The sequence below is a fragment of the Lolium perenne genome, chromosome 4 (assembly GCF_019359855.2).
Source record: "Lolium perenne isolate Kyuss_39 chromosome 4, Kyuss_2.0, whole genome shotgun sequence".
NCBI classification, from domain to species: domain Eukaryota; kingdom Viridiplantae; phylum Streptophyta; class Magnoliopsida; order Poales; family Poaceae; genus Lolium; species Lolium perenne.
Genome location: NC_067247.2, coordinates 55,275,629 through 55,347,717, shown reverse-complemented (window position 1 = coordinate 55,347,717; position 72,089 = coordinate 55,275,629). Strand labels below are relative to the sequence as shown.

Here is a 72,089-nt window from a genome sequence, read left to right as displayed (position 1 = left end):
CAAAAATCCTATTTTTCAAGATGACGAAGGAAGCCAGAAGGAGGAGCCAGGTGGACCCAGGGTGGGCCCACACCATAGGGCGGCGCGGCCCATGGCCTGGCCGCGCCACCATGTGGTGTGGGGGCCCCACAGCCCCTTTCGCCTCCTTTTCTTCGCGAAACCCTTCGTCCCGAAAACCTAAGCCACAGAGGGTACCTCGCGAAGAGTTACAGCCGCCTCTGCGGGGCGGAGAACACCAGAGAGAAAAGAGCTCTCCGGCGGGCAGGAATCCGCCGGGGAAATTCCCTCCGGGAGGGGGAAATCGACGCCATCGTCACCGACATCGAGCTGGACATCATCTCCATCACCATCATCATCATCTCCACCATCATCACCGCCGTCTCCTCCGCAGCACCTCGTCACCGCTGTAGCAATTTGGGTTTGATCTTGATTGTTTGATAGGGGAAACTCTCCCGGTATCGATCTCTACTTGTTGTTGATGCTATTGAGTGAAACCATTGAACCAAGTTTATGTTCAGATTGTTATTCATCATTATATCACCTCTGATCATGTTCCATATGATATCTTGTGAGTAGTTCGTTTAGTTCTTGAGGACATGGGTGAAGTCTAAATGTTAGTAGTGAACTATGGTTGAGTAATATTCAATGGTATGATATTTAAGTTGTGGTGTTATTCTTCTAGTGGTGTCATGTGAACGTCGACTACATGACACTTCACCATTTATGGGCCTAGGGGAATGCATCTTGTATTCGTTTGCCAATTGCGGGGTTGCCGGAGTGACAGAAACCTAAACCCCCATTGGTATATCGATGCAGGAGGGATCGCAGGATCTCAGAGTTTAAGGCTGTGGTTAGATTTATCTTAATTACTTTCTTGTAGTTGCGGATGCTTGCAAGGGGTATAATCACAAGTATGTATTAGTCCTAGGAAGGGCGGTACATTAGCATAGGTTCACCCACACAACACTTATCATAACAATGAAGATTATTTAGCCGTATGTAGCGAAAGCACTAGACTAAAATCCCATGTGTCCTCGAGAACGTTTGGTCATTATAAGTAAACAAACCGGCTTGTCCTTTGTGCTAAAAAGGATTGGGCCACTCGCTGCAATTGTTACTCTCGCACTTTACTTACTCGTACTTTATTTAACTGTTACATCAAAACCCCCTGAATACTTGTCTGTGAGCATTTACAGTGAATCCTTCATCGAAACTGCTTGTCAACACCTTCTGCTCCTCGTTGGGTTCGACACTCTTACTTACCGAAGATACTATGATACACTGATGGCGTGTATTTCACACGTTCGTTGGGCAACCCCAAGAGGAAGGTATGATGCGCACAGCAGCAAGTTTTCCCTCAGAAAGAAACCAAGGTTTATCGAACCAGGAGGAGCCAAGAAGCACGTTGAAGGTTGATGGCGGCGGGATGTAGTGCGGCGCAACACCAGTGATTCCGGCGCCAACGTGGAACCTGCACAACACAACCAAAGTACTTTGCCCCAACGAAACAGTGAGGTTGTCAATCTCACCGGCTTGCTGTAACAAAGAGTTAACCGTATTGTGTGGAAGATGATTGTTTGCAGAAAACAGTAGAACAAGTATTGCGATGGGATTGTATTTCAGTAAGAGAATTGGACCGGGGTCCACAGTTCACTAGAGGTGTCTCTCCCATAAGACGAACAGCATGTTGGGTGAACAAATTACAGTTGGGCAATTGACAAATAAAGAGAGCATGACCATGCACATACATATCATGATGAGTATAGTGAGATTTAATTGGGCATTACGACAAAGTACATAGACCGCCATCCAACTGCATCTATGCCTAAAAAGTCCACCTTCAGGTTATCATCCGAACCCCTCCGATATTAAGTTGCAAACAACAGACAATTGCATTAAGTATGGTGCGTAATGTAACTAGTGACTACATCCTTGAACATAGCACTAATGTTTTATCCCTAGTGGCAACAGCACAACACAACCTTAGAACTTTCATCACCGTCCCCGGTGTCAATGCAGCATGAACCCACTATCGAGCATAAGTACTCCCTCTTGGAGTTACAAGCATCTACTTGGCCAGAGCATCTACTAGTAACGGAAAGCATGCAAGATCATAAACAACACATAGACATAGCTTTGATAATCAACATAACAAGTATTCTCTATTCATCGGATCCCAACAAACGCAACATATAGAATTACAGATAGATGATCTTGATCATGTTAGGCAGCTCACAAGATCCGACAATGATAGCACAATGGGGAGAAGACAACCATCTAGCTACTGCTATGGACCCATAGTCCAGGGGTAGACTACTCACACATCACACCGGAGGCGACCATGGCGGCGTAGAGTCCTCCGGGAGATGATTCCCCTCTCCGGCAGGGTGCCGGAGGCGATCTCCTGGATCCCCCGAGATGGGATCGGCGGCGGCGTCTCTGGAAGGTTTTCCGTATCGTGGCTCTCGGTACTGGGGGTTTCGTCACGGAGACTTTTTATAGGCGGAAGAGCAGGTCAAGAGGCGGCACGGGGGCCCCACACTACAGGCCGGCGCGGCCAAGGGGGGGCGCCGCCCTATAGTGTGGCCCCTCCGTGGCCCCACTTCGTCTCTCCTTCGGACTTCTGGAAGCTTCGTGAGAAAATAGGCCCCTGGGCTTTGATTTCGTCCAATTCCGAGAATATTTCCTTACTAGGATTTCTGAAACCAAAAACAGTGAAAACGAATCGGCACTTCGGCATCTTGTTAATAGGTTAGTTCCAGAAAATGCACGAATATGACATAAAGTGTGCATAAAACATGTAGATAACATCAATAATGTGGCATGGAACATAAGAAATTATCGATACGTCGGAGACGTATCAGCATCCCCAAGCTTAGTTCTGCTCGTCCCGAGCAGGTAAAACGATAACACAGATAATTTCTGGAGTGACATGCCATCATAATCTTGATCATAGTATTTGTAAAGCATATGTAGTGAATGCAGCGATCAAAACAATGTATATGACATGAGTAAACAAGTGAATCATATAGCAAAGACTTTTCATGAATAGCACTTCAAGACAAGCATCAATAAGTCTTGCATAAGAGTTAACTCATAAAGCAATAATTCAAAGTAGAGATATTGAAGCAACACAAAAGAAGATTAAGTTTCAGCGGTTGCTTTCAACTTGTAACATGTATATCTCATGGATATTGTCAACATAGAGTAATATAATAGGTGCAATAAGCAAGTATGTAGGAATCAATGCACAGTTCACACAAGTGTTTGCTTCTTGAGGTGGAGAGAAATAGGTGAACTGACTCAACATTGAAAGTAAAAGAATGGTCCTCCATAGAGGAAAAGCATCGATTGCTATATTTGTGCTAGAGCTTTGATTTTGAAAACATGAAACAATTTTGTCAACGGTAGTAATAAAGCATATGCATCATGTAAATTATATCTTATAAGTTGCAAGCCTCATGCATAGTGTACTAATAGTGCCCGCACCTTGTCCTAATTAGCTTGGACTACCGGATCATCACAATGCATTGTTTTTACCAAGTGTCACAAAGGGGTACCTCTATGCCGCCTGTACAAAGGTCTAAGGAGAAAGCTCGCATTGGATTTCTCGCTATTGATTATTCTTCAACTTAGACATCCATACCGGGACAACATAGACAACAGATAATGGACTCCTCTTTTATGCATAAGCATATACCAACAATTAATAATTTTCTCATTTGAGATTTGAGGATTGTTGTCCAAAACTGAAACTTCCACCATGGAGCATGGCTTTAGTTAGCGGCCCGATGTTCTTCTCTAACATATGCATGCTTAACCATATGGTGGTAGATCTCTCTTGCTTCGGACAAGACGAACATGCATAGCAACTCACATGAAATTCAACAATGAAAAGTTGATGGCGTCCCAGTGAACATGGTTATCGCACAACAAGCAACTTAATAAGAGATAAAGTGCATAATTACATATTTAATACCACAATAGTTTTTAAGCTATTTGTCCCATGAGCTATATATTGCAAAGGTGAATGATGGAATTTTAAAGGTAGCACTCAAGCAATTTACTTTGGAATGGCGGAAAAATACCATGTAGTATAGGTAGGTATGGTGGACACAAATGGCATAGTGGTTGGCTCAAGTATTTTGGATGCATGAGAAGTATTCCCTCTCGATACAAGGTTTAGGCTAGCAAGGCTTATTTGAAACAAACACAAGGATGAACCGGTGCAGCAAAACTCACATAAAAGACATATTGAAAACATTATAAGACTCTACACCGTCTTCCTTGTTGTTCAAACTCAAAACTAGAAATTATCTAGACCTTAGAGAAACCAAATATGCAAACCAAATTTTAGCATGCTCTATGTATTTCTTCATTAATGGGTGCAAAGCATATGATGCAAGAGCTTAATCATGAGCACAACAATTGCCAAGTATCACATTACCCAAGACATTTATAGCAATTACTACATGTATCATTTTCCAATTCCAACCATATAACAATTTAACGAAGGAGAAACTTCGCCATGAATACTATGAGTAGAAACCAAGGACATACTTGTCCATATGCTACAGCGGAGCGTGTCTCTCTCCCATAAAGTGAATGCTAGGATCCATTTTATTCAAACAAAACAAAAAACAAAAACAAACCGACGCTCCAAGAAAAAGCACATAAGATGTGATGGAATAAAAATATAGTTTCAGGGGAGGAACCTGATAATGTTGTCGATGAAGAAGGGGATGCCTTGGGCATCCCCAAGCTTAGACGCTTGAGTCTTCTTGATATATGCAGGGGTGAACCACCGGGTGCATCCCCAAGCTTAGAGCTTTCACTCTCCTTGATCATGTTGCATCATACTCCTCTCTTGATCCTTGAAAACTTCCTCCACACCAAACTCGAAACAACTCATTAGAGGGTTAGTGCATAATATAAATTGACATATTCAGAGGTGACACAATCATTCTTAACACTTCTGGACATTGCATAATGCTACTGGACATTAATGGATCAAAGAAATTAATCCAACATAGCGAAAGAGGCAATGCGAAATAAAAGGCAGAATCTGTCAAAACAGAACAGTTCGTATTGACGAATTTTAAAATGGCACCAGACTTGCTCAAATGAAAATGCTCAAATTGAATGAAAGTTGCGTACATATCTGAGGATCATGCACGTAAATTGGCTTAATTTTCTGAGCTACCTACAGGGAGGTGGACCCAGATTCGTGACAGCAAAGAAATCTGGAACTGTGCAGTAATCCAAATCTAGTACTTACTTTTCTATCAACGGCTTAACTTGGCACAACAAAACACAAAACTAACATAAGGAGAGGTTGCTACAGTAGTAAACAACTTCTAAGACACAAAATAAAAACAAAGTACTGTAGGTAAAAACATGGGTTGTCTCCCATAAGCGCTTTTCTTTAACGCCTTTCAGCTAGGCGCAGAAAGTGTGTATCAAGTATTATCGAAGGGTGATGCATTCTCAGCGGGGTGTGGAGTTTTCTCAACTAGGCATAGTATATTGGATACATAAGTTTCAGCATCTCCCTTTTCATTAGTCTTAGGCGTGCTACTCTCATCAAACAAATTTTCAGGAACTAGCCAAGCATAGTTATTTTCTAATGCATCATTCATAGCTAAGAGCTTACATGGTATTGGTGCTTTGATCTCCCCTCCATCATCAATATTATTAGTGTATCTTATTCTATCCATATCCATCCTTTCAAGGAGACTAACAAAATTAGTAGGAGAACCAAGCATATTAAATTTAGCAAACACCTTTCTAGCTTCTCTTGCTAGACCACCAAATTCTCTAAGAAGGGTTTCTAATACAAAATCTTTCTTTTCCCCTTCTTCCATATCACCAAGTGTGAGAAACATGTGTTGGATTATAGGATTAAGATTAACAAATTTAGTTTCCAACAGGCGAACTAAATGCGCAGCAGCAATTTCATAAGTAGGCGCAAGGTCTACCAAGTGTCTATCTTCAAAATTTTCAATAGTACTAACATGATTGAAAAATTCTTCTATATTATTTCTCCCAACTATAGACCCACGTCCTACTGGTATGTTTTTTGTGGTAAAATTAAAAGGAAACATGATGAATAAAGTAAAGTAAATGCAAGTAAACTAATTTTTTTGTGTTTTTGATATAGCAAACAAGATAACAAGTAAAGTAAAACTAGCAACTAATTTTTTTGTATTTTGATTTAGTGCAGCAAACAAAGTAGTAAATAAAACTAAGCAAGACAAAAACAAAGTAAAGAGATTGAGAAGTGGAGACTCCCCTTGCAGCGTGTCTTGATCTCCCCGGCAACGGCGCCAGAAAATGTGCTTGATGGCGTGTATTTCACACGTTCGTTGGGCAACCCCAAGAGGAAGGTATGATGCGCACAGCAGCAAGTTTTCCCTCAGAAAGAAACCAAGGTTTATCGAACCAGGAGGAGCCAAGAAGCACGTTGAAGGTTGATGGCGGCGGGATGTAGTGCGGCGCAACACCAGTGATTCCGGCGCCAACGTGGAACCTGCACAACACAACCAAAGTACTTTGCCCCAACGAAACAGTGAGGTTGTCAATCTCACCGGCTTGCTGTAACAAAGAGTTAACCGTATTGTGTGGAAGATGATTGTTTGCAGAAAACAGTAGAACAAGTATTGCAGTAGATTGTATTTCAGTAAGAGAATTGGACCGGGGTCCACAGTTCACTAGAGGTGTCTCTCCCATAAGACGAACAGCATGTTGGGTGAACAAATTACAGTTGGGCAATTGACAAATAAAGAGAGCATGACCATGCACATACATATCATGATGAGTATAGTGAGATTTAATTGGGCATTACGACAAAGTACATAGACCGCCATCCAACTGCATCTATGCCTAAAAAGTCCACCTTCAGGTTATCATCCGAACCCCCTCCAGTATTAAGTTGCAAACAACAGACAATTGCATTAAGTATGGTGCGTAATGTAACTAGTGACTACATCCTTGAACATAGCACTAATGTTTTATCCCTAGTGGCAACAGCACAACACAACCTTAGAACTTTCTGTCACATCGTCCTGTGTCAATGCAGGCATGAACCCACTATCGAGCATAAGTACTCCCTCTTGGAGTTACAAGCATCTACTTGGCCAGAGCATCTACTAGTAACGGAAAGCATGCAAGATCATAAACAACACATAGACATAGCTTTGATAATCAACATAACAAGTATTCTCTATTCATCGGATCCCAACAAACGCAACATATAGAATTACAGATAGATGATCTTGATCATGTTAGGCAGCTCACAAGATCCGACAATGATAGCACAATGGGGAGAAGACAACCATCTAGCTACTGCTATGGACCCATAGTCCAGGGGTAGACTACTCACACATCACACCGGAGGCGACCATGGCGGCGTAGAGTCCTCCGGGAGATGATTCCCCTCTCCGGCAGGGTGCCGGAGGCGATCTCCTGGATCCCCCGAGATGGGATCGGCGGCGGCGGCGTCTCTGGAAGGTTTTCCGTATCGTGGCTCTCGGTACTGGGGGTTTCGTCACGGAGACTTTTTATAGGCGGAAGGGCAGGTCAAGAGGCGGCACGGGGGCCCCACACTACAGGCCGGCGCGGCCAAGGGGGGGCCGCGCCGCCCTATAGTGTGGCCCCTCCGTGGCCCCACTTTGTCTCTCCTTCGGACTTCTGGAAGCTTCGTGAGAAAATAGGCCCCTGGGCTTTGATTTCGTCCAATTCCGAGAATATTTCCTTACTAGGATTTCTGAAACCAAAAACAGCAGAAAACAGCAACGGGCACTTCGGCATCTTGTTAATAGGTTAGTTCCAGAAAATGCACGAATATGACATAAAGTGTGCATAAAACATGTAGATAACATCAATAATGTGGCATGGAACATAAGAAATTATCGATACGTCGGAGACGTATCATACACCCCCTATACTTGTGGGTCATCAAGACTATTTTCTGGCGCCGTTGCCGGGGAGTGAAGCGCTATTGGTAAGTGGAATTGGTAAGGAAAACCTTTACTGTTTGTGCTGATTTTATTTCTGCCTGCTGCTATAAGTCATTATGGAGAGATCTTCTCTTCAATTTCTATTTGGGAAATCTACTACTACTGCAACGGTAGTGGATGAGGCGCCAGGTGAGGAAGTGATACCATATAAGATACCTATGAAAATTATTGAACGTGTTATGGATAACCGCTATGAAGGGGATGGAACTGTCCACCCCGGAGATCATTTATTGTTCTTGCATGAATTATGCGGTTTATTCAAGTGTGCAGGTATTGCTATGGATGAAGTGAGGAAGAAACTATTCTCTTTATCGATGTCTGGTAAAGCGGCGCATTGGTATAAATTACTGGATAATGGGGATTCTCTTGAATGGAATGATATTGTGCCCCGGTTTTATTCTAAGTTCTATCCTCCAAGTGAAATTCACAAGGATTGGAATCGCATATATAATTTTTGGCCTCATGATGGAGAGAGTATTGCCCAAGCTTGGGGGAGATTGAAGTCTTTAATGCTCAAATGCCACATTCATGAGCTTCCTGGTAATGTTATTATTGATAATTTCTATGCAAGACTTTCTTTTCAAGACAAGACCTTGCTGGATACTTCTTGTTCTGGATCATTTACACGCAACAAAGAAGAGTTTAAAAGGGACCTTCTTGATCGGATCCAAGAAAATACTGAAGGTTGGGAGAACGACAAGGACAGAGAATCAGGTATAATTTATGATTATAAATGCATTGAAGCTTTTATGGATACTGATAAATTTCGTAATATGAGTGCTATATATGGTCTTGATTCTCAAGTTGCTGCAAATCTTTTTAAAGCTTTTGCCTCTCATTATGAATTGCCAAAGAAGAATTTTGATAAGTATCATGAACCGTATAAAGATAAAATTGATTCATCCATTAATAAATGCGTTGTAGTTGAAACTGCTGATCATGTTATTCCTGAAGCTTATATTGAAAAAACTCCTTTCCCTGCTAAAATGAGGGAGTACTCTGTTATAAATAGTGCGGTTCATAAAAGTGAAAAGAAACCTGTAGAACCTGAAGAACAAATAAAAGTTGAACTCTTTGTTGCAATAGTTAAAGATCTTGTGACTGAAAATGTGGAGGATGGTCATATTATTTTCTGTGAAGATGCTTCTAATATTGTTTCACATCCTAATAAACCTAAACAAGCTAGTGTTCCTATGCTATCTGTTAGAATTGGTGATCATTGCTATTATGGATTATGTGATATTGGTGCAAGTGTTAGTGCCATTCCTTATGAGCTTTACACGGAGATTATGCACGAAATTGATTCTTGTGAACTTGAAGATATTGATGTGGTTATTCAGCTGGCTAATAGAGAAACTATTTCTCCAATTGGTATTGTTCGAGATGTGGAAGTTTTATGCGGTAAGATTAAATATCCTGCTGGCTTTTTGGTACTTGGTTCTCATTGCTAGTGATTATTGTCCTATTATTTTCGGTAGACCTTTTCTAAATACTTGTGGAGCTATTATAGATTGCAAGAAAGAGAAAATTTTGACTAAATTTGCTGGTGAATCTTATGAGTTTAACTTCTCTAAATTTACCAAAACTCCTTATAAAGCTGATTTGCCTAGTGCTGATTTTAAAATGGAGCAATGTGCATCTATTGTTCTTGTTCCTAACAATCCTTTGCAGCAACATTTGGAGGATAGCGAGAGTGAAGTTTTTAGGAAAGAAAGAGATGAGCTTGAGGAAATTTTTCTTCGCCAACCTATTCTCAAGCATGATTTACCGGTGGAAGATTTGGGTACAACACCGCCACCAAAGGAAGATCCTGTTTTTGATTTAAAGCCTTTGCCTGATAACCTTAAATATGCTCATATTGATGATAAGAAAATATATCCTGTTATTATTAGTTCTAAGCTTTCAGAGTTTGAAGAAGAAAGGCTATTGGAAATATTGAAGAAACACCGAGGTGCTATTGGCTACACTCTTGATGATTTGAAAGGGATTTCTCCTTCTATTTGCCAACATGCTATTAATATGGAAGATGATGCAAAGCCTGTTGTTGAACACCAGCGTCGTCTAATTCCGAAGATGAAGGAAGTGGTAAGGAATGAGGTATTAAGACTTCTTGAAGCTGGTATTATATATCCTATTGCTGATAGTAGATGGGTTAGTCCTGTGCATTGCGTTCCCAAGAAAGGAGGAATGACTGTTGTGCCTAATGATAATGATGAGCTCATCCCTCAAAGAGTAGTTGTAGGGTATAGAATGTGCATTGATTTTCGAAAAGTTAATAAAGTTACTAAGAAAGATCATTACCCTTTACCATTTATTGATCAAATGCTAGAAAGATTGTCTAAAAATACTCATTTTTGTTTTCTTGATGGTTATTCTGGGTTTTCACAAATTGCTGTTAAAGCTAAAGATCAAGAGAAAACCACTTTTACTTGTCCCTATGGAACTTATGCTTATAGACGTATGCCTTTTGGTTTATGTAATGCTCCTGCTACTTTTCAAAGATGCATGTCTGCTATTTTTCATGGTTTTTGTGAGAGTATTGTAGAGGTATTCATGGATGATTTTTCCGTCTATGGGAATTCATTTGATAGTTGCTTGCGAAACCTTGATAAAGTTTTGCAGAGATGTGAAGAAACTAACGTTGTTCTTAATTGGGAGAAATGCCACTTTATGGTCAATGAAGGAATTGTATTGGGACATAAAATTTCTGAGAGAGGTATTGAAGTTGATAGAGCTAAAGTTGAAGCAATTGAGAAGATGCCCTATCCAAGGGATGTTAAAGGTATTCGTAGTGTTCTTGGTCATGCTGGGTGATGACCCACAAGTATAGGGGATCGCGGCAGTCTTCGAGGGTAGTATAACCCAAATTTATTGATTCGACACAAGGGGAGGTAAAGAATACTTATAAGCCTTAACAACTGAGTTGTCAATTCAGCTGCACCTGGAAAAGCACTAGCAACAGGGGTGATGTGAAAGTAGCAGTAATATGAGAGCAGTAGTAACAGTAACACAGTGATAATAGCAATATGAGAGCAATGGCACGAGAAGATAGTTGATACTACTTCCAATGACATGTAGAACAAGTATATTATGATGAGAGATGGACCGGGGTTCCCAGCGATCTACACTAGTGGTAACTCTCCAATAAGTGACAAGTGTTGGGTGAACAAATTACAGTTGGGCAATTGATAGGAATCAAAGCATTAAGATAGAACATCAGGCTTATTAATTATGTAGGCATGTTTTCCGTATATAGTCGTACGTGCTCGCAATGAGAAACTTGCACAACATCTTTTGTCCTACCAGCCGGTGGCAGCCGGGCCTCAAGGGAAACTACTGGATATTAAGGTACTCCTTTTAATAGAGTACCGGAGCAAAGCATTAACACACCGTGAAAACATGTGATCCTCACATCACTACCATCCCCTCCGGTTGTCCCGATTCTTGTCACTTCGGGGCCTTTGGTTCCGGACAGTGACATGTGCATACAACTTGTAGATACAATCTAAGCAATAAGTATAGAGCTCAAATCTAAGATCATGCCACTCGGGCCCTAGTGACAAGCATTAAGCATAACAAGATTGCAGCAACAATAACTTCACAAACTTTATAGATAGACTAATCATAATGTATCATCCATCGGATCCCAACAAACACAACACCGATTACATCAGATGAATCTCAATCATGTAAGGCAGCTCATGAGACCATTGTATTGAAGTACATGGGGGAGAGTATACCGACATAGCTACTGCTAGAACCCGTAGTCCATGGGGGAACTACTCACGGAGCATGGCGGAGGCGGTGGCGTTGATGGAGATGGCTTCCGGGGGCACTTCCCCGTTCCGGCAGGGTGCCGGAACAGAGTTCTGTCCCCCGAATTGGAGTTTCGCGATGGCGGCGGCGCCCCTGGAGTCTTTCTGGAGTTTCGTCAATTGGTACGGTGTTTTTAGGTCGAAAGGGATTTTATAGGCGAAGAGGCGGCGCAGGGGGGCACCTGGGGGCTCCACACCATAGGGTGGCGCGGGCCCAGGCCAGGCCGCGCCGCCCTATGGTCTGGTGGCCCCCTGGCCCCTCTCCGACTCTTCTTCGGTGTTCTGGAGCCTTCCGGGAAAAATAGGAGGTTTGGCGTTGATTTCGTCCAATTCCGAGAATATTGCCCGAACAGCCTTTCTGGAACCAAAAACAGCAGAAAACAGGAACTGGCACTGTGGCATCTCGTTAATAGGTTAGTTCCGGAAAACGCATAAAAACATCATAAAGTGCAAGCAAAACATGTAAGTATTGTCATAAAACAAGCATGGAACGACAGAAATTATGGATACGTCGGGGACGTATCAGCATCCCCAAGCTTAGTTCCTGCTCGTCCCGAGCAGGTAAACGATAAAAAATAATTTCTGTAGAGACATGCTTCTTACATAACCTTGATCATACTATTACAAAGCATATGAAATGAATGAAGTGACTCAAGGCAATGATCTATAGTTGCTAACAAGTAGATAACATATAGCAAAACTTTTCATGAATAGTACTTTCAAGACAAGCATCAAAAGATTGCACAAGAGTTAACTCATAAAGCAATAGATTCAAAGTAAAGGCATCGAAGCAACACAAAGGAAGATATAAGTTTCAGCGGTTGCTTTCAACTTTCAACATGCATATCTCATGGATATTGTCAACACAAAGTAATATGATGAATGCAAATATGCAAGTATGTAAGAATCAATGCACAGTTAACACAAGTGTTTGCTTCTTGAGGTGGAGAGAAATAGGTAAACTGACTCAACCTAAAAGTAAAAGAATGGTCCTTCAAAGAGGAAAGCATCGATTGCTATATTTGTGCTAGAGCTTTAGTTTTGAAAACATATAGAGAGCATAAAAGTAAAATTTTGAGAGGTGTTTGTTGTTGTCAACGAATGGTAATGGGTACACTAACTACCTCGCCAACCGGACTTTCAAGAGCGGCTCCCATGAATTATTGCATATTTATTTTTGGGTGGCACTCCTTCCAACCTTTCTTTCACAAACCATGGCTAACCGAATCCTCGGGTGCCGGCCAACAATCTCATACCATGAAGGAGTGCCTTTTTATTTTAGTTTTATTATGATGATGACACTCCCCCCAACCTTTGCTTACACAAGCCATGGCTAACCGAATCCTTCGGGTGCCTTCCAACAATCACATACCATGGAGGAGTGTCTATTTAGTTTAATTAATTTGGGACTGGGAATCCCATTGCCAGCTCTTTTTGCAAAATTATTGGATAAGCGGATGTGCCACTAGTCCATATGAGAGTCCGTCAAAAGTAAATGACAAGGTTGAAAGCTAAACACCACATACTTCCTCATGAGCTATAAAACATTGACACAAATCAGAGGTGATAAATTTTGAATTGTTTAAAGGTAGCACTCAAGCAATTTACTTTGGAATGGCAGGAAATACCACATAGTAGGTAGGTATGGTGGACACAATTGGCATAGTGGTTGGCTCAAGGATTTTGGATGCATGAGAAGTATTCCCTCTCGATACAAGGCTTAGGCTAGCAAGGTTGTTTGAAGCAAACACAAGTATGAACCGGTACAAGCAAAACTTACATAAGAACATATCGCAAGCATTATAATACTCTACCTTTGTCTTCCTTGTTGCTCAAACACTTTTACCAGAAAATATCTAGACCTTAAGAGAGATCAATTATGCAAACCAATTTTAACAAGCTTTACGGTAGTTCTCCACTAATAGGTTTAAACTACATGCAAAAACTTATGATCCACTTGAGAGCTCAAAACAATTGCCAAGTGTCAAATTATCCAAGACATATGAGGCATTTTCCTTTTCCAACCAAATAAAGATAAGTATTGTAGCTTCCAACTTTTATCATTGAACATTAAAAGTAAAACGAAGAACAAGTGTTCATATGAAAAAGCGGAGCGTGTATCTCTCCCAATCAAGGATTGCTAGGATCCGATCTTATTCAAACACAAACAAAACGAAAATAAACACACAGACGCTCCAAGTAAAACACATATGATGTGACTGAATAAAAATATAGTTTCAGGGGAGGAACCTGATAAGTTGATGAAGAAGGGGATGCCTTGGGCATCCCCAAGCTTAGACGCTTGAGTCTTCTTGAAATATGCAGGGATGAACCACGGGGGCATCCCCAAGCTTAGACTTTTCACTCTTCTTGATCATATATCATCCTCCTCTCTTGACCCTTGAAAACTTCCTTCACAACAAACTTCTCATAAACTTCATTAGAGGGGTTAGTACTCAAAAAAATTGAATCCACCTTGGTCCTGTAGTGGCACATTGCAAGAACTCAATAAAACATTAGCTACAGCTCTCTATGTCTAGAAAAGCTCGCTTAAAGTCCACAAGAGACAATGCAAAAAACAGAGACAGAATCTGCCAAAACAGAACAGCCAGTAAAGACGAATTTTAATAAAATACTTCCGTTGCTCAAATCAGAAAACTCAAAACTAATGAAAGTTGCGTACATATCTGAGGAACACGCACGTAAATTGGCATATTTTTATGATTTTTATACAGAGAAAACAGCCCAGATTCGTGACAGATAGAAATCTGTTTCTGCGCAGAAATCCAAATCTAGTATCAACCTTCGATTAGAGGCTTCACTTGGCACAACAAAACACAAAACTAAGATAAGGAGAGGTTGCTACAGTAGTAAACAACTTCCAAGACACAAATATAAAACAAAGTACTGTAGCAAAATAACACATGGGTTATCTCCCAAGAAGTTGCTTTCTTTATAGCCATTAAGATGGGCTCAGCAGTTTTAATGATGCACTCGCAAGAAATAGTATTTGAAGCAAAAGAGAGCATCAAGAGGCAAATTCAAAACACATTTAAGCCTAACATGCTTCCTATGCATAGGAATCTTGTAAATAAACAAGTTCATGAAAAGCAAAGTAACAAGCATAGGAAGATAGAACAAGTGTAACTTCAACAATTTCAGCATATAGAGAGGTGTACTAGTACCATGAAAATTTCTACTACCATATTTTCCTCTCTCATAATAATTTTCAGTAGCTTCATGAACAAACTCAACAATATAACTATCACATGCATCATACTTTCCATGATTTCCAAACACATAATTTTTATCAAGTTCAAGAATAGTGGAATTAAAACTTTCAAACTTACTTTTATTAATAATATAACAAGGTAGTTGATCAATCTCAAGAGATATGGGACTCCTAGATAAAGTCATGAACTCTCCAATCCCATTTTCATTAGTAGTACAATTAATATTATCAAGTAACATAGGACCATCATCTAGAGCTTTATCATAAACATTTGCCAAGCAAAATTCTTTAGTACCATGCATTTCGACATCAGGCACAAACAAAGCATTATCATAAGATTTATCAAAGTAGCATGGATTATCATATATAACAGTAGCATAATCATTCTCACAAGTATTACTCATAGGGAATATTTCAAGAGAATCCACAGGAACATAACATTCAACCTCTTTCGGTAAGCATGGAGGACAATCAAATAATGTAAGAGATAAAGAGTTACTCTCATTAGAAGGTTGGCATGGGTAGCTAATCCATTCTTCCTCCTTTTGTTCGTCGCTCTCCTCTTCTTTTTCATCCAATGAGCTTTCTGGTTCATCAATTTCCTCCTCTTTTTCATCCAATGCGATTTCAGGTTCATCAGTTTCTTCTTCCACCGGTTCCTGCAAATTGTGAGTGCATTCTTGTGCATTAATGTGTCTCTCTTTATAATCAATGATATAAGGATTATTACCGAAGCATTCTATGCAACAATTAAGGATAGAAGAGACATAATCTTTAAGGTCCTTACAAACAACACAAGTTTCATAATTCTCAACCATAAAGGATTCGATCTCAGAGGCTCCCATAAACACGACAAATTGTTCTACCTCTTCGAACCCATAATGAATATAGCAATTCCGATTATAGTTCTTAATTAAAAATTCCTCACTAAAGCCACATTGAAATTTAAGATGTTTAGTATCCTGTTGAGAGCAACAGTTTATATCATGGCGTTTAAGCAAGATTTTAGCAATTGTATTCACTTTTTCTATCATAGCACTCATTACTTCACCAGCTCTTGATTTCCTATAATTATTATAACATTCTATAAGCTCCAAGTAGGTTGTTGGTTCTCCCATAACAGCAGTTTTTAATTTTTTGGTTTTTCAAATTTTTATGGATTTTTGGGTATATGAGACAAATAAAACAAGACAAAAATAAACTAAGCAAAAGTAAACTACGCAAACTAATACTAGACAGAAATAAACTAAGCACAAGTAAACTAGACAAAAGTAAACTAAGCAAAACAAAATAAAATAAAACTGAGAGAGAGGTAGAGTGTACTCCCCAGGTGAACTTATGAGTAGAGCTATGCCTCCCCGGCAACGGCGCCAGAAAACAGTCTTGATGACCCACAAGTATAGGGGATCGCGGCAGTCTTCGAGGGTAGTATAACCCAAATTTATTGATTCGACACAAGGGGAGGTAAAGAATACTTATAAGCCTTAACAACTGAGTTGTCAATTCAGCTGCACCTGGAAAAGCACTAGCAACAGGGGTGATGTGAAAGTAGCGATAATATGAGAGCAGTAGTAACAGTAACACAAAGCGATATAATAGCAATATGAGAGCAATGGCACGAGAAGATAGTTGATACTACTTCCAATGACATGTAGAACAAGTATATTATGATGAGAGATGGACCGGGGTTCCTAGCGATCTACACTAGTGGTAACTCTCCAATAAGTGACAAGTGTTGGGTGAACAAATTACAGTTGGGCAATTGATAGGAATCAAAGCATTAAGATAGAACATCAGGCTTATTAATTATGTAGGCATGTTTTCCGTATATAGTCGTACGTGCTCGCAATGAGAAACTTGCACAACATCTTTTGTCCTACCAGCCGGTGGCAGCCGGGCCTCAAGGGAAACTACTGGATATTAAGGTACTCCTTTTAATAGAGTACCGGAGCAAAGCATTAACACACCGTGAAAACATGTGATCCTCACATCACTACCATCCCCTCCGGTTGTCCCGATTCTTGTCACTTCGGGGCCTTTGGTTCCGGACAGTGACATGTGCATACAACTTGTAGATACAATCTAAGCAACAAGTGTAGAGCTCAAATCTAAGATCATGCCACTCGGGCCCTAGTGACAAGCATTAAGCATAACAAGATTGCAGCAACAATAACTTCACAAACTTTATAGATAGACTAATCATAATGTATCATCCATCGGATCCCAACAAACACAACACCGATTACATCAGATGAATCTCAATCATGTAAGGCAGCTCATGAGACCATTGTATTGAAGTACATGGGGGAGAGTATACCGACATAGCTACTGCTAGAACCCGTAGTCCATGGGGGAACTACTCACGGAGCATGGCGGAGGCGGTGGCGTTGATGGAGATGGCTTCCGGGGGCACTTCCCCGTTCCGGCAGGGTGCCGGAACAGAGTTCTGTCCCCCGAATTGGAGTTTCGCGATGGCGGCGGCGCCCCTGGAGTCTTTCTGGAGTTTCGTCAATTGGTACGGTGTTTTTAGGTCGAAAGGGATTTTATAGGCGAAGAGGCGGCGCAGGGGGGCACCTGGGGGCTCCACACCATAGGGTGGCGCGGGCCCAGGCCAGGCCGCGCCGCCCTATGGTCTGGTGGCCCTCTGGCCCCTCTCCGACTCTTCTTCGGTGTTCTGGAGCCTTCCGGGAAAAATAGGAGGTTTGGCGTTGATTTCGTCCAATTCCGAGAATATTGCCCGAACAGCCTTTCTGGAACCAAAAACAGCAGAAAACAGGAACTGGCACTGTGGCATCTCGTTAATAGGTTAGTTCCGGAAAACGCATAAAAACATCATAAAGTGCAAGCAAAACATGTAAGTATTGTCATAAAACAAGCATGGAACGACAGAAATTATGGATACGTCGGGGACGTATCACTGGGTTTTATAGGAGATTTATTAAAGATTTCTCCAAGATTTCAAAACCTCTTACTAATCTTCTTCAAAAAGATGCACCATTTGTTTTTGATGATGATTGTAAGGAAGCTTTTGAAACTCTAAAGAAAGCTTTAACAACTGCTCCTATAGTTGAACCTCCTGATTGGAATTTACCATTTGAAATTATGTTTGATGCTAGTGATTTTGCTGTAGGCGCTGTTCTTGGACAGCGAGTAGATAAAAAACTGAATGTTATTCATTATGCTAGTAAAACTCTTGATGCTGCTCAAAAAAATTATGCTACAACTGAAAAAGAATTATTAGCTGTAGTCTTTGCTTGCGATAAATTTAGATCTTATATTGTTGATTCAAAAGTTACGATTCATACTGATCATGCTGCAATTAGATACCTTATGACAAAGAAAGATGCTAAGCCGAGGCTTATTAGATGGGTACTTCTTTTGCAAGAATTTGATTTACATATTGTAGATAGGAAAGGTGCTGATAATCCTGTTGCTGATAATTTGTCTAGATTGGAAAATATTGCTCATGATCCTGTTCCTGTTAATGATAGTTTTCCAAATGAACAATTGGCTGTAATAAAGGTGAGCTCGCGAGACAGTCCTTGGTATGCTGATTATGCTAACTTTATTGTTTCCAAGTACTTGCCTCCAACCTTTTCAGCTCAGCAAAGGAGGAAATTCTTTTATGACTTGAGGCATTATTTCTGGGATGACCCACACTTATATAAAGAAGGAGTGGATGGTATTATGCGAAGATGTGTTCCCGAATATGAACAACAAGAGATATTGAGTAAATGTCATGGTAGTGCTTATGGAGGACATCACGCCGGAGAAAGAACCGCGCAAAAGGTTCTACAATCAGGTTTTTATTGGCCAACTCTCTTCAAGGATGCGAGAAAGTTTATTTTATCTTGTGTTGAATGTCAAAGGGTTGGTAATATCTCCAGACGTAATGAAATGCCTATGAATTATACTCTTGTTATTGAACCGTTTGATTGTTGGGGATTTGACTTCATGGGACCTTTTCCCTCTTCAGAAGGTAACACTCACATACTTGTTGCTGTTGATTATGTTACTAAATGGGTGGAATCCATACCTACAAAAAGTGCTGATGGTGAGACGTCGTTAAGAATGCTTGTAGATATTATTTTTCCTAGATTTGGAGTGCCTAGATATATTATGACTGATGGAGGTTCTCATTTTATTCATGGAGGTTTTAGAAAAACTCTTGCTAAGTATGGTATTAATCATAGAATTGCTTCCGCTTATCATCCTCAAACTAGTGGTCAAGTAGAATTATCAAATAGAGAGATTAAATCTATTTTGGGAAAGACTGTTAATAAAACTAGAAAGAATTGGGCTAGTAAATTGAAGGATGCACTATGGGCTTATAGAACTGCTTATAAAAATCCCATGGGAATGTCGCCTTATAAAATGGTTTATGGGAAAGCTTGTCATTTACCTTTAGAACTAGAGCATAAAGCTTATTGGGCTGTTAGAGAATTAAATAAAGATCCTAAACTTGCCGGTGATAAGAGGTTGTTGCAATTAAGTTCTCTAGATGAATGGAGAAGTGAAGCTTATGAAAATGCTAAACTCTTTAAAGAAAAAGTTAAAAAATGGCATGATAGAAGGATTATTAAAAGGGAATTTAATATTGGGGATAAAGTCCTATTGTATCGGTCTCGTCTCAGATTCTTTGCAGGGAAATTACTCTCGAAATGGGAAGGACCATATGTTGTCGAGGAGGTGTATCGTTCAGGAGCAATTAAAATTAGCTCTCTCCAAGGCAATGCCACGCAAGTGGTGAATGGACAAAGACTCAAGCATTATATCTCGGGTGATTCTTATAATGTTGATGTTGATATTATTCAAGTGGAAACACCGGAGGCTTTCATCAAAGGGCAAATTGACAGTCCGCCAGAACTCGACTTTGAATAGGTAACAGTACTGGTAATGAAAAGTACGCAATTTACTTTCCGAACAATATTTTCGCTGTTTTTGGAAAATATGAAAAATTACGAGTTCGAAACGGAGTGGAAAGGACGCATGAGGGGGTGCCACCATAGGGCGGCGCGGTCTGACCTGGGCCCGCGCCGACCTATGGTCTGGCCGCCTCGTCGCCCCTTTCCGACTCTGGTTCGATCTGGTACTTTCCGTTTGTTGTGAAAATTTTTGCTATATAATCCCCCGGACCCCTGGAGGTCCGTATATCATTTTCTCGACGTGTTTTGCTTCGAGCTGTTTCTGCCAGGATCTATTTTCAGTTTAGAAGCACCATGGTCTCCAAGAACAAGGGTAAGGGGCTTTCGGAGGAAGAAGTGAAGAGGGTGCCATCAGGACAAGAGCAGCAAGCCGTTGGGAGCAAGCAAATCTTGGTGGGATCTGTTGACACTCGACGTTCTTTTTCTCATAACTTGCAGGGACCTTTACCACCCGCTCTTAGCCTCGACTCCTTCCCTGTGTTGGAAGAAGCTCTACGAACTACCGATGAGTTTTGTGATCAATATCGGGCTTGATACGTCTCCGACGTATCGATAATTTCTTATGTTCCATGCCACATTATTGATGTTATCTACATGTTTTATGCACACTTTATGTCATATTCGTGCATTTTCTGGAACTAACCTATTAACAAGATGCCGAAGTGCCGATTCTTGTTTTCTGCTGTTTTTGGTTTCAGAAATCCTAGTAAGGAAATATTCTCGGAATTGGACGAAATCAAAGCCCAGGGGCCTATTTTTCCACGGAGCTTCCAGAAGACCGAAGAACACACGAAGTGGGGCCACGAGGTGGCGACACCACGTGGCGGCGCGGCCCAGGGGGGGCCCGCGCCGCCCTATGGTGTGGCCCCCTCGTCGGCTCCCCGACTCGCCCTTCCGCCTACAAATAGCCTCCGTGACGAAAACCCCGCATCGAGAACCACGATACGGAAAACCTTCCAGAGACGCCGCCGCCGCCGATCCCATCTCGGGGGATCCAGGAGATCGCCTCCGGCACCCTGCCGGAGAGGGGAATCATCTCCCGGAGGACTCTACGCCGCCATGGTCGCCTCCGGTGTGATGTGTGAGTAGTCTACCCCTGGACTATGGGTCCATAGCAGTAGCTAGATGGTTGTCTTCTCCCCATTGTGCTATCATTGTCGGATCTTGTGAGCTGCCTAACATGATCAAGATCATCTATCTGTAATTCTATATGTTGCGTTTGTTGGGATCCGATGAATAGAGAATACTTGTTATGTTGATTATCAAAGTTATGCTTATGTGTTGTTTATGATCTTGCATGCTCTCCGTTACTAGTAGATGCTCTGGCCAAGTAGATGCTTGTAACTCCAAGAGGGAGTACTTATGCTCGATAGTGGGTTCATGCCTGCATTGACACCGGGACAAAGGATGTGAAAGTTCTAAGGTTGTGTTGTGCTGTTGCCACTAGGGATAAAACATTGATGCTATGTCTAAGAATGTAGTTGTTGATTACATTACGCACCATACTTAATGCAATTGTCTGTTGCTTGCAACTTAATACCGGAGGGGTTCGGATGATAACCTGAAGGTGGACTTTTTAGGCATAGATGCAGTTGGATGGCGGTCTATGTACTTTGTCGTAATGCCCAATTAAATCTCACTATACTCATCATGATATGTATGTGCATTGTCATGCTCTCTTTATTTGTCAATTGCCCAACTGTAATTTGTTCACCCAACATGCTGTTCGTCTTATGGGAGAGACACCTCTAGTGAACTGTGGACCCCGGTCCAATTCTCTTTACTGAAATACAATCTACTGCAATACTTGTTCTACTGTTTTCTGCAAACAATCATCTTCCACACAATACGGTTAACTCTTTGTTACAGCAAGCCGGTGAGATTGATAACCTCACTGTTTCGTTGGGGCAAAGTACTTTGGTTGTGTTGTGCAGGTTCCACGTTGGCGCCGGAATCCCTGGTGTTGCGCCGCACTACATCTCGCCGCCATCAACCTTCAACGTGCTTCTTGGCTCCTCCTGGTTCGATAAACCTTGGTTTCTTTCTGAGGGAAAACTTGCTGCTGTGCGCATCATACCTTCCTCTTGGGGTTGCCCAACGAACGTGTGAAATACACGCCATCAAGCTCTTTTTCTGGCGCCGTTGCCGGGGAGATCAAGACATGCTGCAAGGGGAGTCTCCACTTCTCAATCTCTTTACTTTGTTTTTGTCTTGCTTAGTTTTATTTACTACTTTGTTTGCTGCACTAAATCAAAATACAAAAAAATTAGTTGCTAGTTTTACTTTATTTGTTATCTTGTTTGCTATATCAAAAACACAAAAAAATTAGTTACTTGTTTTACTTTACTTAATATCATGCATGTTTTTATTTCACTAGTTAAGCATAATGGAAAACAACAAAAATATGAGAGATCTTTATGAACTTTATCTTGAATTAGGACATGATGTGTTTGAAGAGAGAATTAAAAAACCCATGGAACTTTATATGCATGCTAATGGGAATGTTATTACTATGGATGCTTTGAACACCATTGTTGCTAATGCTATGGAAAATTCTAAGCTTGGGGAAGCTGGCTCTGATGAGCATGATCTTTTTAGTCCCCCAAGCATTGAGGAGAAAATTTTCTTTTATGATTACAATATGCCTCCTATATATGATGATAGCCACTTTGTTGAATTTGCTCCCACTATTACTAATAAAATTGATTATGCTTATGTGGAGAGTAATAATTTTATGCATGAGACTCATGATAAGAATGCTTTATGTGATGGTTATATTGTTGAGTTTTCTCATGATGCTACTGAAAGTTATTATGAGAGAGGAAAATATGGTTGTAGAAATTTTCATGTTACTAAAACACCTCTCTATGTGCTGAAATTTTTGAAGCTATACTTGTTTTATCTTCCTATGCTTGTTACTTTGCTCTTTATGAACTTGTTTATTTACAAGATTCCTATGCATAGGAAGCATGTTAGACTTAAATGTGTTTTGAATTTACCTCTGGATGCTCTCTTTTGCTTCGAATACTATTTCTTGCGAGTGCATCATCAAAACTGCTGAGCCCATCTTAATGGCTATAAAGAAAAGAACTTCTTGGGAGACAACCCATGTTTTTACCTACAGTACTTTGTTTTTATTTTGTGTCTTGGAAGTTGTTTACTACTGTAGCAACCTCTCCTTATCTTAGTTTTGTGTTTTGTTGTGCCAAGTTAAGCCGTTGATAGAAAAGTAAGTACTAGATTTGGATTACTGCACAGTTCCAGATTTCTTTGCTGTCACGAATCTGGGTCCACCTCCCTGTAGGTAACTCAGAAAATTAAGCCAATTTACGTGCATGATCCTCAGATATGTACGCAACTTTCATTCAATTTGAGCATTTTCATTTGAGCAAGTCTGGTGCCATTTTAAAATTCGTCAATACGAACTGTTCTGTTTTGACAGATTCTGCCTTTTATTTCGCATTGCCTCTTTCGCTATGTTGGATGAATTTCTTTGATCCACTAATGTCCAGTAGCATTATGCAATGTCCAGAAGTGTTAAGAATGATTGTGTCACCTCTGAATATGTCAATTTATAATGTGCACTAACCCTCTAATGAGTTGTTTCGAGTTTGGTGTGGAGGAAGTTTTCAAGGATCAAGAGAGGAGTATGATGCAACATGATCAAGGAGAGTGAAAGCTCTAAGCTTGGGGATGCACCCGGTGGTTCACCCCTGCATATATCAAGAAGACTCAAGCGTCTAAGCTTGGGGATGCCCAAGGCATCCCCTTCTTCATCGACAACATTATCAGGTTCCTCCCCTGAAACTATATTTTTATTCCATCACATCTTATGTGCTTTTTCTTGGAGCGTCGGTTTGTTTTTGTTTTTGTTTTGTTTGAATAAAATGGATCCTAGCATTCACTTTATGGGAGAGATACACGCTCCGCTGTAGCATATGGACAAGTATGTCCTTGGTTTCTACTCATAGTATTCATGGCGAAGTTTCTCCTTCGTTAAATTGTTATATGGTTGGAATTGGAAAATGATACATGTAGTAATTGCTATAAATGTCTTGGGTAACGTGATACTTGGCAATTGTTGTGCTCATGATTAAGCTCTTGCATCATATGCTTTGCACCCATTAATGAAGAAATACATAGAGCATGCTAAAATTTGGTTTGCATATTTGGTTTCTCTAAGGTCTAGATAATTTCTAGTATTGAGTTTGAACAACAAGGAAGACGGTGTAGAGTCTTATAATGTTTTCAATATGTCTTTTATGTGAGTTTTGCTGCACCGGTTCATCCTTGTGTTTGTTTCAAATAAGCCTTGCTAGCCTAAACCTTGTATCGAGAGGGAATACTTCTCATGCATCCAAAATACTTGAGCCAACCACTATGCCATTTGTGTCCACCATACCTACCTATGCTACATGGTATTTTCCGCCATTCCAAAGTAAATTGCTTGAGTGCTACCTTTAAAATTCCATCATTCACCTTTGCAATATATAGCTCATGGGACAAATAGCTTAAAAACTATTGTGGTATTGAATATGTAATTATGCACTTTATCTCTTATTAAGTTGCTTGTTGTGCGATAACCATGTTTTGCGGGAACGCCATCAACTCATTGTTGAATTTCATGTGAGTTGCTATGCATGTTCGTCTTGTCTGAAGTAAGGGCGATCTACTCTGAGTTGAATGGTTTGAGCATGCATATTGTGAGAGAAGAACATTGGGCCGCTAACCGAAGCCATGTTCCATGGTGGAAGTTTCAGTTTTGGACAAACATCCTCAAATCTCTAATGAGAAAAGAATTAATTGTTGTTGAATGCTTTAAGCATTAAAAGAGGAGTCCATTATCTATTGTCTATGTTGTCCCGGTATGGATGTCTAAGTTGAGAATAATCAAAAGCGAGAAATCCAAATGCGAGCTTTCTCCTTAGACCTTTGTACATGCGGCATAGAGGTACCCCTTTGTGATACTTGGTTAAAGCATATGTATTGCGGTGATAATCCAGGTAGTCCAAGCTAATTAGGACAAGGTGCGGGCACTATTAGTACACTATGCATGAGGCTTGCAACTTATAAGATATAATTTACATGATGCATATGCTTTATTACTACCGTTGACAAAATTGTTTCATGTTTTCAAAATCAAAGCTCTAGCACAAATATAGCAATCGATGCTTTTCCTCTATGAGGACCATTCTTTTACTTTCAATGTTGAGTCAGTTCACCTATTTCTCTCCACCTTAAGAAGCAAACACTTGTGTGAACTATGCATTGATTCCTACATACTTGCTTATTGCACTTATTATATTACTCTATGTTGACAATATCCATGAGATATACATGTTACAAGTTGAAAGCAACCGCTGAAACTTAATCTTCTTTTGTGTTGCTTCAATGCCTTTACTTTGAATTATTGCTTTATGAGTTAACTTTTATGCAAGACTTATTGATGCTTGTCTTGAAGTGCTATTCATGAAAAGTCTTTGCTATATGATTCACTTGTTTACTCATGTCATACACATTGTTTTGATCGCTGCATTCACTACATATGCTTTACAAATAGTATGATCAAGATTATGATGGCATGTCACTCCAGAAATTATCTGTGTTATCGTTTTACCTGCTCGGGACGAGCAGAACTAAGCTTGGGGATGCTGATACGTCTCCGACGTATCGATAATTTCTTATGTTCCATGCCACATTATTGATGTTATCTACATGTTTTATGCACACTTTATGTCATATTCGTGCATTTTCTGGAACTAACCTATTAACAAGATGCCGAAGTGCCGATTCTGTTTTATGCTGTTTTTGGTTTCAGAAATCCTAGTAAGGAAATATTCTCGGAATTGGACGAAATCAAAGCCCAGGGGCCTATTTTTCCACGGAGCTTCCAGAAGACCGAAGAACACACGAAGTGGGGCCACGAGGTGGCGACACCACGTGGCGGCGCGGCCCAGGGGGGGCCCGCGCCGCCCTATGGTGTGGCCCCCTCGTCTGGCCCCCGACTCTGCCCTTCCGCCTACAAATAGCCTCCGTGACGAAAACCCCAGTACCGAGAACCACGATACGGAAAACCTTCCAGTGACGCCGCCGCCGCCGATCCCATCTCGGGGGATCCAGGAGATCGCCTCCGGCACCCTGCCGGAGAGGGGAATCATCTCCCGGAGGACTCTACGCCGCCATGGTCGCCTCCGGTGTGATGTGTGAGTAGTCTACCCCTGGACTATGGGTCCATAGCAGTAGCTAGATGGTTGTCTTCTCCCCATTGTGCTATCATTGTCGGATCTTGTGAGCTGCCTAACATGATCAAGATCATCTATCTGTAATTCTATATGTTGCGTTTGTTGGGATCCGATGAATAGAGAATACTTGTTATGTTGATTATCAAAGTTATGCTTATGTGTTGTTTATGATCTTGCATGCTCTCCGTTACTAGTAGATGCTCTGGCCAAGTAGATGCTTGTAACTCCAAGAGGGAGTACTTATGCTCGATAGTGGGTTCATGCTGCATTGACACACAGGACGGTGTGAGAAAGTTCTAAGGTTGTGTTGTGCTGTTGCCACTAGGGATAAAACATTGATGCTATGTCTAAGGATGTAGTTGTTGATTACATTACGCACCATACTTAATGCAATTGTATGTTGCTTGCAACTTAATACTGGAGGGGGTTCGGATGATAACCTGAAGGTGGACTTTTTAGGCATAGATGCAGTTGGATGGCGGTCTATGTACTTTGTCGTAATGCCCAATTAAATCTCACTATACTCATCATGATATGTATGTGCATTGTCATGCTCTCTTTATTTGTCAATTGCCCAACTGTAATTTGTTCACCCAACATGCTGTTCGTCTTATGGGAGAGACACCTCTAGTGAACTGTGGACCCCGGTCCAATTCTCTTTACTGAAATACAATCTACTGCAATACTTGTTCTACTGTTTTCTGCAAACAATCATCTTCCACACAATACGGTTAACTCTTTGTTACAGCAAGCCGGTGAGATTGACAACCTCACTGTTTCGTTGGGGCAAAGTACTTTGGTTGTGTTGTGCAGGTTCCACGTTGGCGCCGGAATCCCTGGTGTTGCGCCGCACTACATCTCGCCGCCATCAACCTTCAACGTGCTTCTTGGCTCCTCCTGGTTCGATAAACCTTGGTTTCTTTCTGAGGGAAAACTTGCTGCTGTGCGCATCATACCTTCCTCTTGGGGTTGCCCAACGAACGTGTGAAATACACGCCATCAGGGCTCTAAGAAGAGAAGTGGAGATACTCCAGGAGGAGAATTACCGTCTCCGAAGAATGCTAGAATACCACTCGATTCACATCACAAGGTCATCATCGCCAACTTCAGATAACAATGAATCTCTTCGAGTCTTAGTGCAGAATTGCCAAGCTGAGAAACTGAAGCTGAAGGAGATCTGTAAGAAGCGTGGGAGGAGTTCATCACCATCATCGCCAAAGGAGTAATTCATCATCGGTATTGGCATCCCCTTGGTTTGTTCCAAGCTTGGGGGAGTGCCGCGGTATCACATCATCACTACCTTTTACTTTTTATTGTCAAGTAGTGTCATATCATGAGTAGGGAAGTTATCATATAAGATGGGTTGCAGTTTGGAAGTATCTCTCCTTTAGTTGGTTATCTATGTATCCCTTGGTGTGAGTTATCGTTATGGAATATTAATGAGAAGTCTTATCATTTACATATTGCACACCTTATTTTAGTTTGCAATCTCTATTATATGATTTATCTTGTTGTTAGTATTGGTATCACTTTGGGAGCATTGAATAAATCTATTTGGTTTTGGCAAACTTAGCATTGGTCAATAGCAACAACACTTTGAGGTTTAAGTAGAAAAGAGAAATACATGTAGATGTTTCATTGTCTTTCTTTCTTGTTAGCTCATAGCTTATTATTCTGAAGTTAAAACTGTTTGTGCTTGCAAGGAAGATGCATGATTGTTTCTATCACATGTATATTTGTTTGTTTCCCTCAACTCTTATGCTTGCTAATTAACCTTGCTAGCCAAAGACTTGTACTGAGAGGGAATACTTCTCGTGCGTCCAAACCTTAGCCCAAACCTATGCCATTTGTGTCCACCATATCTTCCTAGTACATGGTAATTTCTGCCATTCCAAGTAAATACTTCATGTGCTACCTTTAAACAATTCAAAAACTTAGTATCTCTTATTTGTGTCAATGTTTCATAGCTCATGAGGAAGTATGTGGTGTTTATCTTTCAATCTTGTTGGGCAACTTTCACCAATGGACTAGTGGCTTCATCCGCTTATCCAATAATTTTGCAAAAAGAGCTGGCAATGGGATTCCCAGTCCCAAATTAATTAAACTAAATAGACACTCCTCCATGGTATGTGATTGATGGAAGGCACCCGAAGGATTCGGTTAGCCATGGCTTGTGTAAGCAAAAGTTGGGGGGAGTGTCATCATCATAATAAAACTAAAATAAAAGGGCACTCCTTCATGGTATGAGATTGTTGGCAGGCACCCGAGGATTCGGTTAGCCATGGTTTGTGAAAGAAAGGTTGGAAGGAGTGCTACATAAAATAAAATGGGAGCCGCTCTTTGAAGGTTGTCTGGCAAGGGGGTTAGAGTACCCGCTACCAGTCGTTGACAACAACAAACACCCCTCAAAATGTTACTTTTACCCTCTTTATATGATTTCAAAACTGAAAAAGCTCTAGCACATGATTTAATCCCTGCTTCCCTCTGCGAAGGGCCTGTCTTTTACTTTATGTTGAGTCAGTAAACCTATTTCCCTCCATCTCAAGCAAGCATTTGAGTAGTTGTGATCAAACCATTATATTGTGATTTGCTTCATCATGTCTTTTATTCTTCTTTGTTTAGTACAAGTTTTATCTGAATGAATATAACTTTGCAAGTTATCAATGATTATGAGGAGACCATTATGATTGAGTATGCAAGTTGTGCCATATAAACTTTAACATGAGAGCGCTGCTCAATGAGATAAATATAATCTGTTAATTGTTCTCTGACCAAGAACGAAGTTTGCCATCACCAATTATGATTTCTTATGCACCTTTATTTGTGATTACCTTATACTTGTTTCAAGTTGAGTTATATGAGGAAGTTGACTACTATAATGTCTTGTGCGAATGAATATGATGCTTCTTGTCCGTATTTTATTTATCGACTCTTCACTCCATAAACATGTGGTCCTGTTTATCGAGCTCAGTTTCGCTTGGGGACAAGCGAAGTCTAAGCTTGGGGGGAGTTGATACGTCCAATTTGCATCACTATTTTATATCATAATTTGCTGTTATTCATTGATATGTTTCATATTGGGACACAATACTTATGTTATTTCATCTATTTTGCATGTTTCATCATTATTGGAGGATCAAGCACCGGAGCCAGGATTCTCGCTGGAAAAAGCACCGTCAGAACGCAATATTTCGGAAGATCAACTGTGGAAGGAAATTATACCAAAAATCCTATTTTTCAAGATGACGAAGGAAGCCAGAAGGAGGAGCCAGGTGGACCCAGGGTGGGCCCACACCATAGGGCGGCGCGGCCCATGGCCTGGCCGCGCCACCATGTGGTGTGGGGGCCCCACAGCCCCTTTCGCCTCCTTTTCTTCGCGAAACCCTTCGTCCCAAAAACCTAAGCCACGAGAGGGTACCTCGCGAAGAGTTACAACCGCCTCTGCGGGGCGGAGAACACCAGAGAGAAATGAGCTCTCCGGCGGGCAGGAATCCGCCGGGGAAATTCCCTCCGGGAGGGGGAAATCGACGCCATCGTCACCGACATCGAGCTGGACATCATCTCCATCACCATCATCATCATCTCCACCATCATCACCGCCGTCTCCTCCGCAGCACCTCGTCACCGCTGTAGCAATTTGGGTTTGATCTTGATTGTTTGATAGGGGAAACTCTCCCGGTATCGATCTCTACTTGTTGTTGATGCTATTGAGTGAAACCATTGAACCAAGTTTATGTTCAGATTGTTATTCATCATCATATCACCTCTGATCATGTTCCATATGATGTCTTGTGAGTAGTTCGTTTAGTTCTTGAGGACATGGGTGAAGTCTAAATGTTAGTAGTGAACTATGGTTGAGTAATATTCAATGGTATGATATTTAAGTTGTGGTGTTATTCTTCTAGTGGTGTCATGTGAACGTCGACTACATGACACTTCACCATTTATGGGCCTAGGGGAATGCATCTTGTATTCGTTTGCCAATTGCGGGGTTGCCGGAGTGACAGAAACCTAAACCCCCGTTGGTATATCGATGCAGGAGGGATCGCAGGATCTCAGAGTTTAAGGCTGTGGTTAGATTTATCTTAATTACTTTCTTGTAGTTGCGGATGCTTGCAAGGGGTATAATCACAAGTATGTATTAGTCCTAGGAAGGGCGGTACATTAGCATAGGTTCACCCACACAACACTTATCATAACAATGAAGATTATTTAGCCGTATGTAGCGAAAGCACTAGACTAAAATCCCATGTGTCCTCGAGAACGTTTGGTCATTATAAGTAAACAAACCGGCTTGTCCTTTGTGCTAAAAAGGATTGGGCCACTCGCTGCAATTGTTACTCTCGCACTTTACTTACTCGTACTTTATTCAACTGTTACATCAAAACCCCCTGAATACTTGTCTGTGAGCATTTACAGTGAATCCTTCATCGAAACTGCTTGTCAACACCTTCTGCTCCTCGTTGGGTTCGACACTCTTACTTATCGAAGATACTACGATACACCCCCTATACTTGTGGGTCATCAGACCCTGAGATGATAGCCCCTGGAAAAGGGTGTCATAACAGGATCCAGCTGTATACTATCCATCCGTCGTCCACCGCCAAACCATCCTGTCCGGGTCACCCGATAGTTGAATGCCCCTGAGCCTACCCCACAGCTGGACGTACTGCCACATAGCCAGGGCGCTCGGTGCACCTACAATATCGGGGATCCAGGTACGGTCAACCAGCGCTTCACGGACCGTGCGCGCCTTTCGCCGGCGCTTTGGAACCAAAGCGTATACCTCCGGTGCCATCTCCTTGATGGACCTGCCGTCCAGCCATCTGTCCTCCCAGAAGAGGGCGGATTGCCCGTTGCCGACTACCATGTAGGTAGAAGCCGCAAAGACATCCAGCTCCGTCTTTGAGAAATGCATGTCCAACCCGCGCCAAGGTCGCAGGGGGTCAGCGTGCTTCCTCCAGATCCAGCGCACCCTGAGGCTGATAGCCGTGCGTGCGAGATCGGGGATTCCCAGCCCCCCAAGCCGCAACGGCCTACACACCCTTGCCCAGTTGACGTGGCAATGTCCGCCATTGGCGTCTGTCCTGCCAGCCCAAAGGAATCCTCGCAAGATTTTGTTGACCTGCTTGAGTGCTTTCTTATCCAGACTCAGCACCATCAGCTGGTGCAACGGTATCGCTGCGAGAACCGAACGGGTTAGCGCCAGGCGTCCTGCCCGAGGCATCATCGATGCCCTCCAGGTAGGTAGCTTGTCGGCTAGACGGTCTATGAGAGGCTGGAATGCTGCAACCGTCAGCCTCCCGATAGACAACGGGATGCCAAGGTATCTCACCGGAAACGGCGCTAGCTGGCACTCCATGAGTGCAGCAGCGCCCGCGGCCTCATCCTCAGAGCATGCGATGGGGGAAACCGAGCACTTGGCAAAGTTGGTGCGCAGCTCCGAAGCATGGCCGAAGAGCTCCAGGATCCCACGAACAGTGCGTAGATCCGTCTCATCCGCATGGCAGAAAATCACAACATCATCCGCATAGAGCGATACAGACGTCGCTAAGTCCCGCCGTGCTAAGCGCCTCAGCACCCCGAACTCGATTGCCTTAGCCAACAACCTGTTGAGGGTGTTCATCATCAGTACAAACAGCGCTGGCGACAAGGGGTCTCCCTGTCTCAGGCCCCTACGATGCCAAATCGGGGGGCCTGGCTCGCCATTGAGCATCACCCTGGTACTCGCAGTGGATAGGAGGATGGACACTAGTTCGCGGAACTTAGGTCCAAACCCTAACTTGCAAAGGATTTCCAAAAGGAAAGCCCAAGAAACGGAGTCAAAGGCGCGGGCAATGTTCAACTTGAGCATCACCCGCGGCTCCTTCTCCCGATGTAGAAATCTAGCTGTCTGCTGGACCAACATGAAGTTGTCGTGGATACAGCGCTTGCGAATGAACGCGCATTGGTTACGATCCACCAGCGACTTCATCCTAGGGGCTAGACGAGTGGCGAGCGCCTTTGCAACCAGCTTGGCAAAGATATGGATCAGGCTGATTGGGCGGTAGTCGCCGAGCGCAGCCGCATCCGGGCGCTTAGGCAGCAGGGTCAGCAAGGCCTGGTTGAGACCTTGGAACCCGCGCCCGCACAACGTGAACAACTTGTCGAAGGCTGCCATGAAGTCACCCTTAACCACTCCCCAGCATTTCTGAAGGAATTCAGCCGTGAACCCGTCGGGCCCCGGCGCCTTGCCCCCCAGCAGTCGCCGAATCACCTCCCAGATATCATCCTCCGTGAACACCGCCTCCAGCTCTGCGAGGTCCTGAGAGTGGGTATCCAGGAAGTCCAAGTCCAGTGAATGCTGTCTATCCACCGAGGTGCCAAGCAGGCCCTCAAAGTGTGTGAAAGCAGCTTCAGCCATGGCCGCCTGGTCAGAAATGACCGCACCTCCCACCTGCAGACTATTGATACGTTCTTCTGGCGACGGTATGCCGCGTGTTGATGGAAGAAGGCTGTGTTGGCGTCCCCCTCCTTCAGCCACGCGATTTTGGCTCGTTGCCTTGCCATAGTGCGTTCAAGCGACGCCAGGCCCACGTAAGCGTGTTTGAGGTGCGCCCTGAGTCGGCGCTCGTCCGGCGAAAGTTGTCTAGATTCCATGGCCACATCCAGCCTAAAGACGACCTCCCGCGCTATCATTAGCTGCAGTTTAACACTTCCAACCTTTTTGTCACTCCAGCTCAGCAAGCTGCGCGCCGTGCGCTTCAGCTTTGCGGTGAGCCGCCGGAAGGGGTCGGGGTCACCCTCCACAACATCCCAGGCGCTTCGCACAGCGTCCTCAAAACCTTCCAACTTTAGCCAGAAACGTTCGAACTGGAACCTCTTCCGTCCAGCCGATTTGGTGGTGCAATCCAGGAGGAGTGGGCAGTGGTCGGCCACCACCGTTACCAAACAGCGCAACATGCAGCTACTATGCAACTCCTCCCAGGCAACCGACACAAACACCCGATCCAGCCGCACCATAGTGGGTGTTTCCCGCAAGCAATATTAGAACAATAGCTTGACACCAATTTATTCATAACATCAGAGCAAGCAATAAACCGAGTGCAGATACGGTAGTAACTGGAATCAGTTTTCAGTCAAAACAACCAAATCAAGACACGGGAAGCATACGCTCCCGCGGCGGCAACGGATGATGAGCACATACCAGATGTTGAGCTCCTGCTCCTCTGCTTAGAGCACGCGGCCTACGTGCGCAAGGGAAGCCACAACACATAGATCGAACGCAGCGACGAAGCCGGCAAGCGCTCCTGCTCATCCGCTTGGAGGACGCGGCCGGCGTTCGCCAAGGAATCGGAGTGCGTCGAGCATCCCAGGAGGGCGGAGGCGCTCCTGCTCCTCCACTTGGAGGACGCGGCCGGTGTGCTTCAGGGAAGCCGCAACACAAAGATGGAGCGCGGCGACCAGGCCGGCAAGCCCCTCCTCCGCTTGGAGGCCTCTACCGGAGTTCGCCAAGGAAGATAGCACCAACGAGAGGTCGAGCGCGTCGACCAGGCCGGCACGGGCGCTGGTTGAGAGCGGCCTCTCCGACCTAGTGCAGCTGATGGCTAGTGTGGAGCTACGCAGTGCGAGTGAGCGAACCGCGATAGCAAGGAAGAGGAATTCTGGACGGGAGTTTTTTTTTCTCTCAAGCGAAGCAGTGCTTTTTCTCTTCTATTTGTTAAAGTGGGCTTTGGGCCGGATATGCTCGCTGTGTTTCTAGGAGCTGCCGGTTGAGTGCAAATAGCTAACTAAATACTAAGAAAATTCTCCGTTGACAGCAATCTATGCTTCACAGTAGTATATATTTTGTATATCGAAGTCCTAGATAGGAAAGTAGAGTAGGCACAGATCTTCCACAAAAGACAAAATGTATAGTATAGGAAAAAAATATTGATTGAATTTTCCAACGGACTTATTCCATGAGTAAACGATTGAATGGGATTCTCTTGGGCAACGAAATAAAGTCCTGGCCCCCTTTTCTCTCTTATTGAATTAACTAATTCATTTTCTCTTTACTTTTGTATTTTTGATATTTTTTTGCGAACGAATGGACTAGAATCATCAACTTTCCCCTACAGTACTTGGCTCAAACGTCAGAGGATCTTGATCCCCACCAGCAGACCTCGTGGGCCTAGCTAACCGGACCGAGCCGCTGACTGAATCGAATCGTCATACAAGCGGAGACTGTCCTATCAGGTCGGGAGATTGCCTCGCGTCACGTACTGATGGCCTTTGGCAACGGATGCAGGCCGCAGAGAAAACACCGACTACAATGACATGGGGGCTGGTAGAGCTATATCTGAAGCACTCGCCCTAGAATCTAGGGGCCTTGTTCTGTCGTGCGACTTGCGCAGACCCATTCACGGTCGTGAGAACAGCTATGGTACCAGGCCGCGTGCATCCTGGTTCAGTAGTTAGGCTCACAAGCTTCCCGGTGCCGCTCATTTCCAGAACTCTCGACCCAAGCATCGGTCCAGGTTTCGAAATGTTTCGTGGTCATACAAGCATGACGTGCTAACTCGCTGATACAACTGCTAGCTTGCACACCGCTTGCTCTACGTGGCTAGGTGGGATATCTGAAGGTATAATAGCTGCCCCCCCATGGGGGCTTCACAGCGATTTCAGCTTCTCAGCCGTCGGATCAATCCATCTGGGAAATCTCAGCCGTTTACTTTGGTCCTCCTCTCACTAGCTAACCCCATGCAATGGTGGTTTTTTACCCGCCACCGGCTGCAAGTGGGTCCCACCTTCATTCGGGCCCGCATGTCAGTCACTGCGGGTAGGATTTGGTCGTCTGCCTCCCCAATCCCCACTCGCGAGCGAGTCCTCACCCAATCCCTATCCCTGCCCGTTCTCCCCCAATCCCCTCACTCTCCTTTCCAAACCCTAGCAACCACGATCCCTCACACCCATCTTCTCCCCAATCCTCTCTCGTTCTCTGGCACGGCAGCGGCGGCGGCACCGAGCACGCGTCTGAGCAACGGGGCCGAGCGCGCGGCTAAAGATGGCGGCGGCGAAGGCGCGCCTGGCAACAGCGGCGGCGAGCGCCGCGCCTGGCGATGACGGCGAGCGCGAGCGCGCGATTGGGCGAAGGCGACGTCGGCGCCCGCAGGCGTTGCTCCATGGCGGCGCTCTGCCGTGAGCTTGTTTGAGGTGACCTTCTTCCCTTTTCTCCTTCCCCTCCTACAGCGAGACCTCCGTCCCTTTTCCCCTTCCCCTCAGCGAGCGGTTTGCCTGATCTCCGTGCGGGCGAATCGGTTGGCCCTCAGTTGATTTCCTGCCACATGATTCGGCCTCTTCTTGCGATTTCTTTTCCCCAAGATTTGGTTTTCTTTCCTTCTTGAGATTGCTCTTTTCTGCTCGTCCGTGGTTCCGTGGGAGGTAGCTCCCGGCGGCCAAGGTTCAGGGCGCCAGCGACTCTCCACCCTCGTCCTCTGCCAAGCAAGATGCCACCTCGTCCCTCTCACCCCTGGTGGAATTTCCATTTAAGCTCTGCCTTCTGGTTTCTTCCTACCCCTACCCTAGCTCGCTTGGCATGGTTCCTTACTTCTGCGTGAGCAATTTTACTCCATGGTGTTTGCACATCCATGGATCTAGAAATACTGGATTCTGTAGGTTGCTGCAAAAAGTTGATTGTCTCTTTTTACCAAGAAAGATGGAGAAATAGTTAGTAATAGGTTGTACGTGTTTCTGTGGCATATGCATCAGTTTTCTTTGTAATTGATTTATGTAGAAAAAGTGATTTTTTTTTGTGTGGTCTAGATCTGGTAAGGTAAGTAGGGGATATTTTCAGCTCCTGCAATTTTCTTGTGCCTTTTGGGGCCGATCAATAGCTTGGCCAGCAAGGGCAGCAATAAGAATTTTGAGCAGTGTAATACAGCTAGAATTATTTTTGCTAGGTTCTTTGAGAGGTGTGATGGGCAGAATACTTCAGCTGGCAACGCGTTTGCCCGGGGTCGGCGAGAAAATATGGGTTGGGTGCCGCAAGATATGATGTTGAATGTGGTGAGCTTCTGATAGATTGCGCTTCTCAGTTACGGATGTCCAATTCGTCATGTTTTCTTGACTTCTCACTTTTGTATTTTCTTGACAGTTTATTCAGTGACCTTGCTGTGTTCTTGCTGTAGGTGTTGCTCTGTCCGTTGGTTGCATATACAACATGCATGTTCAAGTGCTGGTGTATATACCTCAAGAGATGCTATGTGGATGGTTTCCTCATTTTCAATGGTTGGATGGCTTGAAAGGAGAGACCTAGAGCAACATCAGCGACCACATTAAACCTTACTCTGGTATATAACTATTAGCACTATGTTTATTTTTCTTTGAAAAGATCCTCAGTGTAAAATATTTGAGCTAAAAGGTATTTGATATTGGTAGTGCAACTTCAAGTGCATCTGATGCTTTAATTTGGTCTTATGTACATAACCTGCTATGAAATGGCTAAAGAAAAACATTTCGCATCTTGTAGGAATTACTGCAGGTGATGGAAGAGGAGATCGACTAGGAAGGAAATGAGCAATTATTACCACATCTCTTATTTGATGTATGGTTTTGATTTCTGAATACAGAGTAATTTGAGTGTATTTCCAGTATTTCAAGTTTTAACACTAAACATTCCATAGTAATTGTTGGCATTGTTTCTGTATTCAGGTGGCTTGAGTATTTATTGAATAGCGTTTCCAAAAAATTCTCCTCTTTTGTCTACTTCACTTTTTGACTGAATAGATGGAGGTTTAAGACAGCTACTATATGTACACGTCAAGTTGTGGCTGTTTTATTTTTCTTCATTATGGTTTTGGATTTGTACAGATGTATGTACACGTTAACACATCTACCATTGGTTATTGGACTAACTTTTGTTGATTTTTACTTTCCATCTTATTCATAGGGTTCATTTCTAGACTAATTTTTAAGATTTGAAGTCAACTTTCTAAAATCTGTTTAGATTCACAGAAGACAGGCAAGCAAATAATGCCTAGGAGAGAAGCCATTGATTCATACCGTATTCTGTTTGAGGGTAAGCATCTGCTCTTGAATTAGATGTTCTGAAGGTTGTGGCCTTAACAATGCTTGGCGCAGGAGGATTCAAAGCGTGTTTTCCCCCACTTTCGTGCATACAGCAGAGCAACCTAATAATGGAATTGAGCTATAAAACATGTTGGGATTGACAATATAGTACGTAGAGGTGTTTTGTTCTTATAGCTTTCTTATGTGACTATATAGTATAAAAAGTAGCACTTCAGGTTGCGGTGTGCTTCAGGCATGTCACTTCTACTGGCATATGGATATAGACAAATTTCTGTTTTGCTTCTGAATCACGGGCTATTTAGAAAAATCAGACAATATATTTTCCAGTAGGCTGGTTTCTTTTACTAATAACAATTTTTTAGAAGGTACTGATAATTGATTTCTTCTTTATTAGTTCATATATTTATTTTCGAATGCTTTAGACTTCTTACTTCTACCTGCGTACATATAAATTTCAGTATGCTCATAAATCGTCTGCCATTATTTTTGGTAACAAAGAAGTCATCTCATATATATTTCTTATTTTATAGAATTGGTTTGCACACTGTGTTTAGTAGAAGATTTCAGGGGTTTTGGTGTACGAGCTGTGATTATTTCAAATCTTTGCACACTGGTTTTATTGCAGTGCTGAAGAGAATGGCAGATCAGGGAGGATGCATATCGATGTGGTGAGGACTGATGGTTGCGGGGCGGCGGTAGTGCAACCATAAGGATCAGCGGACGTGTGTCGCTGATTTAGTGAAGAAGATTCTGGAAAGTTTCTAACTCTTTCTGGTAAAGTTCATGTGCGAAGTTAGCTTACTAATTAATAATTTCTAACCGTTTGTGCATAAGAGCTATGTTTCTGGAAAGTTTAACATGGTGATTTGACCTGCCAATGATCTGTGTTAGCTACCAATAAACGGTCACCATTCATTTCCTTATAACTGTAAGGCCAATGATTTGTGTTAGCTACCAGTAAATATTCGTAGATTTGTTTTCATGTATGGTTGATAGTGTGTTGATTTCCTAGATTTGCTCCTTCTGTTTTCTGAATTTTCTTCTTTGCCCTGGGTACTTCTTTTTGTTCTTCCCTACGTTTTTACCTTCGCATCTTAGGCCTGATGTGGTTTTCTTTCACCTTTTTTTCTTCCTTTGCAGGTCGTCGTCTAGCTGGGAGTGCCGCCTGTGGTCGAGGCGGCTGCTTCTGTTTGGTCCCTCCTCGCCTCTACTGCGGTGAGTGCCCTCTGTTCCATCCTCCTCTGTACGGTTCTTTGAGGTCGGCCGCGTACGGTTGCATCGGTAGATCCAATGAACCATGCGTGTGTGTGCTTGGTCAGATGAAAACGAAACCTCCATAATACATTGTACCAATGCTTGGTCATGCTGCGTGGAGGATACAAAGTACTATAGGGAGAGAGGGCTCGTCTCCTCTCCTTCTAGCTGGGTTTAGTTCTGTTCCGGTTGAACAAGCTGCACAGAAAATCCACACATTTAGACAATAGAAGAACCCAGCCTGTAAAAAATACCTTTATTCCTTCTTTTCCTACATTTACTAAGGCTCTTTCTCAGCATGGAGATGGCTAACCACGCATAGTATCTTATATGGTTACTGGTTTTGTAATTGTTCACCATTTAGTGTTTTCAGTACTTGGATGGTTAATGAAAGATTTTCATGCATCTGTTGTTGCAGGGATGAAGCAGGCTAACAAATGAAAAGTTCAAAGGAACTTGATTATGCCGACGAATCCAATGGCTGAATGTCCGATCTGTGGACTTTTAGATTCTTTGTTATTTGATTAAATTATCAGTATTATCTTTCTGTGCTCTTTTTGTTTTGTCCGATTATTTTGTGGGAAGACCTTAGATTTTCTTTATGATGGCACGATGTTTCGAATACTACTATTTGATCTATCTCATGTATCTGAACTCTCGAGCTATTGATTTGTTTGTATCATTATCCTAATTTACTATTGTCAACTTCAGTTATTTCACATTCTGGTGATCGGCTTGAACATACTATTATTTTTATCAGCTGGTGGATTAGACTGTAGAATGAAATATGTTCTTTGTCTTAAGAAATTATGTATGATTTTGATGTTGTTTCTTGGGCCATGATCTGGAATAAGTTCTGGTTTCATTCTCCATTTTCCTGTTTTGTTGTGACACTCAAACTACAATAATGGTCAGGCTTCCAATCTGATTTATTTTCCTTGACTTTTTTTCTCAATTTCTTGGTGTACTAATTGCACAGATGCTGGTAGAGAATTTTTCGTCGGTCTTTACCTTGATGGCCTCATATACCTAACAATGTTTATTTTGTATTTAACCCTATTTTGTAGCATTCACATGATATGTACTAATTACCTTTTTTCTATTTATGTTCCCTACTCACAGATTTCACTGGAAGCATGTATGTTTGCTGATGCTGAGCACTTTCAGGCTGCAGCCAGGTGTTGTTATAATATATTAAGAGTTTTGGAAAAATTTGGTAAGCTTGTGAAAATTTCTTAGTAGTCAGTATGGTTCAGAGGCATTGTCATATAGGTTTTATTTCATTTTCGTTGCGAATTTTATTAGTAACCAGTATGATCTCACTAGAAGGCAATTTTTGTAAACTTCAATTGTTTTATTTTTGTCCCGTGCTCCTAACAGATGTCCTCCAATCAGGAATGAAAACTTTCAGCATATGTGCCTGCATCTAGGTGGCAAGTGAGTTTTCTTTCTTCATTAGCTTTTCCCCTTTGTTTCACCTACTTTATGCGAGATATGTTATAACAATATTAGCCCTTCTACTTTTCTCTTTACTTCTGCCATTTTTTGCTTCTCTGCGTACTCCTTTGCTGTTCAAGTTAAAATAGATTTGATTGAACTTCTAATATCATTCATGATCCCAGAACTATTCATACCAATCTGGGGCATCCCCTCTATTTCCCTGGAATTTACAGTGGTCACGGCAATAAGACTTCCAAAGTGAGTCTCTCAAGAACTGCGCTCATTTCTAATTAGATTTCACATCTTTGCTTCACCGCGTAGTAATTTTTTGATTTTCTTAAATCCTCTCTGCAGAAATATGCACCCACTGCTATTTTGGTTTTTTAAGAGTGTGACAACAATACATCGCATGGTTGATGTAATCTTGTTGCAGGGAGCAATATTGTTGTGGCAATCCTTTGGAAGGCACCAATTTCATCGACTAGGCAGAAAGTATGTTTGGTATTACATTTTGCCCTTCTCTTCACAAATATGTACTATGTTATTTTTGATGTTCAATTTTGGCTTCAGTAACAAGCTCATGGGATATACTCTGTTTGTATTATATACTCATTTTGCCCTTCTCTTCACAAATATGTTTGGTATTATATACTCTGTTTGCCCTTCTCTTCACAAATAGGTGCTAGCTTGCTCTGTATACTCATTTTCTGCCTTGTAGTAGTCCGCAAGAAGGAGCAGCAGTGATGGCGAGAAATCCAAGAGATGAACCCAAATATTCGTCCACTCTGCCTTGCTTGCTATTTGCCTTCTCATGTGATTATTTTAATAAAAAGATGAGCTTTACAACATACCTGTTCGTCCATGTTTTATTATTCATCATTCCAGGTAAATTTACATTTCGACGGTATTCTGTTAAGATTGTTATTATTACACTCGAGTTTTAGTATGCTGGAAGAAAAAAATGATTTCTTTGATTTCCTGTTTATCAAGACAGTTTCCTCATTATATGCAGTCATTATTATTATTATTATTGTTGGGTTTCCTAACTTTGATACTAAAACGGCTTATATTGTAGAACAACTGAGTGATATCATTTTGGAATACTAAATATACCACACTGGAATTTTTAATCAAGCAATAATTGCTGGTGTGAGTCCACCGCCATTTATTTATTTCCTCTACCCGAAATCTTTCCCGCAGAATTCATATGCGAGAAAGTAAATTTGTGAGTCTTTTCTTTGTTCCAGTTACACGCAATATATGTCATATTTACTATATATTTTGAAGGATAAAAATCACTTGACTGCAGATTTTTTATTTTTGCACGAAAGTGGTTGATGCCATTGTTGACTCAGGATTTGTAGCTTCTGTCATTAGCGAGAGAGGATAGCTGATAATGTTGGGGTTCTATGGTGTTGCATACTGGGACAACCATCTAATTGTGGATGACAAATGAAGCATCGGGAAAATTTGTCTGCCACACAATAGAAGGTGAGTACTACATGATTTGTTGAGCGCTAAGTTTTCTATATAGTATTGAATGAGCATATGACCAATTAAGTGTAAATTATAACGTGATACTTTTAATTTCCCCTGTAGCCTCGAATGGGCATATGATCAGTTAAGTATAAATTATTAGACATCTTCTTTTCCTTTGCAGTAGTAACTCATGAATATTATTTTATCTACAACCGGTAATTCTAATAGGGGATTAGGTGGTGATGCCTTCTTCGTCTCAGGAAATGCTGGGCCTACTTTTTGATCATGAAGAAAAAAGATAAATATGTATTTTCCACTTTACTAGGTTAGATAATGTTTTCTATTTCACATAACGATGTTTTGCTTCTATAAGAAAAAAAACAGGGGTAAAGGGTAGTCATGTATTGTGATTCAGTGATGCAACACTAGAGGCTTAATTCTCCTGGCCTTTGCACTTTAGTTCAAAGCATTCGGCCGGGCAACTAGGCGACCAACTATTTCTTCAAGTTCTAAAGTTGTGCTTGAAACACTTCTTCGGGAACTTCAATTTGTCATGTTTTGCTTATTATCTTCCTTTACTCCATAACTTCAGAAAGTATAAAAGACACATGTAGCTGCCATTTGGATTTCTTTGTTCAGGGAAAGAAAGACTTCCATTTAGTTTCAGATAGCACATTTTAGAATGCCGCAAGTTGGCATTTGAGTTTTTTTGTATGGTTTGTACCAATGATGTAATGAAGCACCTATTTCACTGGATTCTTAGCTACATAACACCTTCTGTTTTATACAAGAAAATGTAGATTTTCTCAAGAAAGGAGATGAACGCATCTTGAATTCCATCCGTTGTTCTCTATTTCTAGAGTAGCAGGATATTCGATTCCTTTCGGTAAGTACTTTGGGTTTGTTATTTCCAATATAAAATTTACGAATGCTTCAATTTTTGATATCTTCTTTTGAACCAATAAGAAAAGAGGATGTCGAGACTTTCTTTCCGTTTTGAGATAGTTCCATAGTTCCTTGATTTTTTGGCTATACAGATTTGTGGGTACATATTTAACTTCGTTAACATTTGGCTTTATGCTTCGTTGCAGCAGGTGATTTAGACGGAAAAGGATTGGGTCTAGAGGGTGTGTTTCCATAACGCTCAACTTAAAGAGCTAGAAGATAAAAACGAATACCTGATAGAACCAAGGTTGTATCTCTAAAATTGTTGTGCATTCTGTAGTACCTGTATGGTTGTTTATAGCCTATTCGATTTTGTTGTTTGATCTCTTTTGCAACACCAAGTGTTATCTGGTTGGTTGGACTAATATGTGCTATTTTGTGCTGGTCCCGGTAATCAGGTTAACGCCACTGCCTCTGTTGTTCTCTAAGAGTATTATAAAGCGTTTTACAAAATATTTATCAATGCGAAAGATGGGCTGCTATGTTTGTAATTTAATTCTACTAAAAATATTTTTATAAAACCTAAAAAATGTATTATTATATTAGCAGTTAATTTTATCATTGTTATAAAAAATACATATTTGCACGAGATCCACGGGATCGTGCGCCAAGGTGCACATCTAAATGCGCCGACCCCTCCGCTCCCTCGCCACGTCACGTGAACGAACCCTCTGTTTTCTGCGTCTGCTTTAAAAAAAACGTCGGCCTAAATGTTTTTTTTGCTTTAATTCCTCCCATCGAACCTACATAGGAACGACACAAGAAAAATTATTTCAAACTTACTAAAACGCTGTGCATAAATACAGTTAAACATTACGATCACAGATAGATGTGCAAGTAACGAAATAAGAAAATCGAGAAGATATCTTTGTATAGACAATTCATACGGGGCCGTGCGCCAAGGCGCACATCAAAATCTAGTACTACTATAACCAGTGACCCGGGAAGAGGCACAATGAGTAGGGAAGAGGCAGCTACTCCATACGCTACTATTTATCTTTCTTCCTTGTACAGACTTCCTAATGGATAACAGTGGAACCCTAGCTTATCTTTTACAGCAGCTAGCACATGTAAGATTAAATAGACTAAAGACATGAGCGACATGGCCCCACGAGAACATAGATATAAACTAAGCGGAACTACTGAAAGCGGCAATAAAATGAAATTTAATGGATTGTACTCAAGAGGACTAATGGCAGGTGTAAGTATAGTAATTCTTCTTAAATGAGCAAATAGCACGTCGTATATCTAATCTCCCTACAGCTTCCTCCTCTAAGCTCTCATTTCGATCCCATTCAGCATAGTTGGTAAACAAGTCTATGTGTGTGCGCGTGTGTCTTTGTGTGTACAATTAGCTGAGTGAGTTATGATTTCTCAAATTAGTCAGATGGCTCTCCTAAAATGTTCATATGATCTCAATAATGACAATCTGCTTAGACAATTAGATTAACATGTGCTAACTTTCAGCTATTGAGATTTAGGTTAGTGCTCAGCAAACACAATAGCCATCAGATCTCGTTACGCAGAGATGCGTGCAAATTTTGTTGTGTTATTTTTGCACATGGGCCGGCCAAGCAAAAACATGTCAGGTGCAAGGCCAAATAACGCTCCAGCCAAATTTCGAACCAGTGACCTACAACTTGTTCAAAGCATATACACGCATTACACCTACCACCAGGCCAAGGAACTATTTCTATTTAAATTTTTATCATGATTTTTTATAATCGGAACGTATCACCTTTTGATATATCTTTAAACGTTCATTGTTTTTCTTTGTTTCTCTTCAGTTTCGTGCATAATCAAACTAGAGAAAATATGAGTACCTTCATGTTATCGTTTTGACAGTATTTTTTATTTATTATTTATCATTTAAAATGTTAAATACATCATTATCAGTTTAATAAAATCGATATTTCAGAGGTTACAACTGGGATTTTTTTTAGTTGCAAGTAGATCGAGTTGCAACTGAGGCTTTCTCCAGTTACTACCCCGGTTGCAACTTAGATTTTTTCCAGTTGCAAGTGAGGTTGAAACTGATAATTTCTCTTGTTACAAGGATCTAACAACTTATAATTTTTGTAGTTACAAGTAGGGTTGCAACTAAGATTTTCTCTAGCTGCAACTAGGGTTGCAACTGAGGCTTTCTACAATTGCAACCGAGATTTTTTTATACTTGCAAGCGATGTTGAGGAAATCGTTTATCGGGGCTGACTCTGTCGACTGATGATTAGCGATTAATAAGAAAATTGGCTGATTAATCGGCCGATAAATGAGTTAATCGGCTATTCGGTGACCCACCAAGTAGCGATTAATTGGCCGATTAATCGCGGAATCGGCCGATTTTTTTTAACCGCGCTTGCAAGTGGATTTGCAACTGAGACTTTATCCAGTTGCAACTATTCACTCCTAGGTAAATAAGTGGTCTGTGGCGCACCAATTTTGGAATTCCGAGGCACATATGGGATGCGCCATATAATTCTCGCCACTAAATTTTATTTGTGTGGCACATACATATATGCGCCACAAAATTCTCACATTTCTGTGACGCATCTACACGATATGTGCCACATAATTCTCAAAACAATCAAAAAATAAAAATTCAAAAAATCTGGAAATTTTCAAAGATGTAATAATCTGGATAAACCTAAATATTTGTTTTTTGAACATCTAATAACAATGCAAAGATTTCTCAAATGATATTGAAATGATGACTTTCCACTAGGTCACCCATTCTTAAATTGCTCCAACCCAAGCATGCTGAACTTCTAAGTTCTATTTAATTGTGCTATCCTTATGGTATTAAAGCTCCTATTGATATTAGTATCATATCAACCCTCTTAAGCCAAAAAAATCTCATGGTTATGTGGCGCATCCACACGATATGCGCCGCAGAATCTCAAAAAATTCAAAAAATCATGAAAAATAAAAGAATGAAATAATCTAGATAAACCCAAACATTTGAATTTTTTGAACATCTAATAACAATGCAAACATTTCTCAAACGATATTGAAATGATGACTTCCCACAAGGTCACCCATCCTCAAATTGCTCCAACCCAAGCATGCTTAACTTCTGAGTTCTATTTAATTGAGCTATCCTTACGCTACTAAAGTTTTTATTGATATTAGTATCATATCAACCCTCTTAAGCCAAAAATTTCAAAAGGAAATTTAAAAAATAAAAAATGAACATTTCAGAAAAATGTAAAAAAATAAAGATGGAAATAATTAAAAAAAATCAAATTTCAGAAATTTTAAGAAAATCTAAATTTTTAGAAATTTCAAAAAAACTAAATTTTTCAAAAAAATCCTTAAATTTCAAAATTAGAAAAGAATCAAAACAATTCTAAATTTAAAATTCAAATAAAATCAAAAGAATCTAGAAAATAAAAATATTCAAATATAAATAATTTTTTAGAATTTCTTAAAAAAATCCTAGGAATTCAAAAATAAGAAAATATTCTAAAAACTCTAACATCTCAAAAAAAAATCTAAATTTTAAAAAATCTAGAATTCAAAAATCCAAACAAAAAATTCTATACCGCATATAGCAATATGCGTCACAAAATGTGTTATGTGGCGCATGTGGTTGGCGTGTGCCACATAATGGTCAAATTTTTCGTATGGCGTATAAAGTTTGCATGTGGTGCATATGGTTTGGATACTCCACCGAAATTTTTCTGTGAAGCATGCACTCTTCACTGCTAGGAAAAGGGCTATAGCTGCACGCAAGTGGTGCCGGCGCACCACCATAGGCATGCGCCGGTGGAACATGTTGCCGGCGCACCAAATATGCGCCGCGCCGGCGATGGACCTATACTGCCGGCGCACAAAAAAAATTAGTGCGCCGGGGATAAAATTCGAAGAGATCTGGGTGAACAGTAAAAATCTGGGCACCTTACCCCCGGCGCAGCTCTATGGTGGTGCGCCGGTGGTAGACAATTTACCACCAGCGCACCACCATAGAGGTGCGCCGGGGGTAATATGCCTAGATTTTTCTCTCCACCCCCCCTCCCCCCGGGAATCGCCTTTTCAGTTTTCGAAAAAATAAATGAAAATGATAGAAAATTCAAAAAATAAAATCCTTTGAACTGCCCATGTAATATGTGATCTAGTTTTAGTAAAAAATTGAAAATTTGAATTTCGATGTATTATGCAAAATGGCGTCATCTTTCGGTAAAACGGGATTTCTGGTTGCATACGACCTCCGATGAAAAACTTTTTTATATCAAAATCGATCTACTCGAAATTTCCTATTCGAATTCAACGGCCTACGGCCGTTTGGAGAAAAAATGGATTCGTCAAATTCAAAACAGAAACAGGACTTTTTTCAGCTTTTAGGTTTTGATGAAAAAAAGAAAAAAAATATCCCCGGCGCACCACTATACTAGGTGCGCCGGCGGTCATCTGTGCTATATAGGCACAACTCGGCAGGCTCCTCCTATTCTACTTCTCTCCTCCTTCACTTCTCCTCCTCCGGCCACCTTCTTCTCTTCTCCTCCCTCCACTTTCTCTTCTCCTCTTCTACCTTCTTCATCTCCCTCCGGCAAGAACCTTCTCAAGATACTCACCGGGAACCACCTCCTCGACCTCCCTGCGACGAGCTTCTACCTCCGGATAGCCGGCCTCCCTCCGACGAGCTTCTACCTCCGGTGGCCTCCCTCCGACGAGCTACCTCCGGTGGCCTCCCTCCGACGAGCTTCTACGTCTGGTGGCCGAGGCTCCGGCAAGGTTCTCCGGCGGCCACCTCCTTTAACTCATACGGGCACGGCCACATCGACAACCATGGTTACGGCGCCGAGCACGGTGATGGAGGTGCCACAGTCGCCACAGTCACGAACTTGAACTAGAACTTGACCTAGATCTAGATCTAGATATCGGACCTTTTTTTTGAATCCTGGATAAAATACCACCGGCGAACCAGGCTGGTGCGCCGGCAATAACTCGTGTTACCCCCGGCGAACGGGCTGGTGCGCCGGCAATAAGACATTATCACCGGCCCGTTCCCAACGGCGGGCTCTAGTGCGCCGGGGATAACCGATTTTGGTGCGCCGGCAATAAGCCTTTTCCTAGTAGTGCTTATATGCGCCAAAGAAATCATTCTATCTATATCTAGTTTCCTACTAGTGAATGTTGCAACTGGATTTTTTGACAACTAGTGTTGCAACTAGAAAATATTTTCGTTTGCGGACCAAGTGTATTAGAAGAATTTTTTCCGGTTGCATGATTTTATTCTATAAATATGAGATTGAAAAAAATTAACCTGTGCCGCTCTAATTAGGATTGCTTGATGAAATTGATTTATTGGAGTTGAGTTCAATGGTACTGGAGTCTACGAACATGAATGCATGTAATGATCTTGGATGGATCAATAATCTAGACGTACTATAGCTCTAGTATTGTTAGATTTGTTTCAAAAGGAGAAAATAAAAGCAAAATAGCTTAAATTGGTACGGGTGACAAAAATCTAATAAGAGCTAACTTAGGGCTCCTCCTGAGCCCTAGTGAGGCCCATTAGATAATTCATAAGTAGGATAAATTGTGGCTATTATTATATTATCCCCTAAAAAATAATATAGAACCTCGCCGGCTAGGCCAGTCGAGGAAGAAGACGACATAACAGGGCGATCTTCCACCAGATCCGGCTGAATCGTGCAGCGACGAGGGCCCCTGCCGCCGGTCAACACGCTGTCGTGAAATTCCTCCCACACCACCCAGGTTCCACATGCGCCGCCCTGTTGAGGGCCCGCCTTGCGTGTGGGAAACCGTCGGAGCTCCCCCGCCCTCACCCCCCATCTTTGACATGCTGGGTGTGGCCGCCACCACCGACGAAGATGGCGGCAGCGGCCGTGAGGAGTAGATCAAGAGGCGATCCGGAAGAGAGGGGGAAGGGAGGGAAGGAAGGAGGCGAACGCCGGCTGGAGGCAGCGGGCGCTAAGATCCGATCGCGTGCATGGTGTTTCGTGTGTCATGTGTTTCGCCCATGTAATTTCCTTATTTGCAGTTTCTATATAATGCAGATGTTCGCAGCATATACTTTTGAATGGTATAGAAAGAAAAGGTTTAAAAAATAAGAGAAAAATGCTCTGCTCTGCTCTGCTCGGTTCTGTTCAGGTGATCCTTGGCCATCATGAGCAACTAATGAAGCAGGAAGGTAGTGACATTATTCAAGTGAAACAAATTATCGAGGGCACCTCACATGTGTACTAATCTCTAGTCTCTAGCCGAAGGCTGATGCATTATAAGTAAGCGAGCCTAATTTCCTAGCACATTTACGTATCCATTGTTGTGCTTTAACTCCTGATGTTAAGTTGTTACTGTCTTACTGATAGCTTCACAAGAGGGAGGTTATGTTTGTTTTTTTGACAGCCCACGCAGTGTTGAAACTACCTGCTCCACATGAATGTATATGCGGTAGGAACATGTTTTAGGATCTGCTGATGTTAAAGTACTTGTGGATTCTGACAACTAAGCTAGAACGATTGCACTACTACACATGCTATGGAGTTTGGCAGAACTGACGCTGAGCGTGTGGAGTTTCTTCGTGCTTGTTCAGCTCGCATTGCTTCCCGGTGCCACACATTCCAACAACGCCGCTGTTGCAAGCATCAGTTCACGGTAAAGATCCAAGAGCGGCATGCTTCGTCATTTTAGAACTATGCCATCCTAAATAGTCACTGAAATTCAAATGGCTAGAGGAGGAATTTAGTTGCTAGCCCCCAGACGAGGAGGAACAACTAGGCAGATGTGAGAGCAGCATGAAGATGACATGAAGTGAATTGCACTTATAATGGACAGTGGAGCTCAAAGTAATTTTTTTGAGATTGAACAGTGGGTTTTCCCACTGTATATTGAGCCCAAAGTAATGGCGTGAATGTGAAAAAAGTAGTGTCCTACGAGTGCACATGTGTTCTGAAGATATCATGAAAGTTCGGTTCTGACTGATCCATACCCGGCGTGATGGCCAAGTTCATCTACAGAAGAGAGAAGACAAGCACATGTACAACTCTACGTATTTTATTCACAGCCTGGTCGCCGTTGATAGATCATCTAGTAGACCGGAAATGCGTCTGGGGCCTGTTCCAGCGGGGCGATGCAAAGTGATCGGGCCGTCCGCGGAGACGTAAACCTGGCCCAAATATGCGCCAGGTTTGCGTCTCTGCGGACGCTCGGCGGTCGCGGAAAATGTCTGCTCGGTCCTCGCACGGGCCCGTCTGGCAGCGGCACAACTACTTCGTCTTCCGCGGCATTACTTCCGGGCGGCGCGCTGCAGCCTTTGCAGGGCCGCGTTAATGGCGTGCCTCGGCTTCCGCGAGCGTGCACAACGTCGATGCGTCTTCTTCGCCAGTACTGGCACCGAGGCGTCGCTTCGGCAGTCTGCGGCCGCGTTAATGGCGATGCCTCGCGTGGCGCGCGGCCGTCGCCTACCTCTGCGCACGTAGTAATGGCGATGCCACGCGTGGCGCGGCCGTCGCCCTGCCTCCGCGCTATATATACAGGGGCGCGAGCATCTCATCTCCTCCCCACAAACCCTAGCCGCCGCTTCCTCTCAAGCAATCCACCATGAGCAGCGCCGGACGCGGCCAGGCTGCCGCGCCTCCACCTCCACCTTCACCTCCCACTCCACCTCCTCCGGCGTCGAGCTCTTCCGAGGAGTTCGACTCCGAAGATAGCACCGATCTCCTCCACCCGGCCAGGGACGCCGCGGTCCTGGCACTCGCGGCGCAGGAAGCAGAGGAGGAGCTTGCGGGCCACGCCGCGTTGGACGCCAAGCTGGAACAGCGCAGGCTGGCGGCTGCCGCTGCATCCGAGGACTCCGACTCGGAGATATCTTGGTCATCCGATGACCCTGATGCGCCGACGCCGGAGGAGAAGGCGGCGGAGATCCGGCGCAGGTCGAGTCTATCGAGACACTCAAGGACGAGGCCGCCAACGCGAGGCTGGAGCAGTGCCTGCAAGAGGACGCGGCGGCGCACCGAGCCATAGCGGCCGCGCGGGAGGCGGCGGAGAAGCAGGCGACGGAGCGACGCAACGACGGTGCCGGCCCGTCAGGAAGCAAGTAGTCTAGACCTATAGATCTACTTTGTATAGTTTTTATGTATTTTTATGTACTACTTTCAATGTTTGTACTATGTTGCAATTCAAAAAAATGGGCCGCCCCGGTGGGAGCACACCCAGACGCAAACGGACGAGCGGACAAAATATATCCGCGGGGCGACGCAAACGGACGCTCGCGACCACTTTTGGGCGTCCGAAATGCGTCACGCCGCTGGAGATGCCCTCATGCATATGATACTTGTGTATGATACTATCCCTATAGTAGGTAGTATCATGAAGTAGTGTCATAGTTATGCTATATTTATTGCTATTTAGAATCTCAACGCAATTGATGTACAATATTTGTTTGACATTAACTTTTCTCGTGATATGCGTTATGATACGGTATCCACCTATGATACTCTAATCTTATCTCTTCTCCTTAATTAGCTGCCACATCAGCATTCTTGTGAGACCAATGTGCATGATACTAGCTAAGATACTACCACTATGGCTAGTCTAAGTTGCAATTCGCACGAGAGATTAGCGTGTGTAATACTCCCTCTCTCATAATTTATTAGACGTGCGTGTCGTAAATTTGATTAAATTAGCATTAGTTATATGTTATAAAAAATATATCATTAGAAAGTTTAGATGTTCTATTTTCTAATGATATAATTTTTGCATTATATAATTTAAATTGTATAGGTTAAATTAGCGACCTAGAGATATATATTGGTCAGGTTAGTAAACTGAGACGGAGGAAGTAGTACGGCCCTCGATTTTGCGGCATGTCAGTCTGCTGAGCTATGTAGGCAATAATGCCTATGAACATTTGCGGCTGACGTGGGCAAATCCGCGGATATGCCCACTCGCAGCTTGGCTTAATTCAAGTTTCCATAGCTGTGTTGTTTTCTCTCCTGCTCCGAATTACACTATGCAGACGTGACTACATATCTTCTTCTGCTAATGTTTTTTCTTGTGCGAATGAACATTACTAAATATCAGTAGTACTACTAATTTGCGTAGTTTTGTGTTACATCTTTTTTGTCACGTAATGGACCAGGGTTGCAAACATCTTTCCATGTCCCTATGCAACACCCAATTTTTGGTTGTGTATATTTGGTCAAAATGAATATCATTGTCATATTAGAAAAGAAATTAGAACAAGAAAAACTTTTCGGTGTCAAATAGGGAAACACATTTTGTTCTAATGTCAAATACGAAATTTTATCTAGGTTTCACTTCAGCATCGTATTCCAGAGATAATTCCTCATGACACGCGAGTTAACTCTTCAGGCTGACTCGCCGTAGAAATTGGCTTAGACGCTCAACATTTTTCTTTGATGCCCCTCATTCCAAGCAGTTGAACAAATTCGACCATGAAGCCCTTGCATTATATATATGAGCTAGGTGCTTACACGTACAGATACCAATAGTCAACCCATCGAATGTTTATCTTGTAACCAAATGTACCAAATGAGAGCCGCGGTGTTGAGAAAACTCTAGTTGATCGCATTGGGTTTGCATTGGCAATGAAAACAAAAGTGCCAAGACTGCATATATAGAACCTGGCGGCATTTGCTCCGGACAGATGTCCAAAATCTACTGGCCAGAAGTGGCGGGCCCAAAGGGTAATGGTACTAACCTCTGGTCATGTTTAATTGACGTGAGATACGTGCGTTCCTAGGCTACTTTTTATGCACCACTCGCGTCAATTTTTTCTGAACGGAGGGAGTACCAAATACAGATTCAGTCACTCGCACATGCGTGGACCCAAACGCATCCTGACACCTACCCAAACAGTCATCCCATTTCTCTGTACCACACCGGACTGAGCGGGACTACGGGAGCAAGAAGCATGGCGGCGACAGCCGGAGAGGCACCTGAGCAAGAGTGAACAGGGGCACACGCCGCGCGCCTATGCTGCGCCGCCGCCGGAGTTGGAGGAAAATCACACGGAGGCGGCGCCGAGCGCACATGCCTATCTGGAGAGCACAGCAGTACCGCGGCAATGTTAATGAGAGACGACCGGTGTTAGCACTAAACCACGTCAAGCCGTTGGCGTTCAGGCGCTAGCTGGCCCGCGTTGTGCGCATGGCCGGACTAAACGGATCAACGACCTGCAGCAGTGCGCTAGTGGCCGGGTCGTGCATGAGTTAGTGGTTGTGTGCGTACGTGCGGATGTCTATATAAGGCCATGTTTATTAGTTGTGTAGTATGGCTAGCAGATGAGGTAGTCTCCTGTGTAGTCTTCCATGTATGTGCGTGTGTGGAGAGTGAGCTCGAGATGTAGTCTCGCCGCGGCTGTGGTTTGTGCCTAGCCGGCCGGCGGGAGAGCTTCTCTGGGTAGTGCTGCGTGTGTGCGTGTGCTGTGTGCACCTATGTTTGTGTTTGAGTTGAGCTGAAGAGGAAGAAGAGTAGGGCGTCTATGCGCCCACGGCGGTGTTCGTGCGCCGGTCGGGAAAACTCTGTGTCTCCACTCCATTGTCTCCCTCCGTTCGTTCGTGCGACTGAGGAAGAGGAAGGTGCAGCCGAGGTGCTGCACCAACGTGTGGTATCAGAGCCTCGTGGCTCGGGGCTGTGGCGCGGCGACTCCACGGTGAGCACGGCGACGGTGGCGGCCGCGGACGTGGCCCATTGTGACGCCGTTCGTGCGGTGGATGCAGAGGCACGACGACGACATGCAGCGGCGTCCAGGAAGGTCATGTCCAGTGCGGCCAGAACGTCCGGCGTGTGTCGCCGGTTGAGGAGCTCGGCGTTTGTCGCCCAAGGTGAAGGAATACTAGCGTGTGTGCGCCAGGTCGAGTCCATGACGGTGGTGACCGACGTATGTGTGCCAGGCCGAGTCTGTGGCTGCGTCGTATGTGCGACGAGCATGGAGGCCGCGTAGGCGATGCGCGGCAGCGCGGCGAGAAGGCCGCGGAGGTCAGGCATGGTGCAGCATGCACACGGCGGCGTGGCCGCATGGAGGTGTCGTGCGGCTGAGTCTGCAGGGTGCAACTACCGTCAAGCGGCGACCTTGGAGATGCAGTGGCGCATAGAGGTGTGCGAAGGCGTCAGGCGTTCAAGGCGACGACGACGACGGAAGCTGCAGCAACTCCAGCGACAGCTGGTCGTGGTTTAGGGGGAGATTGTTAGCACTAAACCACGTCAAGCCGGTTGGCGTTCAGGCGCTGGCTGGCCCGTGTCGTGCGCATGGCCGGACTAAACGGATCAGCGACCTGCAGCAGTGCGCTCATGGCCGGGTCGTGCATGAGTTAGTGGTTGTGTGCGTACGTGCAGATGTCTATGTAAGTCCATGTTTGTTAGCTGTGTAGTATGGCTAGCAGATGAGGTAGTCTCCTGTGTAGTCTTCCACGTATGTGCGTGTGTGAAGAGTGAGCCCGAGATGTAGTCTCGCCGTGGCTGTGGTTTGTGCCCGGCCGGCCGGCAGGAGAGCTTCTCTGGGTAGTGCTGCGTGTGTGCGTGTGCACCTATGTTTGTGTTTGAGTTGAGCTGAAGAGGAAGAAGAGTAGGGCGTCTCTGTGCCCACGGCGACGTTCGTGTGCTGGTCAGAAAAACTCTGTGTCTCCACTCCATTGTCTCCATCCGTTCGTTCGTGCGACTGAGGAAGAAGAGTAGGGCGTCTCTGCGCCCACGGCGACGTTCGTGTGCTGGTCAGAAAAACTCTGTGTCTCCACTCCATTGTCTCCATCCGTTCGTTCGTGCGACTGAGGAAGAGGAAGGTGCAGCCGAGGTGCTGCACCAACAACCGGCTGGTCGGCGCAATCGTTGCAGGCGCCGAGGAAGATGCAGTCTATCGTGCCCTTCAACCCCAATGGTCCACCGCCACGCGGCTCCATGGTCGAGTTCGTCGGCCACGCCTCTATCCTCGCCGGCTGCCTCGAGGTGGGCGTCGTCTGCCCCATGGACCCGTCACGCCGCTCTTTCTCATCCCCACGGGAGGTGGCCGAATGCGGCCACGTCCAACGCCTGTCCTTCCGCCAGCAGCTTCTCCTCTCCCGTGCCGATGCTCCCGCTCGCCCGACCGCGTCCTGCTCACGCGCATGTGTGCTGCTGCGCGCTCTCCGGTTCGCCGCCCATCTCCGACCGCAGCCCGGCGCCGTCCAGTTGCGGCCGTGCCGCCTCTCTTCCCACGCGTCCGCGCGTGCGCCGCGCCTTCGCCATGATTACCCCACTATTGGTGTAGTTGGATTTTGCGGTAGATGAAGGCTCGTGGACCAAGCCGAGGCACGGGTGCGAGCGTTCGATAGTGTCACCAGGCCAAGTTTGTTTTGCCCCAAATTGTCCATGTACAGAAGGTTGTTAAGTAGATTGACCCAGCAATCAATTTTGGTTCTTTTTCACTTTCAGTATTTAAAATCTTGTATCCATATGCAGCTGTAACCTGCAGCTTGATGCGTCGCTTGGGAGAGGAAGACAAGGATCATGTGCCTTGTTAGTGTTCCAGGAATGCATTGCTGGAACTTGCGTATGCATCAGCTTTTTGTCGACACTACTTGTTGCGGCCTCATAAACTTGGCAAGAGTTAGTGTATCACAGCTTAATATTGTGGTGTCCCGCAAATTTATAAAAGGAACTAGGCAATTAGACTAACAGTAGAGGAGAGAGATCTTTATCATCATATTTTACCTACATGGACAACAAATAAGAAATGATCTCTTTAAAGATCGATAGGTGATTCTCGCCGACGCACCTTCTTGCAACTTGTGCGAGAACAACTTCATCTTACTGGTTAGATCTTTTGACATATAGATCGATTCTAGTTTCAACCACAAGGTCGCTGCATATTTCTCAACAACACTTCTAGCAAAATATAATTGGATAGCTGTAGTTGAATCAAAGACAAGGCCTTACGGTCCTTCCGCTTTTCTTCATATGTCCATGTCGATGCCGCTTTACCTCCAAATCCATAGAGTCATCATCCAGATTAGAAGATTGGGCGAGGATCGCTCTCATCTTCAATTTTCGTAGAGAGAACCTTGAGATGTTGTCCAGTTGCGGTAGATCGAACTTCAATGACACCATGTCGCAAGTCCTAGATTGAAAACAGGCTCTGATATCACTTGGTATAAACATGCCAAGCAATAGCGAATAAGGAAAAGGAAATCAGAGATGGAGACATAAAATTTTAACGTGTAAAACCCATCCAACACATAGAGGAAATATCACGGGCGTCCGTCAGTAAAACTTCACCGTATCAGAGAGTGTTTACAAATGACGTGGGTTATCTTATGAAGCGATTAACCATAGTTGGTGGCTTACAAGAGGTATAAATAGGCAACAATGACTATTCGTAGCGGGGGGCAAACCCCCCCCCCCCCCCCCCCGTTAGAAATTAACCATGTGAATTTTGATCACAACATAACAATCACGACCCATCTGTTGGCAGTTTTGTGGTGCGGCTCCTGTGCGGCTTCTTGTTTGATCCTTCTTGGACGCAGCTGCGTCTGGCGAGGCAGCACGATGGTGCACACAACGTCTGAGCTTGACACTATGGTCTCCTTCAACATTAGGGCTTCTCATCTTCATATAGATTTTAATGCATCTTGACAGAAGGAAGCGTAGATTGAAAATATGCTACAACTTAAAATAGAAATAAAAGTATTTTGAGAGCTGTATACTTAGGTCAATCGTTTCTCCTAGAGAAGAAACTCATAATCGTCCGATGTAACATTGTTTAGATTTTTAAGAGCGGTTCTCATGCTTATCACTTCCACACATTTGATTTGACAAACCATAGCTAACTAAACCCTCGGCTTCCTACAAAACTTTAACCTCTCTTGTATGAGTTCTTTTTATTTATTTTTTCGTACAATGGATCTCTTTATCAGCTCTTTTGCAAATTTAAATAATCACATTGTGCATCCTCATATTTTTCATGATGAGGGAGAAACTTGTTTAGCATTAAAAATCACAATCCTCTTCACCACTTCCCATGTAAGTAGGAACACAAATAAGAGAATTTTGAAATTTAATGATAGCATAAAAAATCAAGATCCTCTCTCCATGCTTTTTATTTGGACACATGTAAACATAATAACTTGGTTCAAAATGGATTTTGAATGCACAAGCCTTATATAATGGTAGGTACGTAAGTTTGTAAGAATGGGGAATTAAAACGTAAACTCAAAACTGATCCTGGTATGTACAAAAACATATTTCAAAAAGTTAAAAAAAAATTAGAATTTCATTTTTGCATGTAGAGGGACATGTCCTATGTGCGCACGTAAAGTTTCACATAAAACAAACATTTTTTGTGCCGTGTGTAAAAAGAGAAAAAAAAAAGTCTCAATAAATAGATTATTTTAGCACCAAAATTTGTCTTTTTTACAAAGGGCATAAAATAAGTCGCTTTTTTTTTGCTGAAACAACTTTGTGAGCATGTAACATGTTAAGATATACACGAGACATTTTTTGTATTTTTTGATATTTTTTAATATTTTTTAATATTTTCAAATTACAATAAAGTGTGCATCTGCACCTAAATCTCTAGCTAATACATAGAGTTTATTACTACGGTTTTAAATAGTGTTCAAATTTTTCTCGAAAGTTTATTTTTACATTGGGCAAATTATGACCAAAAGTTCATGGTCCTAGGTGAAGTGAGCACAAACCTCAGTTAGGTTTAAACAAAACTAAAACCAAATCTGCCTAGCGGCCGGAAATATGGCAATGCTACGTACACACTGGCTCGTTCCCAAGTCCTGTTCAGGTCCCTTCAGGTCCGGGCTTGAAGCCAAGAGATGTGCAGCTTCTCTGACTCCATTTCTCCGCTCCATTGATACCGTGGGCGAAGGTCAACTGCGACTCGAATATTCCATCACACCACGACTCGGCAGAGCGAGTTGCATCCCATGAGTACAATTCCCAACCTTGCAATTGCTAACTGGCAAGTTGATCGTGACGATAAACATGCTAATTTGCTACATTCAGTGTGTCCTTGTTTATTCTGTAGGTCTAGCGTTATGTGTACCAAAGATTAGTCCTGCGCTCATGGCAGTTTGCTGTCAGTGCTAAGTGCTAACACATCGCGAAACGTGAACTTGGAGCTCAACATAATTCTCTGATGCCGCTCATTTCCAAGCAGTTGATCGAAATGGACTGTGACGGCAGTGCCCTATATGAGCCAAGTGTGGCTCCATGTCCAAACACCAAAATTTTATCTATTGAAAATTTCAACAATAACATAATTGCTAGTAGATATCAACTGAGAGCGCAGTGCTCGGAGAAGTCTGGTGGTGAAAAGTGACAACGGGAACAATACATAAGCGCCGAGGGGTTGGGCTTGGGCATTATATGGATGAACTAGGAGCCGTAGGTATTAATGGGAGGAGATAATATGCGAAATTTTGATTACTACCTCCATCCCAATTCATAAGGTTTGCGTTTGTTCCTAAGTTATCAATTGAGTCAACATAATATTAGTTGTACAACGAAAAAATTATACCATTATAAAATAGATCTGAACTTTTAAATTATATATGTTTTATACTATATATCTTGTATTATCATATTTAAATTTATGATCTAGGGATACAAACAAGATATATGAACCAACACAGAGGGACTGACTAAATGAAATTACATCAACCTAGTTACACGGAAAGGTCAGAGAAGAGATAATTGTTATTAGTGACGTTGTAAATGTACGAATTAGAGAAGGCATATATAGTGTTCTAGACCAGCTTTGTGGGTGGCATATACTAGTATCTTTTTGAAGCAACAAGCAGGAGATTATTATCACATAAGCTGCATTAAATTAAGTCGTTTGCCCCTTCCCCCAAACTTAGACAAACTCAAACACAAAGACGGTTGCGCTGCGATCGTTCTGTACTCCTTCATAATTAAGGACATGATGGTCTTTCAAAAATCTAAATGGGTATATGTAGCACTGTATAAACCCATATGGTTAAACATATTTGTAGAAATATGTAGCGGTGAGTATAGTTAGGAATAATATGTATGTACGTCATTCTCAGCTCATCGGTGGTGACTTTAGCTGGCCTTGGCGGTCGTGGCTGGTGGGTGGAAGGAAGGACAAGACGGTGCCAGCCACGAGGCACTGCGAGGCGGTGCAAGCTGCCACGAGCCACAGCAAGGCCTCGGCGGTGGCGCAACATTGCGATGTGCCTATAGAATAGCCGGACTATCTGTCTCGAGATTTAGCCGGATTATCTTGCGCTAACAACCGGACTATCTTGTAAACGGTACGGTATATCCGTGTGTGGGTATACTAGGTTTGAATACATGCTAGGAGGGATCTCAATTAATTGATTAATTAATTGGGTAATTCTCCAAGAGCCCAAACCAAGTTTGTGAAGGGGGTGTACCGAAGCAAGCCTCTTAAATTAATCACATACATATATAGTACATCACGTAATAGGACACATAAGAACATAATTTACATATCCCTGACTTGGAGGACCCCAAAAGGAAAATTAAAAACGCCTCCAGCTTCATGACCACTAGGGACTCCACTTGGGGTCATGGAGCTTCCGCGCATCCATGCATTTCCAACACCTTGATCTCACATGCTATTAAAGAAAATTTGTTCCCAGGTATGAAAAAATTGCAAGGCTTCTGACAGAGCTCCTTACCAAGAAAAGACTTCAGTGGACAGTGCTTTTGAACAACTAAAGCTGGCCATGATTACCACTTGGGTGTTGGTCCTGCTGAATTTCGTTTGCCCCTTTTACATTGAAACAGATGCTTGTGATACAAGAATGGGTGCAGTGTTGTGCCAGGATGAACATCCTATTTCTTATTTAGCAAGGGTCTGGGTGTCAAAAATCAACAACTACCCATGCATGGATTTTTTTGGCTGTCATGATGGCTATAGAAAAGTGGAGGGCTTATTTGGAACTAGGGAATTTTGTCATTGTCACTGACCACAAGAGTTTGTGTAACTTGGGTGATCAATAGTTGGATACTGATCAGTGCAAAGCCATGTCAAAACTGGTTGGGTTACACATCAAGTTTCAGTATCGCAAAGGGGACTGAAAATAATGCTGCCAACGCATTGTGACGACTGGCGCACTTGTTGTCAATCAATGCCCTGTCAGTGTGTCAACCAAAGTGGACTCAAGAAGTGGCTAGCTCTTATGCAATAGATAATGAGGCTCAAATGTTACTGGCTGAGTTAGCAGTGTACAGTCCAAATAAGGAGGGTTTTCCCTTAAACCAGGGTCTCATTCGTTTCAAAGGGAGATTGTGGATTGGCAACAACACTGCTTTGCACACCAAATTAATCAGTGCTTTTCATCAAAGCGATGTTGTGGGACATTCGGGTGCAACAGCTACATATCATTGTGCAAATAAGCTATTTGCATGGACTGGCTTGAAAGCTTCTGACACCGGTTTTGTTTCACAGTAGGCAATCTGTTAGCTTTCCAAACATGAACATAAAACCAACAGGGAAAATTCAGCCCTTGCCTATTTCTGTTGAACCTTTGCAAGATATGTCCATTGATTTTATTGAGGGATTGCCAAAATTAGAGGGATGTGATGTCATTATGGTGGAGAAAGACCATTTGCACACTTTGTGCCGCTTAAACATCCTTGTACAGCAGCTTAGGTGGCTAAAGAAATTTGGGACAATGGGATCAAGCTGCATGGTATTCCTTTGACAGTGATGTCTGGTCGGGATAAAAAAATTACTAGCTCAGTCTGGCAGGATATTCTTTCTACTGCTGGTACTAAACTTATTCGACAGTGTACCATCCACAAAAGGATGGCAAACAGAGCGCGCAAATCAATGTTTGGAAATGTATTTACACACGGAAGTTCATGATACACCAAGGCAATGGCGTCGCTGGCTTCCAGTTTCCTCTTTGAATTGCAGCCCTTTTAAAGCTCCATAGCGAAGAGAACCAAACATGAGAACAGTGTTGCAATTGGGATGTTGATTCCCCTGCACTGGAAGGCATGGACTGGATGGAGCATACTGATCATTTACGAGCTCAAGGTTGTATGAAGAAAAAGGCAGTCCGCAACATGATTGAAACGTGAATTTGGAGTGGATGAGGAGGTGTTACTGAAGCTGCAACCATATTCACAAGAGAGTGGACTTTCTGAGCAGATGCTTGGTGAGAACCCGTATCCAGAGTGCCTATACTGTATCAAGATCCGTGCAAATTCTTTTTGTCCCCTCTCAAACAATTTCTCATTTTTGTATCTCTCACACCACACATTGTTTGAACTCAAAAATTTGCAGATCACTTAAATATAACAATTGGAATGTGCGAAAAATATTTTGGATTTTTATGTCATTATCTATATATGTATTTCAAGAATTTATTTTGAATTTTAAATAATTCAAAATTGAAATTTGCACAAAAAAATTCCAAACTATTTTTCATCCATTCTATTTGTAATTTTTGAGTGACCTGCAAAAAAATCAAATCGAAATATTACATAATTTGGAAGATACAAAAAAGACAAAGTGAAAAAAAAAGCAGGTGCGACCATTCAAGTTTTCCCTATTCACAATTCATGCTTATAAGTTCTTTGGGCCCATTCCCGTGGAGCAGCGAATCCGGAAGACAACATACAGGCTTACCTACTCGAAATAGGCTTTCGCCCCGCTATATTAATATAGCAACCACCCGATACATATGCTGGGGCCTCAGCACAAGCAAGCCCAAAAGAAAAACAAAAGAAAGAAAAGAGAAAACAATGCCAACAACGGCAGCTCGATGAAACGATGATGACCCGTAGCCGCTGCGCCCTCCGACAAAGTCCCACCACGATCCCATAGCTACGAATCACCGCGTACCAAGCAACACCTTCAAGAAGGAATGCGACGATGACGCCGCTGCTGCCCGGACATGTCCTAGGGTTTCCCCCGGTACGCGAGGGATAGTGAAGAGGGGGTACATCCGACGCTCTTCAAGAAGGAATGATGACACCCTCAAGCGCCACCACGTCAGTGTCGGAAGACCGACAAGGATTTCTCCCGACCCCCAAAGAACCGCTACCCGAAGGATTCGAAGTCTTCCTTCCATCAACGCCAGCCACCAACATGCACCACCACGGCCTTGACACCACCCTCGCCATCTCACTATGAACCAACACGAGACCTCGTGGACAGAGAACGAAGGACGACAAGGACCAGGGATGGCAGCGCCACAGCCGCGCGGGAGGGAACTACCTCCACCGCTGTCACGGTAGCCGTCCGGACGCGGCAGCAGCGGCATACCAGACCCAGCTGGCCTGGCCGGGCCCAGAACGGGCCCGTAAAGCCCCCGCCGCCACGCTGCAGCCGGCCGACTGAGCACCACCACCTTGACTCCATTACCTCCGTTGCCAACCCCAGGAAGCACCGCCGGCTGGCCCGCTCGTACCCAGATGGGGCCCAAAAGGGCCCAGATCTGGGCCGAGGCAGACTTCAGCCGTGAGCCGCCGCACAGCAGCGCCCTGCCGCCAAGAGGCAGCACCACCGCGTTCCATTCACCCGGGGGAGAAGCTCTGCCGCCGGACACGTTGCTGGCCAAAGAACACCGCTGCCGGCCAGCTCTGCCCCGCGCAGACCTCCACGCGTGCGGGTAAGGGAGGGCCGCCGCCACCGACACCACAGGGGCTTTGCTCGGCGGCTTCTGCCGGCGGCGGCGGAGGGGGAGGGCGAGAAGGGAGGTCGGAGGCGGTGGGCGGGGTTATCGCCCCTGCGTCGCCCGCGGGGGACGAGCGCAGGAGGCCGAACGCCTACAGGCTTACCTTACCAGACGATGCAAGAATTCATCTGGTGTTTCATGTATCACAGCTTAAACCCTGTACTCCTGATCATACTCCAGTTTTTGATGCGTTGCCTCTCCCCTCTTGATCTCACAAAGACGGAGCTAACACCAATAGCTATATTGGAACGCCGCTTGAAGAGACAAGGTAATTCTCTTGTTGTGCAGTTATAGATTCAGTGGTTTGGCGTATCCCCTTGAACTACCACATGGAAAGACTATGAAGTCTGCGACAACGTTTTCCTGAAGCTGTCATTTAGGGAGGAGCTGATTCTCAAGAGGAGGACAATGTCACACCTAGAGTTGATGCTCCAGATTAACCGTCTCTCTGTAGTGTGTCATGTGAAAGAGTAGGAGTTGAGTTCGTGTTGGGGTGTAAGAGCATCACTAGTTAGTAGTACCTCTAAACCCTTAAATCTGTAAAAATAACCGCTTTTTTATAGTTTTTGGCGAGAAAAAAACGTAGACTAGAACCCCTAAATCCCTAAAAAAAATTAGAGGTCCAACCCCTACTTCCCCTTCCAACCTGTAGAAGTGAGGGTTGGGGAGGCCAAACTGCCACAACCCGCAATCCTCTTCCAACTCGCGCGGGAGGGATTTTTCACCGGCCCAACCTCCCGCGTCCGCGCCACCGCCCGCCGCTCGCCGCCATTCCGGCCGCCCCCCCGCCTCCCCTCGACGCGCGTCGGCCGCCGCGAGCTCCCCGCCCGCGGATCCGCGCCTCCCGCTGCCCGCCGCCCGCGGTTCCGCGCCGCCCGCCGCCCACCCGCCCGCTCGCCCATCGCCCGCCCGCGCGCCGATAGCCGCGCGCCCGCCTCCCGCCGCCCGCGTCATCCCGAGCCGCCAGCTGCCCCGCGTCGCGTCGTCCCGAGCCGCCGCGGCCGCCCCGAGCCCGCCCGGTCGCCTCCGCGTCGCCTCCCGCCGCCGGGGGGTTGCCTCGCCCCGGCCCGACCGGCCCCGCCCCGGCCCGACCGGCCGCCGCTCACCCCGGTATGCACCTTTTTGTTTTATTTTTGCTATTTTTTCTTTTAGATTCATTGTTGGAAACTCATATATTAGTTTTTGTTGTATTATGTAGATGGACACCGACGATACGGCGTCGTTGTCCGATGATTCCGGTTGGTCATCGTCGGATGATTCGGATATTGAGAAGTTGCTTCAAGACGACGATGTCGAGATGATGAGCCTCCTTGCTGGCGTGTAGTTAACACATGTCTGTTGGGAACCCCAAGAGGAAGGTGTGATGCGTACAGCAGCAAGTTTTCCCTCAGTATGAAACGAAGGTCGAACCAGTAGGAGATGAAGGCCACATGAAGGTTGTTGGCGGAGGAGTGTAGTGCGGCGCAACACCAGGGATTCCGGCGCCAACGTGGAACCTGCACAACACAATCAAAATACTTTGCCCCAACTTAACAGTGAGGTTGTCAATCTCAACGGCTTGCTGTAAACAAAGGATTAAACGTATGGTGTGGAAAATGATGTTTGTTTGCGAAGACAACAAAGAACAGAGTTTGCAATAGATTGTATTTCAGATGTAAAAGAATGGACCGGGGTCCACAGTTCACTAGTGGTGTCTCTCCAATAAGAAATAGCATGTTGGGTGAACAAATTACAGTTGGGCAATTGACAAATAAAGAGGGCATAACAATGCACATACATATCATGATGACTAATATGAGATTTAATCAGGGCATTACGACAAAGTACACAGACCGCTATCCAGCATGCATCTATGCCTAAAAAGTCCACTTTCAGGTTAGCATCTGCACCCCTTCCAGTATTAAGTTGCAAACAACAGATAATTGCATTAAGTATGGTGCGTAATGTAATCAACACAAATATCCTTAGACAAAGCATTGATGTTTTATCCCTAGTGGCAACATCACATCCACAACCTTAGGGGTTGCTTTCACTCCCCCAGATTCAATGGAGACATGAACCCACTATCGAGCATAATACCCCCTCTTGGAGTCACAAGTATCAACTTGGCCAGAGCCTCTACTAGCAACGGAGAGCATGCAAGAACATAAACAACACATATATGATAGATCAATAATCAACTTGACATTGTATTCCATATTCATCGGATCCCAACAAACACAACATGTAGCATTACAGATAGACGATCTTGATCATGATAGGCAGCTCACAAGACCTAACATGATAGCACAAGAGGAGAAGACAACCATCTAGCTACTGCTATGGACCCATAGTCCAAGGATGAACTACTCACACATCAGTCCGGACGCGATCATGGTGATGTAGAGTCCTCCGGGAGATGATTCCCCTCTCCGGCAGGGTGCCGGAGGCGATCTCCAGAATCCCCCGAGATGGGATTGGCGACGGCGGCGTCTCTGGAACTTTTCTCGTATCATGGCTCTCGGTAATAGGGTTGTCGCGACGGAGAGTTTTAGTAGGCGGAAGGGCAGAGTCGGGGGGCTCACAAGGGGCCCACACACTAGGGCGGTGCGGGGCCCTCCTTGGCCGCGCCGCCTTGGTGTGTCGCCACCTCGTGGCCCCACTTCGTATCCTCTTCGGTCTTCTGGAAGCTCCGTGGAAAAATAAGATCCTGGGCGTTTGTTTCGTCCAATTCCGAGAATATTTCCTGTGTAGGATTTCTGAAATAAAAAACAGCACAAAACAGGAACTGGCGTTTCAGCATCTTGTTAATAGGTTAGTGCCGGAAAATGCATATAAATGATGTAAAGTGTGTATAAAACATGTGAGTATTGTCATAAAAGTAGCATGGAACATAAGAAATTCTAGATACGTTTGAGACGTATCAAGCATCCCCAAGCTTAGTTCCTACTCGCCCTCGAGTAGGTAAACGATAACAAGGATAATTTCTGAAGTGACATGCTATCATAATCTTGATCAATACTATTGTAAATCATATGAGATGAATGAAGTGATTCGAAGCAATGGTAAAGACAATGACTTAAACAACTGAATCATATAGCAAAGACTTTTCATGAATAGTACTTTCAAGACAAGCATCAATAAGTCTTGCATAAGAGTTAACTCATAAAGCAATAAATTCTTAGTAGAAAGTTTTGAAGCAACACAAAGGAAGATATAAGTTTCAGTGGTTGCTTTCAACTTTAACATGTTTATCTCATGGATGTATATCTCATGGATAATTGTCAACACAAAGTAATATGATGAATGCAAATAAGCAAGTATGTAGGAATCAATGCACATAGTTGACACAAGTGTTTGCTCCTAAGATAGAAAGAAGATAGGTAAACTGACTCAACTTAAAGTAAAAGAATGGCCCTTCGCAGAGGGAAGCATGGATTACTATTTTTGTGCTAGAGCTTTTCATTTTGAAAACATAGAAACAATTTTGTCAACGGTAGTAATAATTCATATGTGTTATGCATAAGATATCCTATAAGTTGCAAGCCTCATGCATAGAATACCAATAGTGCTCGCACCTTGTCCTAATTAGCTTGGATTTACATGGATTATCACTGCATAACATATGTTTCAACCAAGTGTCACAAAGGGGTACCTCTATGTCGCCTGTACAAAGGTCCAAGAAGATAGATCGCATTTGATTTCTCGTTTTTGATAAATCTCAACTTAGGACATCCATACCGGGACAACATAGAAAACAGATAATGGACTCCTCTTTAATGCATAAGCATTCAACAACAGATAATATACTCATAAGAGATTGAGGATTGATGTCCAAACTGAAACTTCCACCATGATTCATGGCTTTAGTTAGCGGCCCAATGTTCTTCTCTAACAATATGCATACTCAAACCAATTTGATCATGATAAATCACCCTTACTTCAGACAAGACGAACATGCATAGCAACTCACATGATATTCAACAAAGGTGTAATAGTTGATGGCGTCCCCAGAAGCATGGTTACCGCTCAACAAGCAACTTATAAGAAATAAGACACATAAGCTACATATTCAATACCACAATAGTTTTTAAGGCTATTTTCCCATGAGCTATATATTGCAAAGACAAGGAATGAAATTTTTAAAGGTAGCACTCAAGTAATTTACTTTGGAATGGCAGAGAAATACCACATAGTAGGTAGGTATGGTGGACACAAATGGCATAGTTTTTGGCTCAAGGATTTGGATGCACGAGAAGAATTCCCTCTCAGTACAAGGCTTTGGCTAGCAAGGTTGTTTGAAGCAAACACAAGTATGAACCGGTACAACAAAACTTACATAAGAACATATTGCAAGCATTATAAGACTCTACACTGTCTCCTTGTTGTTCAAACACTTCACCAGAAAATATCTAGACTTCAGAGAGACCAATCATGCAAACCAAATTTCAACAAGCTCTATGGTAGTTCTTCATTAATGGGTGCAAAGTACATGATGCAAGAGCTTAAACATGATCTATTTGAGCACAACAATTGCCAAGTATCAAATTATTCAAGACAATATACCAATTACCACATGAAGCATTTTCTGTTGCCAACCAAATAACAATGAACGAAGCAGTTTCAACCTTCGCCATGAACATTAAAAGTATAGCTAAGAACACACCAGTGTTCATATGAAACAGCGGAGCGTGTCTCTCTCCCAAACAAAGAATGCTAGGATCCGATTTTATTCAAACAAAAACAAAAATAAAAACATACAGACGCTCCAAGTAAAGCACATAAGATGTGACGGAATAAAAATATAGTTTCACTAGAGGTGAACTGATAAGTTGTCGATGAAGAAGGGGATGCCTTGGGCATCCCCAAGCTTAGATGCTTGAGTCTTCTTGAAATATGCAGGGATGAACCACGGGGGAATCCCCAAGCTTAGACTTTTCACTCTTCTTGATCATATTGTATCATCCTCCTCTCTTGACCCTTGAAAACTTCCTCCACACCAAACTAAAAACAAACTCATTAGAGGGTTAGTGCATAATCAAAAATTCACATATTCAGAGGTGACACAATCATTCTTAACACTTCTGGACATTGCACAAAGCTACTGAAAGTTAATGGAACAAAAAAATCCATTCAACATAGCAAAAGAGGCAATGCGAAATAAAAGGCAGAATCTGTCAAAACAGAACAGTCCGTAAAGACGGATTTTTCAAGGGCACTTAACTTGCTCAGATGAAAAATCTCAAATTGAATGACAGTTGTGTACATATCTGAGGATCACACACGTAAATTGGCAGATTTTTCTGAGTTACCTACAGAGAATTCTACTCAAATTCGTGGCAGCAAGAAATCTATTTCTGCGCAGTAATCCAAATCTAGTATTAACCTTACTATCAAAGACTTTACTTGGCACAACAATGCAATAAAATAAAGATAAGGAGAGGTTGCTACAGTAGTATCAACTTCCAAGACTCAAATATAAAATAAAAGTGCAGAAGTAAAATAATGGGTTGTCTCCCATAAGCGTTTTTTAACGCCTTTCAGCTAGGCACAAAAAGTGTGAATCAAGTATTATCAAGAGATGAAGCATTAACATTATTACCAGGGGCTTTGCACCTATCCTTCTTAATCTTATTGTTACTCTTTGGTCTAGGAAATACTTGACCACATCCAGGTGTAGAGGTAAAATTTAGAGTGCCTTTTCCCACATCTATGGTTGCTCCCAAGAGTTTCAGCAGGGATCTTCCAAGTGTGATTTGTCCTGTCCCTACACATTCAATAACGAGGTAATCAGTGGATACCGTTCTTCCAACAAAGGTTGTGAACACACCTTCAGCTATCCTCTCAGGAATTATGACAGAATTATCAGTAAGAGTTATTCCTTCTCCACCTTCAGTAAGTTCCCAAAGTGTCAAAGATTCATAGATACTTTTAGGCATAAGGCAAAACTCAGACATAATATCACAACGGGCATAAAAAATTTCACCACAAATAGTAACTTTAATAGTAGGGACCCACATTGAAGGTTTAAAGTTTACTGGAACATAATCATAATATTCACGAATCTGGTTGTACTCTTCTTTTAAACAAGATATATTTGTTTCCAGAGTGTTTAATCTATCATAAATACTAGCAAGAGATGAATCGAAATTACTAGCTGAGCAAGATGATGTAACCAATTTCTTTATGGCATTAAAATCTTGATCCCCCTCGCAGTGAAGGAAATCTCCTCCCACTAAAGCATCCAAAGCATATCTATAGCGAACAATAAGCCCAAAATAAAAATTACTAAGAAGCAAACTTAGAGTCATTCTAGGTTCAGTTTTACCATAAAAATCCAAAATTCTAGACCAAGCTTCTTCAAAACTCTCCTCACTCCCTTGTTTAAAAGTAAAGATCAATCCCTCGGGTGACGGAGTAACAAGTGCAGGACTAGACATGATAACAAAATAAAGTAAATGCAAGTAACTAATTTTTTTATGTTTTTAATATAGAGAATGCAAACAAGACAGTAAATAAAGTAAATGCAAGTAACTAATTTTTTTGTATTTTTGATATAGAGAAAGCAAACAAAGCAGTAAATAAAGTAAAGTAAAGCAAGACAAAAACAAAGTAAACAGATTGGATGTGGGAGACTCCCCTTGTAGCGTGTCTTGATCTCCCCGGCAACGGCGCCAGAAAAATTCTTTGCTGGCGTGTAGTTAACACACGTCTGTTGGGAACCCCAAGAGGAAGGTGTGATGCGTACAGCAGCAAGTTTTCCCTCGGTATGAAACCAAGGTTATCGAACCAGTAGGAGATGAAGGCCACGTGAAGGTTGTTGGCGGAGGAGTGTAGTGCGGCGCAACACCAGGAATTCCGGCGCCAACGTGGAACCTGCACAACACAATCAAAATACTTTGCCCCAACTTAACAGTGAGGCTGTAAACAAAGGATTAAACGTATGGTGTGGAAAATGATGTTTGTTTGCGAAGAACAACAAAGAACAGAGTTTGCAGTAGATTGTATTTCAGATGTAAAAGAATGGACCGGGGTCCACAGTTCACTAGTGTTGTCTCTCCAATAAGAAATAGCATGTTGGGTGAACAAATTACAGTTGGGCAATTGACAAATAAAGAGGGCATAACAATGCACATACATATCATGATGACTAATATGAGATTTAATCAGGGCATTACGACAAAGTACATAGACCGCTATCCAGCATGCATCTATGCCTAAAAAGTCCACTTTCAGGTTAGCATCCGCACCCCTTCCAGTATTAAGTTGCAAACAACAGACAATTACATTAAGTATGGTGCGTAATGTAATCAACACAAATATCCTTAGACAAAGCATTGATGTTTTATCCCTAGTGGCAACAGCACATCCACAACCTTAGGGGTTGCTGTCACTCCCCCAGATTCAATGGAGACATGAACCCACTATCGAGCATAATACCCCCTCTTGGAGTCACAAGTATCAACTTGGCCATAGCCTCTACTAGCAACGGAGAGCATGCAAGAACATAAACAACACATATATGATAGATCAATAATCAACTTGACATTGTATTCCATATTCATCGGATCCCAACAAACACAACATGTAGCATTACAGATAGACGATCTTGATCATGATAGGCAGCCCACAAGATCTAACATGATAGCACAAGAGGAGAAGACAACCATCTAGCTACTGTTATGGACCCATAGTCCAAGGATGAACTACTCACACATCAGTCCGGAGGCCATCATGGTGATGTAGAGTCCTCTGGGAGATGATTCCCCTCTCCGGCAGGGTGCCGGAGGCGATCTCCAGAATCCCCCGAGATGGGATTGGTGGCGGCGGCGTCTCTGGAACTTTTCTCGTATCGTGGCTCTCGGTAATAGGGTTTTCGCGATGGAGAGTTTTAGTAGGCGGAAGGGCAGAGTCGGGGGGCTCACGAGGGGCCCACAGACTAGGGCGGCGCGGGCCCCTCCTTGGCCGCGCCGCCTTGGTGTGTCGCCACCTCGTGGCCCCACTTCGTATCCTCTTCGGTCTTCTGGAAGCTCCGTGGAAAAATAAGACCCTGGGCATTTGTTTCGTCCAATTCCGAGAATATTTCCTGTGTAGGATTTCTGAAACCAAAAACAGCACAAAAAAGGAACTGGCGCTTTGGCATCTTGTTAATAGGTTAGTGCCAGAAAATGCAAATAAATGATGTAAAGTGTGTATAAAACATGTGAGTATTGTCATAAAAGTAGCATGGAACATAAGAAATTATAGATACGTTTGAGACGTATCACTCCTCATCGACGTGCAAGAGTTTGAAGACCGCAAGAAACTGATGGATCAGAGGAGAGGGTCGAAGATGGGGCGAGTCACCATCTACCGAAACCGCGCTCTCGGCCACGAGCAATTGATGCACGACTACTTCGCGGAGGTACCGACATACCCACCACGCCTCTTCCGGAGAAGGTACCGAATGCGCCGTAGTTTGTTCGTGAAGATTGTCAACGATTGTGCGCTCGCCTCAGATTACTTCAAGCGTCGTAGATCCGCCGCCGGTATCATGGGGTTTAGTGTGTACCAAAAGATATCGGCGGCAATGCGGGTGCTCGCCTATGGCATACCCGCGGACTACACTGACGAGTATCTTCGTATTGGACAAGATACAACCACGGAGACCGTCCGTAGGTTTGCAAAATTGGTCATCCGGTTGTATGGTGATGTGTATCTTCGAGCACCCAACGAAGAAGATACAAAGAGATTGATGGAGATGAATGAAAAAAGGGGATTGATGTCTACGTTCCCCCTCCTTTCCTGTAGATAGTGTTGGGCCTCCAAGAGCAGAGGTTTGTAGAACAGCAGCAAGTTTTCCCTTAAGTGGATCACCCAAGGTTTATCGAACTCAGGGAGGAAGAGGTCAAAGATATCCCTCTCATGCAACCCTGCAACCACAAAGCAAGAAGTCTCTTGTGTCCCCAACACACCAAATAGGTGCACTAGTTCGGCGAAGAGATAGTGAAATACAGGTGGTATGAATAAGTATGAGCAGTAGCAACGGTGCCAGAAAATACTTGATGCTGTCCAGGACTGGCGCGTGGTTGATGGTGGTAGTATTGCAGCAGTAGTAACACAGTGAAACAGTAAACAAGCAGTAGTAACGCAGCAGTATTTAGGAACAAGGCCTAGGGATTAGACTTTCACTAGTGGACACTCTCAACATTGATCACATAACAGAATAGATAAATGCATACTCTACACTTTTATTGGATGATGAACGCATTGCGTAGGATTACACGAACCCTCAATGCCGGAGTTAACAAGCTCCACAATTTGTTCATATTTAAGTAACCTTATAGTGTAAGATAGATCAACAGATTAAACCAAGTACTAACATAGCATGCACACTGTCACCTTCATGCATATGTAGGAGGAATATATCACATCAATATTATCATAGCAATAGTTAACTTCGCAATCTACAAGAGATCATGATCATAGCATAAACCAAGTACTAACACGGTGCACACACTGTCACCTTTACACACGTGCAGGAGGAATATGACTACTTTAATAACATTGCTAGAGTAGCACATAGATGAATAGTGATACAAAACTCATATGAATCTCAATCATGTAAAGCAGCTCATGAGATTATTGTATTGAGGTACATGGGAGAGATGAACCACATAGCTACCGGTACAGCCCCGAGCCTCGATGGAGAACTACTCCCTCCTCATGGGAGCAGCAGCGGTGATGAAGATGGCGGTGGTGTTGATGGAGAAGCCTTCCGGGGGCACTTCCCCGCTCCGGCAGGGTGCCGGAACAGAGACTCCTGTCCCCCAGATCTTGGCGTCGCGATGGCGGCGGCTCTGGAAGGTTTCTGTGGTTTTCGCCCCAGGGGCTTTATATAGGCGAAGAGGCGGCGCAGGAGGGTCGAAGGGGCGACGACACCATAGGGCGGCGCGGCCAGGGCCTGGGCCGCGCCGGCCTATGGTCTGGGGGCCCAGTGCCCCCCCTCTGGTCCTTCCCGGGTGTTCTGGATGCTTCCGGTGAAAATAGGAACTTGGGCGTTGATTTCGTCCGATTCCG

At 43.3% G+C, this 72,089-nt stretch overlaps 1 long non-coding RNA gene across 24 annotated transcripts; it reads left to right on the top strand.

Annotated features, from left to right (window-relative positions):
- Positions 1 to 35,071: 35,071 nt before the first annotated feature.
- LOC127292591 (uncharacterized) lies at positions 35,072 to 42,814 on the top strand. 24 transcript variants are annotated; one of them, XR_007845232.2, is made up of 13 exons: positions 35,075 to 35,406; positions 36,153 to 36,258; positions 36,381 to 36,542; positions 36,722 to 36,796; positions 36,904 to 37,270; positions 37,907 to 38,055; positions 38,422 to 38,496; positions 38,954 to 39,751; positions 39,916 to 39,972; positions 40,158 to 40,233; positions 40,330 to 41,466; positions 42,255 to 42,340; positions 42,546 to 42,814. It is a non-coding gene; the product is annotated as an uncharacterized lncRNA (long non-coding RNA). The 24 variants fall into 24 exon arrangements; XR_007845242.2 differs by having other exon boundaries at positions 36,722 to 37,064; positions 37,207 to 37,270; XR_007845239.2 differs by having other exon boundaries at positions 36,722 to 37,064; positions 37,199 to 37,270.
- Positions 42,815 to 72,089: the final 29,275 nt, after the last annotated feature.